This window comes from Diplotaxodon limnothrissa, linkage group LG8, assembly GCF_057381915.1.
Source record: "Diplotaxodon limnothrissa isolate DT_005_m linkage group LG8, D_limnothrissa_male_GT1.1, whole genome shotgun sequence".
Taxonomy (NCBI): Eukaryota; Metazoa; Chordata; class Actinopteri; order Cichliformes; family Cichlidae; genus Diplotaxodon; species Diplotaxodon limnothrissa.
Genome location: NC_140603.1, coordinates 28806824 through 28877736, shown reverse-complemented (window position 1 = coordinate 28877736; position 70913 = coordinate 28806824). Strand labels below are relative to the sequence as shown.

The 70913-nt window shown below is 42.1% G+C and overlaps 4 protein-coding genes across 5 annotated transcripts; all 4 read right to left on the bottom strand.

Annotated features, from left to right (window-relative positions):
* Window positions 1-260: 260 nt before the first annotated feature.
* On the bottom strand, window positions 261-12744 carry map3k14b (mitogen-activated protein kinase kinase kinase 14b). The gene is made up of 15 exons (XM_085361638.1): window positions 12481-12744; window positions 10589-10865; window positions 9864-9939; window positions 8701-9511; window positions 7886-8020; window positions 7618-7747; window positions 7406-7534; window positions 6294-6398; window positions 5700-5863; window positions 5460-5610; window positions 3846-4412; window positions 3258-3364; window positions 2880-3000; window positions 2703-2803; window positions 261-2413 (listed from the first exon to the last, which is right to left on the bottom strand). The coding sequence occupies exons 2-15, from the start codon at window positions 10857-10859 to the stop codon at window positions 2249-2251; spliced, it is 3033 nt and encodes a 1010-aa protein (XP_085217764.1). The 5' UTR covers window positions 10860-10865; window positions 12481-12744; the 3' UTR covers window positions 261-2248.
* A 2014-nt stretch (window positions 12745-14758) lies between these two features.
* On the bottom strand, window positions 14759-15757 carry LOC146627130 (serine/threonine-protein kinase pim-2-like). The gene is made up of 4 exons (XM_085361062.1): window positions 15485-15757; window positions 15197-15377; window positions 14940-15110; window positions 14759-14850 (listed from the first exon to the last, which is right to left on the bottom strand). Exons 1-4 carry the CDS (start codon window positions 15662-15664, stop codon window positions 14759-14761), a joined length of 624 nt encoding a protein of 207 aa, XP_085217188.1. The 5' UTR covers window positions 15665-15757.
* A 13923-nt stretch (window positions 15758-29680) lies between these two features.
* grnb (granulin b) lies at window positions 29681-53777 on the bottom strand. The gene is made up of 17 exons (XM_085361637.1): window positions 53706-53777; window positions 53331-53406; window positions 50190-50330; window positions 48218-48343; window positions 47484-47597; window positions 46144-46285; window positions 45898-46025; window positions 45580-45709; window positions 45405-45496; window positions 44640-44784; window positions 44153-44259; window positions 43747-43983; window positions 43033-43269; window positions 32854-33108; window positions 32541-32774; window positions 31933-32181; window positions 29681-31664 (listed from the first exon to the last, which is right to left on the bottom strand). The coding sequence occupies exons 2-17, from the start codon at window positions 53331-53333 to the stop codon at window positions 31518-31520; spliced, it is 2487 nt and encodes an 828-aa protein (XP_085217763.1). The 5' UTR covers window positions 53334-53406; window positions 53706-53777; the 3' UTR covers window positions 29681-31517.
* A 1156-nt stretch (window positions 53778-54933) lies between these two features.
* fam171a2b (family with sequence similarity 171 member A2b) lies at window positions 54934-68862 on the bottom strand. 2 transcript variants are annotated; one of them, XR_014906481.1, is made up of 9 exons: window positions 68583-68862; window positions 64012-64239; window positions 63312-63404; window positions 61284-61442; window positions 60788-60967; window positions 60576-60689; window positions 59949-60075; window positions 55188-59347; window positions 54934-55155 (listed from the first exon to the last, which is right to left on the bottom strand). XR_014906481.1 is itself a non-coding variant. In XM_085361636.1 (8 exons), the coding sequence occupies exons 1-8, from the start codon at window positions 68677-68679 to the stop codon at window positions 57859-57861; spliced, it is 2487 nt and encodes an 828-aa protein (XP_085217762.1). In that variant the 5' UTR covers window positions 68680-68862; the 3' UTR covers window positions 54934-57858. The 2 variants fall into 2 exon arrangements, 1 of the variants encoding a protein (XP_085217762.1); XM_085361636.1 differs by having other exon boundaries at window positions 54934-59347.
* Between the last annotated feature and the right edge of the window lie 2051 nt (window positions 68863-70913).

The window sequence follows — 70913 nt, the reverse complement described above, 5'->3', positions numbered from 1 at the left end:
TTACAATTAATGAATGAACAGGATCAGGCTGAGGCGACCGTTTTCATACACCTTCCTGGTCATATGTAAGAGCCTCACGTGTTTAACAGCATCTGTTTTTATAGGGCTGGGCCTCGTTATCAGTGCTGTAAATGTTTACAGTGTGCAGCAGGTCTAATCCTGGTCTTTCTCAAATGACACCAAGTCAGAAACCACTGGGAAAGGCAATAGCTGGAAATGAGCAGAAGACAGCAACTTTTGTGCCTCTGAGTCATTTTTTATTAGAATATAAAATGTAAGACACATTCAAGTACCAAGAGATTCCAGCCTTGTTGTATATTGTGGAAAACACACATCATTTTAAGGAGCTTCATGCCATTTAAACTCTAAATGAAACAGATGACATGACAAACTCTTTCTTCCACATCAGAAAGTAAACAGAGATACAGAGAACGGATTTTTTTTTGTTCCTAGTGATCCATAAAAGGAAAAAAAAAAAGCAGGAGAACGGAAAGAGGGAAACAATCTTAACACACAAAATAAAAAAATACAGATGTCACAACCTATTACAGCCCTACCAACACCATTTCTTATTCAAGCACGTTTATAACCTTGGAGTGTAAACTACTTGTATCCTTACTTAAAACACATAGAAACAGTTTAACCTGAAAATCAATTTTTTTTTATTTGTACACTCAAGTAGCACTTTATTAGGAACACCTGCTTGTGATAGTGGTTATTCAGTTAGCCAATCACGTGGCACCAGTGCAGCAGAAACTCTGAAGCTTCATTTACAGTGCTGTGCTGAATGGTTGACCATAATGGGACCATAATGTTTGCTTTTATTCTCGTTCCTCTGCTTTGCTCTGCTAACACCAGTGAAAACAGAGATGATCCTGTCAGAGCTCAACGTTTAGATGTCAACAACACTTTGCTGAAATGAAGGAAAGAGGTGAGCATGACAAAACTAACAGTTATTAAAACGAGGTAAACAACATATCTCCACATATTAGCTGTTGTATTTGCATAATGAGCAAGCTAGGTACATGTAAATCCCTCTTACATTTTATTTTGCAGAAATATTACTCCTGTGCTCATCAATATATTGTGTTCACACTACAGACCTAACACAGGGGCTGAGGTCTGGATTCCTACAATGTGTTGTTGGATTTCTGGTAGGGAGCGGCTCAGGCTGGGTGTAGGTTATGACATTGGTTTAACACAGCAGTATAAGCTAAGTACTGGGGTTCGGTAAGGTAACGGACATGTAAGTAGTTATTAAGTACAAATTACAGTTTATTTTTGCAGTTGATTCGGTTTGTTTGTGCATCTTTACCAGCTGTGGGACTTTGCACAACCTCAAAGTGGTCATCATTTCAGGTCTGGATCTGGGAGATTTTGAAGGGATCCTTTACCATTGTTTGAAGGATTGGATATTTTGTGTTACAGCTACAAAAATACATAAAAAATATCACACTAAAAGAACAAAAATGAGAAATTGTGTTGGGATTCCTTGAGGAAAAAAACAAAACAAAAAACGGATCCTGTGCATACTCAGTTCATGTGTGGCATGGAGGGAATTTTCAGCCTTGGTGGATCTGCAGGAATATGGAGTCTCAGACGGCTCCTGTTAATAATGTGATTCACTGGATTTAAAAACATGTAATCTAATCTAAACACAGGATGGTGAGATTATCACATACAGTCCAGATAGCAGAAATGCAGCAAGGATCTATCGCCATGTAAAAGGTAGGTCAAAATCAGCATGAGCCAACCTGCCCAGGCTGCTGGTGTCAGTGGGATAACATGGGGAATGTTTTCTTGGTCTCTTTCTGCCAGCATATTACCAACAATCACCAGTCACACTGGAAGGAGTCATCTTCTAATGGTTCCTTCATCTTAAATGTGGTTTTATGAATATGAGACTGAATTCAGACGACCTACGTCGACGTCGTCCTAACCAGCAAGTCTGAATCCAGAAGAACAACTCTGGCAACACAGGAAGTAAACTGAGGCTGTTGGGTAGCAAAGAGAGGGCCTACCTGAACCCAGTGTGGTGTTCCTAATAAAGTGCTTGATTGGTATCTTTGTTTTTCCCGTGTTTAAGCTTTTTTGCCCATTTTTCTGTCAAAATGGATTATATATGTTGAGCTATGTGTAAATGCACTGAGAAAAGTTTTAAAGTGCTTAAAAGCTTTTCCCAATGGAAAAAACAAATTAAATTAGTGCAAAAGACCAAAACAACAACAGAGAACAGAAAATATCCGTCTCATTCTCGAAGTTCGAGCTTGCCGTCTCTGACTCTCCACCTCCAGTGCTGGCATCTGTCAGGAGCAGGAACACAGCGAAGCCACAGACCAGACTCTCTGATCTCTCGTTCAAAGGACACCGTCTTCCTGTCCAGAGTCTCCAAAGTGAAGGCTTTCCCTGAGATCTGAGCGACAGGTGTAATTATTCATATGGATTCTGGCTGACTGGGTGTCAGATGTATTTGCAAAGTGGTAATGATAATTTAGTATATTTGTTCTTTCATTAGATAGTTACAGATTTAAATCTAAACTTCCCCAATTTTGTTCTTTAACTGTACTTCGGGACATTTCACTTTCTGTTCCGGAAATAAGAAAAGAGAAAAAAAGCAAACCAAAATACACTTTGAGGAAACAAAACAGAAACCTCGGTCTGATGGCTAAAAGGTTTCTGGACATCTTAAAACTCTCTCATACCTGATCACTAATGCCTATGGCAACATGGCCCACTTTGATCCGCCTACGTTCGCGTATCCTCAAACACTTGCCCTCGGGGTCCTCTATCCAGATATCGATACCTGCAAATGTCAGAGCATTAGAAAAATTCTGCCAACAGCCCTCGATCAGCACAGAGGTGCGTCCCTGCCATCTTACCCTCAAAGCACTGTGAGGACGGCCGATTGGCTAAAGCTAACCACTCCAAGCACGCATCAGTCTGACTGTTGCAGGAGGAAAAGATGCCAGAGCTGAGGTCATCAGACGAGTGATCAGAGTCCTAAAAATAAGAAAGAAGATTTTCTTTTGTGGAGGATTTTATTTTGTACATAAATGTACACACGAAGCATGCATGCTCATGTTTGTTATGTAAAAGATGGACGTAGCGTAACAGTCTCAAAATTCAAGCCAGTGAAGAAGCGCCTTAAGCAAAGCTTGTCATGTCATGTCTGGTTTCTAAACGCTAAAATGGCGAAGACTTTGCAAACCAGTAAGTGACGTCAAGGTTGGCTACATCCCTCGTGCACGGGTACTCACCTTCTCTGAGGCATCTATCTGCGATGTGTCAGAGCAGCTGAAGCAGGATGGTGGTTCATCTCGAGGTTCAGGGGACGGGGTCTTGATTCTGGTACCTTTAGTCACATCTAGTAAAGGACAACATGTGAAAAGTTTCTGTTATTAGCGGACACTGATGAGGCTTTGACAACCTTGTCTGAAACAAGCCAAGTTAGCTCCAGTCCCTTTAAACCGACTTTGTTTGATTAGCTGTGCCCATAAACAAAACATTTGAAGATCATGTGGATGTGTGCCTGAAATGACCATATTAGGGATATCTTGTCTCTGTGACATCATGCAGAACCAAGAGTTTAAAAATGCATGAAAACGAGTGTTTATTGCAGTCTGAAGCTGGAATTTTTGGATTAGGTTTACATAAACAGACTACGAGCGTCCATCATTGTAACTGCAAATAAATGACAGAATAACAGAAAGAGGATAATATGTCCCATTTAAAAGTGTATCTTTGAATATGACACGAAGAACAAAGAGCTCTGTAACCTCATCTGAGCCACATTTATAATAATAATATGATTCGGGGCTTTAGTAATGAGTTGTTTTATGACTCACCATCTCTGAGGTATTCCAGCTCTGCTTCTGATCCCCATGAATTCTCTTCTATCTGGTGACTTTTTTGCAGTAAAGGGAAAAGGCCTCGGAGAGCACGAAGATACTCCGTGGACTCGGTAGAATCCCACTCTTCCTCCTCCTCTTCATCTCCTTCCTCTTCCCAATCCCCCTCATAGTCCTTGTCAGTTTTCAGCCACTTCTCCTGAATATATTCGTCCTCCGCCATGTATATATCTACCTCTGAATCAGACCCAGTCTTCCAGTCTTTGTCATTTGTGATGTAATCATCCTGCAGTGGTTTTGGCTCAGAGTCCCACTCCCCAGTTAAGCAAAATGTCTCCAACTCAGATTCTTTGTCTGAGTTTCCTTCTGACCAGTCGTTGCTGTCCTCGTCTACTGCTGCAGTTCTCCAGGGGCTCACCCAGTACATAGCAGGTGCTGAGCCAGTATGTGATGGTTTATTCTGAATCTGATGGGACAAAGAGCAGCGAGCATCTTCATTCTGGTTCTGGACATGATACAGTTTTTCACAGGCGCTTTTCATGGACCAAGAACTCAGACCTCCAACTGTGGAGAAAATAATTTGCAGTGTCACAATATGCTTAAAATACTTGGCATCTATAGACAGCTGAGTCCCTTCTTTGGCAAAAAGTGGATTTGGATACAGGTCCTATTTTATTTTCCTCAGGAGATACTCCCTCTTGGAGATATTATATAATCTGTTTTATTTGTTTTACCAAATCATCTTTATTTATAAAGCACTTTAACATAAAACCAGAGTTCACAAAGTGCTGTACATGCAAATAGCATAAGCAAAGTAAAAATAAAATAAAAATAAGATAAAATAAGATAAAATAAATAACTAAATAACGCAAATAAAATAAAACATGTTGAGTCAAAAATTGAGTCAACCCCCTTAAACAGTGCCAAAGGCTTCAGCGAATAAATATGTTTTAAGGAGACTTTTAAACTCAGAAAGAGAAGAGGCCTGTGTAACGTGCAAGAGCAGATCATTCCACAACTTTGGAGCAGCTACAGCAAAAGGTCACCTTTAAATTTATACTTAGTTTTCGGTACCTTAAGGAGCTGCTGATTGGCGGACCTAAGGGAACGGGCAGGTGTATATGGTTGTAGTAGCTCTGAGAGGTGGGGGGCCAGGCCACTAAGAGATTTAAAAACTAATAAGAGAATTTTAAAAACAATCCTAAAATGTACAGGTAGCCAGTGGAGTGAAATTAAAATGGGGGTAATGTGCTCAGACTTTTTTGTTCCAGTTAAAAGACGTGCTGCAGCATTTGGCACAACCTGCAGACGCCTAATGGATGCATCACTAACCCCACAATAAAGTGCGTTACAATAATCCAGCCTACATGTAACAAAGGCATGGATTACTGGATTACTGTCTCAAAAAGCTGTTTTGATAAGATGGGCTTTATTTTGGCTAATTTTATGTGTTTGGTGATTACATGCAGCTTTTCTCTAAAGGCTTTGAATGCTTGTATCGTGATTTAAACTCATTTTAGTTTGTGGGCCATGATTTCACTGCTCTCACAACTCTAATGTAATATAAACTGTACACACTTAAATGATTAGAAGATCATAAGGTACATGGACCTGCTCTGAGGGCCTTGGTGGTTTTCTTCCTGAGCTCAGTTGCTGACGCTCTTCTTTCGGGGTCCTTCTGGAATCCGGCCCTGAACACTTTAGCTGTGAAGTTGTTACACTTGGATGGCACCTCCCACAGAGGCGGAGGCTCATTGACAATCTAAAACAGATGAATACACAAGTGTGGTTTTGTCCCATTCAGCCTGTAACTGTCTGATTTTCCACAAACAGCAAATAAGAGATTTTTACCTGGAGACACAGTGGATGGGAATAGTAACGTATCCATGGCTGGCATCCATTGAGCATGTGCAGTAGCATACAACAGCTGCTCCACACATCCGCCTTGGCACAGAGTTGATCCCCTCGTGCCACCTCAGGGGCCATGTGGGTCTCTGTGCCGGGGAATGCAGCTCCTACATTCACAAACGTTAAATGAATTAAAAGTCTTTAAACTCAAAAAGCCACTCACAACAATGTAGAGGTCAAAATATGTCCAGCGTTGTGGTTAATAATCAAATACTGAGAAGACTGTTGCAAATCTTTGAATGCTAACATGGTAGGCTAAGAATATTGCATGCTATCTTTTAAAGTTATGAATGTTTAAAGGTTGAAAGATGATGGTGAAAGGCAGATTTATTCATTGCAAACTCCTTTTTGTGTATTTATGGGAACCTAAGCAGTAGATCATTTCACAAGTAGATTTTAAAAAGACTGACAGTTTGCTGTGATATATATGTGTGTGTGTTTTAATTAGATCAATAAAAATCATGGTGTTTGAACCAAAAGGTTAGTCATCTGTAAACTGCACCATAGTTTATTTCAGACTTTTGAGGATCAACTTACCCCTGAAATTCTTGGTGCTCCATCCACTGTCATCTAAAGTCTCTGAGAGACCAAAGTCACAGAGGAATGTGTCTCTGCAGTCTGCAGACAGCAGCACATTGTCAACTGGAATAAGATCAACACGCAGGATTCAGTGGGACAGCTTGTTTTCATTGGGTGCTCATTATGAAACAGTTGACTGAGAAGCAGGAGGCTGTCAGAGGCTGTAAGAGTGATGGGTGCATGGGGGGGCTAAAGCGTGAACGGCCATCTCGAGGTAGAATGAGGTACCATCTACAAAAAAAGCACAGGAACTTTGTGCTATCTGATATGATGAGAGTGGGTAATTTGACAGATGTATGATGAGCGAAGCTTTTAGACATGAGCTCAGAGCACAATAGAGGGGCCTAATGTGAGCAAACCCCTCCTGCTCAATCGTATGAGCAGGGATTACCGAGGGTTTAGGGGTGAGGTGTCCCTTTAGGATTAGGTACCATCACAGGAGATGTTAGCTGACAGCACAACCACCAGCTTGAGGCTTCGCTGAGCTCTTTTCTCTGTATGTTCTACTGGTTATATAAAATTTCTGCAAAGGTACTTTGGGGTCTCACAAAAAACTCGGGGTAGAGTTTAGCACGTCTTATCTCAGTAGAAAGATACTCCAAAACAAGTAAAAGTCTCCATTGCAAGTTAAAGTCAAAATGAGCCTAAATAATGTGTATAATGAACTAAAGATAAAAGTACTACCTATATATTTGTGTCCTTTATTTTTTAGCAACTTCTATAAATTAAGAAAAATTTTGCTATAAAATGCACTGCCTAAAAATAAAGCATGACATCATTATTGTTTTTATCTACTCAGTGAATAATGCAAAGAGGCCAGACGCTTATAGCTCCTGCTTCTCAGTGTTTTCTTTTAATGATTATTTTTAAGAGTATTTGCTGATATTTTTTTACTTCCTCAAGTAAAATGCCTGAATACATCCGCATACACCTGCACATTTGATTTATCCTATATATAAAATGATTAGGACCACACTGGTCACTCTAAAATGTCCAGAGGGTTTGAATTCTCTTAATTTCTACATATTATCATTCAGATCTAAGTCATTATACAAAAACAGAACACATACCTTTGACATCCAAATGAACCACCCTTCTCTGGTGTAGGTGTTCTAGCGCCCCCAGTGTTTGATGAAGGTAATGCAGGGCCAGATCTTCAGGTAGGCAGTTCATCTCCTTTAGAAGCTGGGCTAAACAAGCTGATGGGGTTTGGGAGAGTATGATTACTCTCTCAGACTGCTCAGACGGTTTTTATGCAGTTTGTAGCGTGTAGTTAGGTTACCTGGCTTCAGGTCCATGAGGAGAACGACGTTAAGCCCCTCCCTCACAGCTCCAAAGAGCTCCACGACTCGAGGAGAGTTCTGAGCACTCCATGTGCTCACCTCCTCGCTGCTGAAATGACTCAGTGGAATCTGAGAAGAACGGCCAACAATGAGCTAAATAACAGAAATCAGTTTAAATAAAATCAGCATGTCAGCTCTCGGGAGTTTAAACCTCCCGGGTGGAGCACATCTGGATTGTAATGACTGACTCAGCGGATCTTGGCTTACCCTCTTGGCAGCACATTTGAAGCCAGTGCTTCTGTCACGAACGCAGAACACATCACCATATGATCCATTCTGGATGTGATGAAGGACAAAGTATTCCTCTCCCTCTCTGTACTGAAAACTGCTGGGCTGGAGATGCTTGATGAAACAAAGAGAGAAAAAGGGAAACGAGTTACATCACAAATCCCCCATAAAAAAAAACCTTTTACAGCCAGTCTTCCTCATTTAAGCGCTGAAATCCCAGATGAGCCTTCCCTTCAGGCCACTTCACCTACCTCACCACCAGTATTCAAATCTAGACCAAGTTACTGTTAACAGTTCTTCATCCTGGCGTTGTTCCCTCTGGTGCAGAGGCCACTCTTCAGCAAAGGTTTCTCCATTTGGAGAACTGCTAACAGTAAGTTACCTTATTTATTTTTATTTTTTTATTGATTTCTTTTGGCTCATAACTTTTATTGTATTTTAAATGTGTCTTTAGCTTCTAAACATTCACATCTTGTACACGAAGTAAAAGTTTCCACCTTTAAGTGGTGAAACGTCTGCATTCAGAGTTTAGATGTCACAGATTTTTACACTTCATTCATTTTTTACTAAATTATGAATTAAAAACATTGTTATTCATTATTGTTGGTTAAAGAGAAATTTTTACTTAAATCCGAGTCTTTGTGAAACGCTACGAGGTAACCTGATGTGCATCTCCTTAGAAGCTGAACCAAATGCTGCACTGATGCAGCCTGCAGCGACTGAATACTACTGCTTCTGCTGTCTACTGTCCATAAACAAAAACAGTGTGGATAGACTGGATGTGAATGTCTTACGTCATGAAATATGAGTCCTTCGTTTGCAGGTTTTGATGTTTTCCAGCTGTTTAGGATCTGTTTGATGAAATCTCTGCAGAAAGCTGAAACAAGCAGCTTTGGTATGTGTGCCACTTTGCCCCTCAGCTCATCTAAAACTGTGTCACTCATGTCATCAAACCCAAAGGAACACTGGGATGTATTCTCAGTGCTGAGGCTGTGGGAATACTCTGAATTTCCCAGTGAGTTTTGCACACTTCCTCTAGAGTCAGAATTCCATCCTGCATTGGAGGAAGGGGTAAATCCAGACACATACATGAGGTCAAAGGTCGACATGATGCCTTGTGTGCCAACATCAACGTCATAAGACGAGTCTGAGTCGCTTTCATGAGTGCGAACGGAGTCGGTATCAGAGCCCGAGCCTCCTCTGTGGTCGGTGCTGGATGTGTCTTCTGTATCTACGGATCTGCATTGGTCCTCTGACGGCGACGCCTCCTCTGATCTCCTCACACAGTCACAAACGTCTGCACAGCTGCAGCTGTCACACATGCACGAGTCTCTGCAGGGGTCTGAGGCCGAGTCAGTAAACTGAGGAGGAGGAGGTATGATTTCAGCTGATGAAGTCGTCTCTCTGTCTGCTGATTTCAGCCAATCAATCTCCTGCACCCACAGACCCTGGATGATAGGAGGCTCCTCCCCTTCCTCCAGGCTCTGTGTGGTTCTGGTTTTCCGGCGCTGTTTTCTCTGGAGGTGGTAGCGCGGGAATTTGGTGGCTGTTTCAAAGTTCTCATCATCTGAGTCGCTCACAAAGGCGGCTTCCTTACCGAGAGTCCTGCAAATGAGAAGAAGTATGAAAATTTGGTTTCTCACACAGAAAGCGTAATGCTTTCTTTAAAATCCAGCTGATCACAATGTTGTTTGGAGCACATGAGTTATTTAAAGTGCAGGAAGAGGTCATTGTCTCATGCACACAGAAAAAGCACAGCTAAAACCTTGTTATTGTCTATGAATACAAATATGTAGCTGGTCATGAGCACAAAAGCTTCCTTCATACCCAGGCACATAAAGAACCCTGAACCCTCACGTACAAGCTAAATGGAAGCCATATAATACCTGTATCCTATATTTTTGGCCATGGAGGGCATTTAAGCCTGTGCACAGGTAATGTGTGTTGTGTTCTTTACCTGTGCTTTTGGAGGAGGCGAGACTGAGAGTAGGGGCACTGAGTGTTGGTCGGGCTGAACTCCTGGAAGTCTTCTCCTGGGACAGAGAAACAGTAGGAGTTAGAGTTAGAGAAGTCTCGTTGTGGATTAAAGTTCATAAACGTGATTTGAAAATGTGTAAATGGAGAAAAAGCCTGGACCTTTTAACTGGTCCATGTGCTACAACTGCATGCTTCCATTCAGAGGTGTAACAGTAAAAATGTTGTCTTCGGTTTCTCTGCATTCCTCTCTGGAAGCTTTTAGCTGCTATTATGTCATTTTGCACAACAGGAGCTAATGCACCACTTCTTTAATACACCTACTTGGTAGTGAACATTAGTGATCTTCGGTTGCATAAGCAGCTGTTCTGCAAACCTGAAAAGTGCTGATGTACAACTCAAAACAATTATAGGTAATTGAAAACCTTTAAGCCTGTTTTAGTCATTACTCTTTAAAAGCAAGATCAAAGCCCTTTGATTAAAGAAGTACTCATCTTGTGCTGACATGAAGTCTTTTGGCCCCTCAGGGCTTGCATTAAGTCTTGTGCAGCCCCATGATAGACTGGAGACCTGTGCTGGATGTACTCTACATGTGCTTTCATTGTGTGTTTTTTTAAACCAAAGTAATAGAAGGATGCAAGTAGCTAAGACAAAAAGGAAAACAATGTAAAACAGTCCTGACTCAGATCTGATCTCAGTCTTACTTACGCTCAGCCTGCGCGACTATAGAAACACACGGATTCTCCTCGGAAACTTCACGCCCCTGTGTGACAACATGCTTGGCTGTGCCGCGCTGCATCACTTGACTCAGGTGGGGGCCGATGGCTTGGACCAGCGAGTCCTTCTCCTCCTCGCATCCCTGATTATCGTCCACTTTGGTGAGAAACGAGATCTCAGATCCGCCGGCCACGATGATGAAGGGTGTGCTGGAGTTAAACAACCGAGGTATGGCCATGTCTCTGTCGCTGTCGGTCGGCATCTAGAACTGGAGGAGAGAAGGAGATGGAAAAATGTTTAAAAGAAGAGAAACCAAAACAGTAAGTTTCATATGGAGTATTTTGAAGTAAGTCAGATCCTACTAAAAACCCTGGTGTGGATAACTTGGCCACACAGAATGGACCCTGTTCTTTTAGTACTTTAAAGGTGTGTGTTTGCACTATGTAGAATAATGTTAAGAGACCGTGTGCGCGGATAAAAGATGGATACATTTGTTGTTTCTTGGCGATAAAATGTCTGAGAATAACCAAAGTTAGCAGGTTTCATCCTGAATATTTTAATATAATTTGGTCCCCAACCCTTGTAGTGAATGGGGAGATATTTGTCTTGCTTGGCTGCTAATAAGTTAGAGTATAAGGAAGCTAAATGCTTTAAAAAGACTTCTAACAAGGTTAGAAGCATTTTATGATCAGTAGGCCTGTCTAAGAAAACTAATATGTGAGCTTTTTGAGCGGCAGCAGATGCAAATGCTTATCCCTAAATCTGCTTTAATTTTATACAAGAACAAAATAATAGACTGAGTTTGCTTTTTCGTTATAATCGACTGTTTAGGGACAACACCTGCACAGGTAAGGAGTTTAACCACTTGGGGTCACTATAGATCAGATTTTTTAGGTGCTGCTCAGCTCATTTCTTTCCCTGATGTGCAGATGGATCCATCCGTTTTTTTGTAAAACAAATGAATCATCATCTAAAGCCAGGAGTTGTCCTATAATAAAATGATCAGGAATATACTGTATACTGTACGGAAATGTGTGATGTTGGATATCTTTTCTGTTTTTATTTCAACAGTTGGAACCACTGAGAAATATGTATGAATATGTGAATATGTTTTATTTTTTCATTAATTATTTAAATATCTATCCTACATTTTTATGTTAAGCAGGAAAACTATTTCATTCTTATATCCTTAATTATACAACCCTAGTTTTGTCATATTTACACAAGATATGGCAGATATGATATGACAAATACCAGGTTGTAATATCAGGCAGTAATTGAGTCTAAAATAATCCTTTACGCCTTACTTTTAGGTTCCTGCAACACAAGAACCCTGATTAATTCAGCCATAGTAGAAACCACTGATTTGTAGCTGACAAGCACTTTAATGTGGTGGCATTTGCCGTGGCGGGGTGTGAATGAAGGGACACCGGTTGTAAGCCCGGCAAGGTGAATATAAATAGCGCACAGAGGGGCGGTTGCATGCCTTCCACTGAGGCTGTCCAGCTGTCAAAGTCTCTCTTCCTCAGGGCTCGCCATGTTGACAGCGAATACAGGGGGATCAAAACAGACACTCTTCCCACTCACAGAGGCCACACTTGTCCTGGAAGTGCTCGCACAGAGCCTGCGTGAATGGATACCTGAAGAGCTTTACTTTGATAATATGGAATTAACCAGGCTTTATCTACAGATGAGCTTCATCTAAGAGCCAATCAGACTTTCAGGACATGCAAGATCAACATGTTAGACTCTGGAAATGCTGCAACTATCACTAAACTTTCCATCAGCCTCAAACGTCCTTCTTACTCTGTGACCTGACAGTGAGGACACCTCCAGCTCAGCAAAGTCTGACTCAAACATCCAGTCACAGCAGAGCACATTACCTTAGGAGCTCAGTCAGCTGGTCTCGGGTTCAGCTGAAATCCTGCAGAAGAGATCGAGGTTTCCTCTCGTGACTCCTTCTGTCTTCTGCTGTCTGTCCGTTCTGTGTTATTATGTGTTTGTTAGTTTCCAAGTGTAACTTACCGGCTTTCTGCCCCCACAGGCCCTGCTGATTGGCTGACCATGTGTGTGAGTTACGAGCTCTTGCACCTCTGTCACCCGGGCCCACCCACTCGCCCACACCAGCCTCAAACACGCTTCATGGATTCCGTAGCTGTCCTCGATGACACTTGGGTCTTAAACCCACTCCAAGTGTCACAGTTTAAAGCCAAATTCCCACTGTTCAGCTCTAAGCCTCAGTATGACGGCTCTTATTTTCAATAAAAAAGATGTAGAGCAAGAGAAGCATTGTTTTCCAGCAATAGAAACGTGTCCCCTGTGCTTAAGAAGTTGTGAGGGCTCAAAAATGCTGGAAAAAATCAAAATAGAACGCCAAATTTCAGCCCACCCATATGTGGGGCCTATAACTGGTTTCATTAAGGGGTGGATCGGGAGATCTCAGGCGACCTCATTGATATGCTGCTGTGGGTTTCCCATGATGCACTGAGACCACATAGAAATCTGCCCCTCCCCTTGCCTGATTCTGCTGAAAGGTTCTTCCTCTCCACCGTGCTCGCAGGGGTTCGTCTGTTTGTTGGACATTTCACTCATATATCTCAGGGTCGTTACCCTGCAATACAAAGCACCCCGAGGTGTCTGTTGTGGTGAATTGGAGCTGCACAAATACAATAAAATTAAACTGAATGAAATCTTTAAAATCTTTTGTGTATTGTGGTGAAGAAAACCATGCAGCTTAATCAGCAGTTTCATAATAAAGGTACTGATGATGATTTAATAATTAAATAGAGATGTTGTGTAAACAATGCACATATTAAGATGCTGTGAAGAATTGTGTAATTATTGTTTTGTACAGTTATGCATACGAACTCTCTTCCCACTTGTATACACAACCTTGGAGTTAATTTGCTGAAAAGGTGAAAAAGAAATCTTAGTAGAAATCATACTTTGTATAAACGTAAGAATCAAATTGAGGCTCATGTTGTTATTTGGTGACAGACTGTTCAGAACCAAAAAAGAAGACAAAATCAAATTGTTGATAAATTGAACCCTATTGTTGATATGATGTCCTTACATATACACACACACACTGATATCTGTTTGTGTATAGAGTTAAATAATGATTGCATAACATATTTGAAGTTACACTTGTAAAAAAAAAGCTCAGTTTCTTCTGTCCCTTGACAACTGGACGGTGCATTCCTGTGTGAATTAGTAAAATACCATAGGAGGGAGTGCGCTATGTGTGTGATTTGGGTGGAGGGTCCCTCTCCCTGGCAACACGTGAATGGAATCAGAGGTCGACCAATTGTGAGGCTGTGCAGAAAGTTTCCTCGCACGTCACTGGGTTACTGTCACTCCAGTCCTCGCTGCTGTTGGTGGGTCGAATCAGCTATACATAGAAGTGAAAAGCCTCGTTGAGGCTGTTTCAGCGTCTTCATTTCTCATTCACTGATGGAAATAATAAATCAGTGCCAATGAGGGCAAACCATAAAACCTGTTTTTATGTAATCAGGATCTATTAAAAATAATTTTTTACCACTTTCTGGGGCAAAACTGGAGAGGCCTGAGCGCAGTCATAAACAGAAACTCTGCACAGGTGCCGTGGGAAACCTGAGTTAAGTGGTACTTGTGGAGAGTTTGTACTTACTGGTAAATGCAGGCCAGTAGTTAAACTTTAACCTGATTCATTTTCAGTTTTCTTCTTTTTTGGGTAAAAAACAATCCTTGAAATGGTAATAAAAGAGTATTCTCACCAAAGTTGAATTAAACAAGTTTTATTTTGATGGAAATTAAATGTTCAGACTTTTACTAAATTTTATTTGATTAATTAAAGTATTTTATTACATTTGACTAATCAAATTAGGCCAATTTTGATGGAGCTCCTGACCCAGCCCAAGCTCTCTATGAAGACGAGGAAAAACTCCCCGGGGGGCCAGATCGATGGGAAGAAACCTGGGGAAAGCCCATTCAAAGAGAGATCCCCTTTCATGGGATGGCTGGGGGGGTTACAGGAACTCCAGGATAACAAAATTTAGAATAGGCCAAAAAAACTAAAAACACACTTTTCCTGTAAAAAAGTTAATAAAAAGAAAGTTAGGTAATGTATCACACTTATATGATAAGATATGAAGTGTGTGTCTGTGTGTGAAAGAGACGGGCTTATCTGAGCCAGGGGTGAAGCTGGAGGTCCCCCAGCGTTGGGTGCTTCTCCGGGACGTTGGTTAAACATGCGTCCAAGAAGTTCCGGCAGTCTGGAGAGAAAGAAAGGAGAAAACAGATGAAGATGATAGTTCCAGTGATCCAAGCCATCAGTGAATGTTGAAGCGTGACGTTTTCTTACGTGGCGACAGATCCTTGTTGAATTTCAGTTCCTTTTGGAGGAACGTCATGGTATTAAAGTCCCCCACATGAAGCGCTTCATACAGCACCACTCCCATTTGCCACACCGTGGTGGGTCCAGCCCTGTATTTTTTGCGTCCGTAACATTCGGGAGGGGTGTGAATAGCTGTACCTAATAAACAGACACAATGACAATTTCTTGTAAAACAAAAGGCACAAATTGCTACATGTGTGAAGAGCAGGAGCTGAATATGTTACCATAGAAGAGGCGGCACACCGATCGCTCCTTAGCAAAGCAGCTCAGTCCAAAGTCGATGATACGAACACGAGGCACATCTGAGCCGGTCTCAATCAGAATGTTCTCACTCTTGATGTCCCGGTGAAAGATGTGTTTATCCTCCAGGTGCTTTGCTGCATCAACCAGCTGCTTCAGAATGACCTGGAAAAGATGAAAAAGACAGTAATGAGTCAACAGGTTGATGCTTCTCTGATATTCTGTGTTTTGATTGAATGCTGTACAGTCTAAGGCTCTTCCAGTCAACTTACCTTGGCCTTTTCCTCTGGTAAACATCCTCCATTTGCTGTGATGTAATCATGCAGGTCCACAGCGGGGACGGGTCTCTCCAGCACCAGGATCAGCTCTGTGCCGAGGTCAAACCAGTCCAGCAGAGACACGGGTGCTGACGCTCCCACTGGTCCATCCGCTTCAGCTGCAAGCTTCAGCATAATGGCCACTTCCACCAAGACCCGCTTCGCGTTTTCACCCTGATATATTCCAACAAAGTGGATGATGAGGAAGAGACGTTCCACAGGTGAACGCTGCACTCAGTCCAGGAATGTAAAAACAGTTCAAGTGTTGCACACTTACCGTCACTTTGATGGGGATTCTGTCCTTTGGAATGTGTTTGATGGCTACCTAAAAGACACAGAGCATTGGTGAGCATTTCCTCCGTATGGCATCACTAAAGGTGTGAAACAGCACACGTCTCAGCTTACGATATTAACCCTTATCTGCGTTACTGCCTGTCTTACTCCCACCATCTGAACACTTACTGGGCAACGATCCGTTATCCGGTAGCCAGCAAACACTGCTCCACAGCCGCCTCCTCCAAGATGGTGCTCCTCCACGTATCTGGCCTGGAATTCACCTGAAAAGACAAACACACATGTTGTTTTACTACAGCTGTGACACAAATGACTCTCTGCTGTAGCCTAAATGTTCATTTTGCTCTTCACCTGAGTATAAAAGCCAAGCTGCTTGCTACTTACCTAAACAACAACAACACAGTAGTGAAAAAGAGTGCTCGACATCAGGACTGGAAGGATTTTGATGGCATTTTAATGAGGATTGGTTAAATTCTAATAACAAGTTCATCCTTTTGATAAAAACAGAGCAACACCAGTCCATACTAGGTCTACTAAGTGTTAGAGCTTCATGACACTTGTTGGTCTGTTTTTACTGCTGAGTCCAAGAATAAACTTGTCCCATTATTTTACCAAAGACAAAGTGCCCCAGTAACCTTTCTTTGATTAGACATGTTGTATTTCTGCTATTTTCACTCAAACACAGGATTCAAATGATTCATTTTTACACAGAGTGTCAACATTTTTAGAAATGTAGATTCTGTTATTTGGGGGATTTTACACAGATTTGATGTATTTGTTTACTTACTTTGATCTCCTGGACCTTTCTTATCTGCTGGACTTGTATTTTTTCTCGTTTCCTTGTTCATCTTAATTTTTAAAATCTTTCAAACAGGAAAACGTAGTGAATATTTCTTCAAATGCATGTGCTTGTCTTTTCTAAGCTGTTTAAGCGAGTTCTGTAAGTGAGCTTTCAAAATAAACTCAGACTATGGCAACAGAATCTTGCCTTGCAGTGACATCACTGCCTGCCAGTAAAAGTGTCCCCAAGTAGTTTAAAGAGAAACGCTGTGGCACACTTAGCCATAATATTTCATATAATTCAATAATTTCATATTAATTCAACTGTTTCTTTCATTATATATATTTTTTTATATTTTAATATTGTTTGTATAAAGACTTGATGTGTGGCTGCCAATTTGAACAGTTCTGGTTGACCTAATACTTATAAACACAGTGTCAGCTACGTTGTCATCTGATTTAATGTATTTATTTACATTAAACTTTCTTATTATATCAAACGATTAACCAATAACAGTGTGTTACTATCAAATGTGAAATAAAATATAACAGTTTTTTTATAAAGGCATTGGTAACTGGTTTTCTTTTTTTTTTTTTCTGTTAGGATCATTCAGTAATACAATGTGCACGTAGGTCCGACCATCAATTTCTATCACTTGGTCAAAGGCTGAGAGTTGGGTGTCATCCCGAGACTGCTCCAGTGGTTAATCTCTCACGGGGTGGCGGGCCCTTGTAGTGACGCCCTAGTGAGTCTCCTCCCCCCGCGTCACCCTGAGCCCAGACACTACACGCTACTAAAAGTTGTGATCACATCCCCACATACTGCCCCAAAAGGTTATTAAACCCCAGCCAATTTGTTTCCAAAATTAGGGGATGTGACAGGCACAAACTAACTGCAGCCTTTATCCTATGTGTGGTGTGACGCAGAACACCTAAGGTATCCGTCTGTGCCGCCCTTGGTGCTTTGGGTGCAGTGCCTGTTGCTTCTTGGGCCCAGGGAGGCAGAGGGGGAATACGAAAAGTCTAAAGACACCATTTGACCTTAGAACTGAAGAAGCTTCTGGGATGAGAGGTGAAACGTCTTCAAGCAACTTAAAGAAGTCCAGACGCTTTTCTTTCCAAGCTCCTTAGACTCTAAAGACAAGAGTTTGCACTTTAAGGAATGTCAACAAAAGGGAAGACTGATATATATATATATATATATATATATATATATATATATATATATATATATATATATATATATATATATATATATATAAACTCTTGTCTTTAGAGTCTAAGGAGCTTGGTATATGTGGTACTCGAAAATCTGTCAAATGTTTTAGTGCGACTTTGCTAAGCTACGAAGCGGCGCTTGATGGATTGTCGGAGCATTACGGCTATCGTAAGCCGGAGCCTCGCGGAGTGATACGTACTGTGCTTCAACATAATATTGTGTGTGTATAACCTCTTTTTAAGTTTTGTGGATATTATACATGGTAATGCTGAGGATATGTCAGCTGGAAATGCCTTTTGGTTAAACTGTCAGCAAGGAATTTGCATTTGCACTGTTAGATTTTTATATAACTTTAATGCACATAAAAAACAGCTGCTTGTTTAAGTGAAAATACATTGATGGGATTTTTTGCACTAATAAAGTTGTGGAGTTGTAAAGTAGTTTGTCTAGTGTCAATTCTATCGTCAGTTATATCGTTATCGCAAATTTTCAAATGTATATAGAGTGATAAATATTTTTGGTCATATCGCCCTGCTCTACTTTCTACCACTAGAGGTGGCCTGGCATCTCTGACCTTCCAAGTTCAAAGTAAAGTAGGACAGGCACACATAGACCACCCCCACCATCACAGCTGTGTCTCTGCTCTGCTCTTCTGTTTACTCAGGTCGTCATAACAACTTTTGATGACGAGAAGGAGCTGGGTGGAGAGGGTGGGGTTAGATGATACAGGGAGAAAAGGTCACAGGAAGTGTGTGGGCTTGTTTTGCTTTTTGTGTACAGATGACCTCACCAAATTTAATTATCACATCATCAGACGAAGAAGCTAATTTCAGCCTCGAGTGTTTGCCTGCCTATTAAAAGGTCAAATTAAGACTGCAGGGGGAGGAAAAAACATCCTCCGGAAGGAACATTTCTTGCAAGATGAGCCAAATCCTAAATGAAGAGACAGATTACAAGCCATTAAAGTTCTTGAGATGACCAGAGGTGGCAAAAGTACAGGCATTCTGTACTTAAGTAGAAGTACAGATACTAGTGTTACAAAGTACTCCAGTAAAAGCTGAAGTACTGATTCAACTTCTTTACGCAAGTAAAAGTGAAAAAGGACAGACTTTAAAATGTACTCCCAGTAAGAAAGGAAAAAGTAACCCCTTGGAGGACATTTTTATTCTATTCAATTATTTATATAGTGCCAAATCACAACAACCAATGCCTCAATGCGCCAGCTATTTTTGTACAAAGCTAACTGAACCATGTGCTACATTAATGTAATGATGAAACAATATTAGTAGTATGAATTTTAATTCTGCTAAAAGTAATTAGCTTAAATTGGTTAAGTTGAACATGAGCAGAGAAAAAGAAGAAAAATGTAAAAAAAAATCTACTTTCTGTTGCCTTCACTGTAGAGGGTGACTTTGCCTCTAAACAGGAAAATGAGTATGGGAAGTTAAAACGGGATTCAGCAGGTGCAGGAACCCTGCAGAGGATTTTCATGCAACCTTTAAAACACAGTTAGTCTACTTCAGTTTGATGTTTCACAATATGAAAAACATGTCACATGTACAGACCCAGTATCTGATTTAAGTGTGAGGACTTACATGTCAGCTTTAACATCCAGTTTATCAAACACCACTGAGCAGTCCTTATCTTTAAATCTATCATCTCTTCTTCCTGTCCTGTTCTGTCTTTCTTATCTGTCTCCGTCTCTCAGTGAAGTTAGCTCTCTTTCCTTTCTCTCTGTGAAATAAGCAGCTGGACCTTTAGCTAGCACACAAGCAGTTCGTGTGATGATGTTGTTGAGCTGATAGAAATGCTGTAAAACATCATGTCATGTAGTTACTCCCTTTATGCTCCTCTTCTGTAGCTAGATGCTGACTACAACTCACTGACACCTGCACTCCTTCCGAGTAAATCAAGGGTGTCAAACTCAGACATTCACCCAAACAGTCCGCTTTAACCTGAAACTCCCCTTTCTGTCAGTGTAAAGAAGTTACATATTTAACTGTTTTTCTATGTGATGAAGAAAAAGCTGCTGTGACAGAGAAAGAAATCTGTCAGCACGAGTCTTTGGACTTAAATTAGAAAATGTTCTTGTAGCTCATTGCCCAGACTGTCCAGTTTTTTTAAAGACTCATCTAGACACTCAGAAACCGAGCCATGGTTCTGTGCTGAACGTGAGATGGAACATCTTATCTCTCTTCTGAGGTTACAAACCACAAAGTTACTGCTTATTTTCCGTGGTGTGTAAACTGCAGATTTTAATCATGCAACAGATAAATTCTGATTTGTAAAATCAGACTTCCAATAACTAAATATTATTTCTAAGTCCTTATCATTAACAATTTTAGGAAGGCTATACATCCCTATAATATGCTTGCATTAACGTGGTGAATTCACAGTAAAGTACTGTCAGTAAAGTGTTGTCAGTGTTGGCTTTCATCAAGTGTAGTAGAGTTTAATTTACATTAAAGCTGATGATGCTTCAATTCATTCACTGAATTCATTCACTATACCAACTTTATACAGTTTAGCATGAAGAGAACATACAGTATACTGTTAGTGGAGGAAATGAAACTCAAGCAAGATAGCTGTGTAACATCTGCTGACATCGTTGAATTCAGTGGTGTAAATCTACAAAAAGCAGCAGGTCAGCTGATCATAGCTTGGCCACTAAGAAAATCTACTGGAGCTCACAACAGAAATGATTTTGAATTCGTATTTTCCCCATGCTGAATCACTATAACAGATCTTATTGTTCCCCCACTCTCCAAATCCCACTTTAACCTCTGACTGTTCATATTTTTCTGTTTTGGCATTGAGGCAAAGCCATCCTCCACCATGTAAGGAACACAAAAAAATCCCCCTCTCGCCCCTGTGGGTGATCTATCCTTCAAGCTCTGGTCTTCTATCAGGCGCCTGGGGTTTGAGGATCCTTGTTGTTCCTGGGATCTGCTGGAGCCACACGCCTAGCTTGGGAGTCACTGCACCTAGTGCTGCGATTACCACTGGGACCAGTGTTACCTTCACCCCCCACACCTTCTCCAGCTCTTCTCTGAGCCCTTGGTACTTCTCCAGCTTCTCGTGTTCCTTCTTCCTGATGTAGCTATGTCTATCACTATGGCCGTCTTCCTCTGCTTGTCCACCACTACTATGTACAGCAGGTTAGCCATCACCATTTTGTCCGTCTGTATCTGGAAGTCCCACAGGACCTTAGCTTGTACATTCTCGGCCACCCATTTTGAACTCGAGACCTCCAGCCTCTATGGAGCTTGTGCTCAGAGCTTGTTCATGTGCTGCCATGATTCAACACATTCTCTGTGCTGGGTTTCTGTCCAGCTATGTCCAGCCACCTGTTGGGTTTCTGGATGTTAGCAGCTTCTTTTATCTGCCGGTGGTACATACAGTCCTGCCGTGATGTCTCCTCCTGTTTCTCTGGTTTCTGCTGCCTAAGGTATTTGCTAAGCACGCTGTCAGTTGTTGCAACCTTTCTGATGTACTCGTGGATGTTTGCTGTTTTATTTCGAGAACTCTAATGGCTTGTAATCTGTCATTTCATTTAAGGTTTGGCTCCATCTTGCAATATATGTTCACGTTACTCCTTTCAGAGGTTGTTTTTTCCTCCTCCTGTAATCTTAATTTGACCTTTTAACAGCAGGTTGGGAGGCAAAGACTCAAGGCTGAAATAAACGTCTTTAGAAAATCTGCCTGGCTGATGATGTGATCATTAAATTTGGTGAGGTCATCCTTACACAAAAAGCAAAACATACATCCCACTTACCTACTGTGACTTTTTCTCTTCTGCATAAATACATTTCTAAAGATTCTGTTGACATGAAATTCTCACCATATGTAGATAACAACCTATCCAGTCCACACATAGAAAGAAACCAAACCACAGATGCCCATAAATTATGTGTAATAATGAGAAATGACACAGTGAAAAATTATTTAACATGTTTACTTAAATGTATTTGATACTTTGTACAAAAGCCTTTATATGTGATGACAGCTTCAAGACATCTCCTGTATGGAGAAACTAGTTGGATGCATTCCTCAGGTGTGATTTTGGCCCATTCACCACACAATCAGTCTTCAAATCCTAAAGGTTCTGTGGGCCCTTTCTATGAACTCTTTCCACAGATTTCCTGTTGGATCCAGGTCAGGTGATTGGCTGAGCCATTCTAACAGCTTTATTTTTTTTCTTTCTGTGCAACCAGTCAAGAGTGTCCTTGGCTGCGTGTTTGGGTTCATTGTCTTGCTGAAAAAGCTTAAATAATACATACTTTTCCACTATAGACGAATATGTTCACGTTCATTTATTTTTGTATTTATTTTTATTACTAAAACATTTTTTTATCCAGCACCAAATCACAACAACAGTCACCTCAAGATGCTTTATATTAAAAGGTAGACCCTACAATAATAAAAAAAAAACCACCCACACAATCATATGACCCGGCACACCCACAGTGTGAAGGGAAAACTCGCTTTTAACAGGAAGAAACGGGGCGGGGCCATCTGCCAGGACCGGTTGGGGTGAGAGAAGGAAGACAGGATAAAAGAAATGCTGTGGAAGAGAAACAGAGATTAATTACAAGTAATTTTAGCACAATATAATGCTAAAATAGCTGGAGTCACTGTGAAGCTGGAGGAGGAACGCTAACACGTTTCCACTCGATAAAAGTTAACAGGAGGGTTCCTGATGGTTAGGGACAAATGTAATCGCATGGCAGGATGCTGGTAAATGGACCAAACTTCAGTCAGGAGAACAACTGAGATAATCCATCCACAATACGAGGTTAGTCATTAATTTACTGCAACAACACGGGAATAGAACAGCTGCGAGAGAATTCAACATTAATGAATCAATGGTACGGAAGTGGAGGAAGCGCCGTTTTTGGCTTTCCTCATATTCTAAAATGTGCTTCGTCTCTTCGCGACTACTGTAACCTGGCGTAATTTGCAGATCATGTTGTTTGCAGCCACTGCAATGCTTTTGACCAAAACAGGCACAGCTTGATGACACCATCAACATGCGCTTTCGCGGTACAGTGGTATGGTCAAAATCTCTTGGCCAAGTTCGTATCATTTGTATCATATACCGTTTATACCGCCCACCCCTAATTCTGATATAAAATAAATGTCAAATAAAATACATGTTGTGACTTTGAGCTGTGACTGATATGATGATGGACTCCTTTAATGCAGAGACAAACTGAACCGACAGATCTGTGTCAATTCAAAAAAAGCAAGCGTGAGTGAAATGAAGATGCTTTACATCGAATCAAAAACCACCAAAATTAGATAAAGAAGAGGGAAGTTCCAGTTCTTCCTGTTGGAAGATAAATAGCGAGTGTAGCACATGTAATGATCAGTGCAGAGAGAAGCCCACCTTGAAATGGATCACTTTGTGGTTCTGATGGTGATGCTGCTGTTGAGCTCAGGTAGGATGCTTTGTGTTAAATACCAGCTGCTGTTAAATTAAAAAAGAACAAGAAGCACAGAAGAAGACATCCAACACGTATAAGTCAGCTTTAATATGTTTGGTATATCTTTTTATATGTAGAAGACCGTTGTGGTCATGGGTGCTAAGATGATTATAATTGTTAAATGTGCATTTCCATGGATTTGCGTTGGTGTGTGTGTGTAAATGCAAAAGCATACATAAACAAGAGAAAGGGTAGGAAAAAAACATTGTGTTTATCTTGGTGCTATGGGAGGAATATTAAGGAAAGGTAATAATGTCTGTTGACCCACTTTCAAACCATTTTTTTGCACAATGAAATCTGAAGCCTGACATTTTCACTGGTCTTTCTACCCTCAAAATCAATCAGCAACTGTAATTTGGGAAAGATAAAATACTGATGGAAGCCCTTCGCTTCCATTACTAGACCCAAGGTTGCACTATATGGTCAAAAGTTTAAGGGGGTTTTGATCTCCTCCATACCCGCTTCACACCCTGGAGGACGGGGCTGTGGCCCCCCCACACTCCCTAGCAGATCATTACATGGAGAAACCTTTGGAATGCAAGCATGCTGATCCACACAGGTATGCACACATGGGTATTCACAGACGCGGACTAAAGCTTTCTTGGCTGCTACCTCAAAGCACACTGTGCGCTGTCTATCTTGCGTGCTGCACAATATCGTTTATTATTTAGTAAATATTGATATCTATGGCTAGCTAGTTTATTGTGATGGTGCTTTGTTTTCTCTATTATTATGTTGCTCTTTGTTGTTTGCTGTCTCCTCTGTTTGTTTTTTTTGTTTTTTTTGTTTTTTTCTCCATACAGGTGACCCAGGAGCTCTTTTTTTTTTTTTTTTTCTCTCTCTCTTCCCCCCCCCTTCTCACCGTCTCTTCTCCCCTTTGGTTTTCTTTCTTTCTCTCCCCCTCTTTCTCTCATTCATTCCCCCTGTCCTATTTATTAAAAAAAAAAAAAAAAAAAAAAAAAAAATGACAAAGGATGAACTGAAGCTCTGCCATCACGTAATGTCGCATACTGCTGTTTCTGATGTCATTTAGGAAAAAAAAAAAAAAAAAAAAAGTTTAAGGGGGTCCAATCTGTGAGGTGGTCTAACTGTGAGAGCAGGGAGGCAGGCAGGTGATAAGAAGAAGGGAGTCCGAACCAAAGTGAGAGGGGCAAATTCAGCAGCAAAGGAAAGGAAACTGTAGGCGGTGAGGTAAAAAAATCCGTGGACACAACTAGGCACAAGAGAAACAAAACGAGTACAAGCATAAATTGCAATGAAGCGCATGAGTGAGGCGACAATAACGCTGGTTAGCAGACGATCTGGTGGAGAGTTGCTGTTCCAGCTGGCCTTGAAGAGGAAATCAGTAGTGGTGTGCGGATCGATACGGAAATATTGATTCCTCTGATACCTGGTATTTATGTTCTAGAATCGATTCTCATATTAAAATATCGATATTTTAGTAATTTGAGTAATTTGTACTTTATCAATAACAGGAAGACAGTGGAAAGAAACTTTATCATTCGGATTATCTAACTTGGAAGGAACTACATGTGAAATATGGCTGTATAAAGGTGTCGCAGCCCCTTAGACCACTGATTTCCTTTCCGATCCGATACCAAGTAAAATTCAGGGTGGTATCGACGATACTGATCTGATTCCGATAATTTGTACAAAAACGTAATGTTTTATTGTATTTCAAATGATAGCTTCATAATGATTACATGACAACAGACTACTTGTTCTTATTGCTTAAAAATGCAGAATTATCATATAGAAATAAAAAACCTGCAGTTGTGCGCTATTTGAACACGTTGCCTGCCTGCAGCACTAAAGGACTCCCCGACGCATTTATACAGCCGATTCTAGAATATAAATAACTGGTATCACAGGAATCGATATTTCAGTATTGATCCACACATCACTAGTGCCCACTCACAACAATGGCTGAGCGTAAACGGAGTCATGTGTGGAAGTATTTTATGTGTTGAACCGAAAGTGAATGTACTGAAGCAGGGAAGAGGATGGAGGTGAACAGGAAGGAATGGCAAGTGAGGAGAAGCCGGGAAAAGCTTAAAATGATGCGGGAGCGTCGTAGCAAGAGTATTTAGGTTTATAGTACGTGGCAAAATGACAAATTTACTGATGGAGAGGTGGTATGAGTCTATGATTTGGATACTTTAGGGCAGTGCTTCGCAATTATTTTCTGCTACGCCCCCCTTAGGAACAAGAAAACATTTTGCATCCCCCACTCTCCCCCGCAACTATAAATAGTATAATTTGTCTAAATTGTTAATATAAGTACATCTCTGCACAACATTGTATCCTTATTAACATTAAAGAAAACAAAAAAAAAACCCTTAAAACAAAGAATAACTTTATTAACATTGTTTTTCACTCTGTAACAGAAACAATTTAAAGTGCATGTAATAGCACTGCATTAATGATCAAGGAACTGACCTCACAGCCCATTGTTCATTCAGTAGGCTGGCTTCAGTTATTGTGCAAAGGAACTTGGATGAGTGATGAAACGTTTCTCCCATTGAAAATGTTACATCCAGATGAACAGAATCAACTTTTTGGGAATAATTAATTTTTTTCCTGTCTATGGCTGAGCCCCAGTCAAGTTCTTGCTTAATACTGATGGATTCATTGCTTTTCTCCACAGGCGTCCAGCCTATAGGGACACACAGTTCAGCAGGTAAATAAACAAATTAAAGAAAAAATGAATCACAGAAGAGAATGAGCAGTAACGTTTTTTTTAACTTATTATTTGCAGAAGTACATTGACTTCTTTACTATTGATACTCTGCTTTCTCGTCAGACCCTGATGTCAGGGTGGTGGGCGGAGCCAGTCGCTGTGCTGGCACAGTGGAGGTGAAAAATATGGGAGAATGGAGAGCAGTGCACAGTATTGGCTGGACTCTGAGACAAGCAGCTGTTTTCTGTAAACATCTGGGCTGTGGCTCTGCTATTTCTTTAGGAAAGAAAAGGGTGTCTGACAGGACTGTGTGGGAGCTCATACATGACTGTGTTCAGTCTGCGTTTGCTTTGAGAGAATGAGCAACATCATCGTCCTCTGTCAATACCTTGGATCTCACCTGCTCAGGTAAGCCCGTTAGTGACATCAGCAATGACTTCAGTGCTGATAGTACATGTGTTTAACACCTATGTTGTGTGTTCGTGAGGAAATGCTGACAGGTGTTCTTCTAAACCCAGATGTCATTTTTGTAAAGAGAAAAAGCAAACAGCATGACGGAGAAGACAACAAAAACACAGACACAAGTAAATTCATAAACACCACAAAACTTTCTCCAAGACAGCTCACTGTTGGGGCAGTGTTTACTTTTAAGGGAATTATAACGTATATTGTATTTTGTTTAAAAATATTACGTAGGAGTAGGTCATGGATAATAAATATTGATTTTTAAATAACTGAACAAATATGAAATCTACCAGTATCGTTTCTTTAAAGTTTGTGGGAACTGAGCAGCCTGTTGGCATAAAAAGCAGGCACTCCTGTACCTTATAGGCTGGTGGCCATGATAGAAGTGTTCACATTATGTTCCAGCAGTCTTTGCTAAGATGCAAATTCATGGTTATATTTTCACTTTCATGATGCAACATGTCTCCCGTTAATGTGGCCAAACAACAAACCTTGATTAATCTATCCAGAGGAGGTTACTCCCCTCGCTGCTCTTTGAATGCACAATGACAAACTGTAGTTGGGCTGTGATGGTCAGTATTCAAAGAAATTGGTGAAATTTTAGATACAAACATGGGCGTGAATCAATCAACTCTGTGTTGAAGTGATTGTCGGACTGCTGATGACTGAATGTGTCTGATCAGATCTTAGCATCACAGTGGTCGTCCTGCCGCTGATTCTGCTGTTGGAGAATATCGTCCCGTATTTCTACTGGAAGGTACTGAACCCATCTTTGTGCTGAGAATGAACGCTTTATTGGGCTGAAAAGACAAGTGACGCAGTCAGTCTGACGCATGTGCTGTCATGTCTCTCCAGGCCCGCAGGGGGCAGATGCTGAGCAGACAGGAGACCAGTGGGCTGATTGACACTAACCTCGGTGTTTGTGCATCTCCAGAAGGTCAAAATGAGACCTTTACATCAGTGCGATTTCCTTTTCCCCTCAAAAACCTACTGTATACAGTCAGACCCATGCAGCGCTACTGTGAGAAATAAACTGCACAAAAATGATGGGTGTATATAAAGTCTGAAGGTTATGTAAACACACCAGAATAATTAAATGCCAGAATGTTGTAGCAATTATTTCATGGTTAAAGCTTTACAAAGTTAAGATGCGAACCCAACTTTGGCAGTGTTTCTCCAGTTGTGCCCAATATCATCAGTAAGGAAGTCATTTTTGGCCAAAAAACTACAATCTTTTATTGTGCATTTGTTTTAGTTTTCCAATCTGAGTGCTTTTCCTTTTTAAGAAGTTTGCATTTTTAATATGTACACATACACAGAAAATGTTAGTTTCTACTTTGGGATTTTGCTTTTGTTTCTTGTTTTGTGATAATCAATTGTACTTTTATGGTATATTGTAACATTTATTACAAGTGCATATTAATATTTTTCTATATTAAAAATTTGAGCTCGAAATATTATGATAGAGATATGATAAAGTTCATCTATGAAGAACACAGGTCACCATGGACAAAGTTGCTAATCAGGGTGTTCTCTAGCAAATGCCAAACATGCTGCTACGTGTTGGGCTGTAAGCAAAACCCCCACCTGTGGACGTAGGGCCCTCATGGAGTCCGTTTCTGACTGTTTGAGCAGACACATGCACATTCGTGACGTGCTGGAGGTCATTTTGCAGAGCTCTGGCAGTGCTCCTTGCACAAAGGCGGAGGTAGTGGTCCTACTGCTCCTATTGCCCTCCTACAGCATCCTCCACATCTCCTGATGCACTGGCCTGTTTCCTGGTAGCACCTTCCCTGTACACCAACTGCTGCACCTCCACCCACCAGTCTGTCAAGCTAATCAAGTTTGCAGATGACACCACCGTTATTGGACTCATCTCGGACGGGGATGAGTCTGCCTACAGGAGAGAGGTTGAACGTCTGGTGTCTTGGTGCAGCCACAACAACCTGGTGCTGAATGCCCAGAAGACAGTGGAGATTATTGTGGACTTCAGGAAGCACACAGCCCCACTCCCCCCCATCATCCTGACTGACACCCCCATCACCTCTGTGGACTCATTCCGCTTCCTGGGTACCACCATCACCCAGGACCTGAAGTGGGAGCCCACCATCACCTCCGTCATCAAGAAAGCCCAGCAGAGGATGTACTTCCTGAGGCAGCTGAAGAAATTCAACCTGCCAACACGGACGATGATGCAGTTCTACACTGCAATCATCGAGTCCATCCTCACCTCCTCCATCACCGTGTGGTACGCTGGAGCCACTATCAGGGACAAACAGAGACTGCAGCGTGTTGTGCGCTCTGCTGAGAAGGTGATTGGCTGCAGACTCCCATCTCTGCAGGACCTGTACACCTCCAGGACACTGCGGCGTGCAGCCCGGATCTCAGCTGACCCTTCTCACCCTGGACACAGTCTGTTTGACCTGCTCCCCTCAGGCAGGAGGCTCCGGTCCATTCGCACCAGAACCTCTCGCCATAAGAACAGTTTCTTCCCCTCTGCTGTCGGACATATGAACAATAACCATATGACTGTACCCGCCACTAACACATGACCCTACGCTGTGTCACTGCATCATTCTATGTTTGGCACTGATCACCACCTGCACTCATGCACATATCTTTCAACGTAGCACTTTTAATTCTTATCCCTACTTTTATTTTTTTCATGTCTATTTAAGTGCTATTTATGACACTATGTTTGCACTGAAGCACCGCAGCAATTTCCTAATGTTGTAAACCTGCTCAACATTTGGCAATAAACCCCATTCTGATTCTGATGCTCTGGACACTACGCTGACAGACACCGCAAACCTTTTTACCACACCCCAGATTGATGTGCCATCCTGGATGAGCTGTGCTACCTGAGCCACTTGTGTGGGTTGTAGACTCCGCCTCATACTACCACTAGAGTGAAATCACTGCCAGCAGTCAAAAGTGACCAAAACATCAACCATAAAGCACAAGTACTGAGAAGTGGTCTGTGGTCACCACCTGCAGAACCACTCCTTTACTGGGGATTGCCCATCATTTACACCTGTTGTCTGTTCCATTTGCAGAACATGTGAAATTGATTGTCAGTGTTGCTTCCCAAGTGGACAGTTTGATTTCACAGAAGTGTGATTGATTTGGAGTTAAACAACACAGTTTAAGTGCTTCCTTCATTTTGAGTGACACCTGCACACATTTTAACAAAACAACACCACAAACAAGCAAAGGAAATCAGCGAAATGAACTTTTATTTTCAGATTGAGCCAATCTGTAAACCACTTTACATGACAGTTATTTAAAAGTCATTGAAATTACTTAAGTTTAAGAGATCGTTCAGCTTTTTAGGAACTCCTGAATCTACAAACTCAAACATATTACCAACTGTGACACTGACCAAGTCTCAATTCACAAATAACTCCAAAAGATTCTCCTGAGCGCCTGTGTTACGTTTCTATGAAGACAAAGATGCAAATCAATGTTACAACTGCACAAAACAAAAGACTTTCCAAAGGATACAAGTAACTCCTACTGAAGAAGGCACAAACTGCTCGATGCTCGTTCGTGTCCCGTCAGCTTCCAAATGAGGAAAGAAATGTTTTTTTAATTATTGTTGTTTATTTATTTTTTTATTAATGGTGCTGCTTGTTGGCGGCAACATTAAAACAGCAACAAGCAGCCAAGTTGTGGCGAAAGCGTGAAATGGTTATGAAAACCTGATTAAAACTGGCTCAGCCATGAAACGTTCCGATAAATCCTTCGTTTCTGGAAGTGAAATGTCTAAAGTTTTCCTCTCACCTTTACAGACGCCTACATTTCAGTTTGCATGTACAACAATAAATGTTTGACATTCTTAAGAGTCAGTGAAACATCGAGTCTCCAGACACCAAAACCACTTTACCATAAAGTAAATGTGCCCACAATCACAGCAGCTCTAATCGGACAGCTCGATTTCATCCTCTAAGCCTGAAACAGTCAAATTAACAACTGCATTAATAAATTCAGAAACACTGGAAACAATTCCAAAGGCTACCTGTTAGTTTGTCCAGATTTGTGGTTTTTCCACTGTTAAAGTGGTTAATTTGCAACTTTGCCATTTTAATGAATAAACCATCAGGAAAGATGATACAGTTCTGACTTAACAAAAACTGCCTTTTAGAGAAGACACGTGGTTCAAGTCAGATTATTTAGGAAATGTTGCTCACAAAAAGGCAGTTTGTACATTCATGATTCTCTTCCAGAGAGTAGACCAGCTCTGTGCACTCATGTTTAAACACTAATGATCAGGGAGTTTCTTTCATGAAAGTATCAACAAATATCAAAATATGCATAAGATTTGTTACACAAACTCAAAGGAACTGCCAACCTTGGTACAAAAACATGCTCCTCTATCTTAAAGGTTGAAGAGCGCATTCTCCACCCGCTGCACCCACCTGTTGTTTAAAGTTTTGGGCAGCCAATCAGAAGATACGTAGAGCTAAAGGAGTGAAGCAGCCAATTTCAGACAGAATGAACTGAGAGCAGGCGTCAAGCTCCCTGTATGGGTTCATTATTTTAAGTTCACTCATGCTAAGCTACTCTGTCTGAAGAAGAAAGGGGGAGAAAAAATATCAGCAGAAACAATAGACTTTCAAAAGAGACGAATTCACTGAAGTTTATTTTGAAATGGGGTTTGTTACCTATAAGAAAACTTCAGATCTGACATTAACAGATAACACCGCAGGTTGAAACGGACGCACTGTAAAGCTGTCCTGGAACCTAGATGTAGAGTGGTTCTGAAGGAGTGCAATAAATATTTTCAACCAGAATGCAGGCTAGGTTTCACCTGCTTCCCCCTTGAAAACTACTTCAACTTCACTAAAATTCCTTCATTGGCAAAAAGCAATTAAACAAATGTTTTTCCTGCATATGTGGACCAAATCCCCCCCAACCACACAAAACTCAAAAATACGCAAGAGTGCAAAAAACTCAGTGAATGCACCTCCACGAAATGAAACGGGAAGAAGCCCTTCTTGTCCACAGACAACACCAGTAGATGACATAACGGAAAGATTGAGATCATCATTGCACTTCAGTGGATTAGAGTCCGTGGTGGACAGTGTCTCTCTTTCGGTCCCCAAACCACGAGTCCCAGGTCAGCTGGGTCTGCAAGGTGCAGCCTCCGGCCTTGAGGTCGCACGAGTACCCAGCAGGACAGCAGTGCTTCGAGTCAAAGCAGCAGACGGCCTGAGAACAGACACAGCGTGTTCAGCACCGAATCAATCGGCAAGGCTCAAACTTATTTTATTCTAAACAAACATATGAGCTGAATGAATTCAGCAACAATAAAAGTCGATTATCAAAGATGAGTAGTAGCACAGCAACATATAGTATACCTGCTAAGTTTTAACATAAACATTCCAAAATCGAGCCTAGAACAAGGACCATCCAAAGTCACGGCTGGAAGAATGACTTCAAATGTAAATGAGTGGGAGGGACTGACAGGTGAACGTACCCTGGGGGAGGGGCAGCAGCTCCACTCCGTGGCGGAGATCTTACAGCAGGTGTCTCGTTTGGAGCAGCGAAACTCGCCCCTGCCATCACACGCCACATCCTCCTCGTCCTCCTTCACAGACTGTAGCACTTCGATCTGAGGGATGGTGCTGAGGTGGTGGTAGTGTCGTTGCTTCTCGCATGTTCCTGTCTGCATGTTGCAGGTGTAGCCCTGAGGGCAGCAGTGCTCGTGGTCAGTGCAGCAAACAGCCTGAGAAGAGACCACGATGCCAGATATTAACATGTTACAGCCACGAGTGAAGCATTTCAGTGATTCCTATTAAGCTTTTCCCTATATACACTATTGAACACTCCAAAAATATGGTCTAAATGGCAATTGTATTTCCTGCTGTAAGCACCAAATTTGTTTAAACAGGAAAGAAAGCCGGTTTTACATCACTATTGAAACTGCTGTCTGATTCATTTTAGTCTGTTGTGAAACCAAATGATATTCTACATCAGCAAGACACTGCAGAAATGTCACAGATCAGTTTGTGATCTTATCAAATGAGCACCTTTGTGGAAAACTCGAGGATTTAATGACAGTCTGAACATCACTGATGCACAAACCTTGAACAGCGGGCAGCAGCCCCACTTTCCGGTCTTCAGCTTACAGCAGGTCGTCCCTGAAGCGCAGCTGCTCTTGTTGTCACATTTAACGTCGATCACGGCGCCCGGCTCTGTTACAGCGCTCACTTTGGCGAACCACGGTATAACATGGGAACCTCTGGAGCAGGAGAAGTGGTGGGGCTCACAGGTGTGTCCGCTGGGGCAGCAATGGTTTCCATCTTTGCAGCAGACAGCCTGACGGGCAACACGGGTAACTGACACTCTCCCATTTAAAAAGAATTAATAATTTAAAAAAGGGAGGGGTTAAACTCACGTTTGGCAGAGGGCAGCAGCCCCATTTGTGTTCCTTTTCCATGAAGCAGCAGGTCGTGTCTCTGGGACAGCTGGTCTGGGTGTCGCACATGTTCTGAGTTGGATGGGAAACAGTCTGGCCGAGCTCCTCCTGCAGGGCTGGGATCTTCTGCAGCCAGGCCACACTGAGGCCAACGGGTTTGTCACAGGTGCCCTCTGCCACATTGCACTTGTAGCCTTTGGGGCAGCAGTGCTCGTGATCGTTGCAGCACACAGCCTGGAACGAAACAAGGAACGAGTTCTACATCACAGACTGAAATCCTTCAAAACATCACAGGCTGCTCTTCTGTTGATGAAACAGCTGAAAAGTTATCCTCATTTTATTTGACACCATATGATCCACCTCTAGTCAGCTTCAAAACACCAACTAATTGTCTACTATTAAGAGTTCTGTTGTTAAACCACTGGTTCCAGGTGTAAATCTCAGTGTTTCCTGTTACATCTTCCCAAAAGAGAAGGAGTATTTTGGATGATTTAACACATCTATACATTTAAATTCAGACTTTTGAATTTCGATCAGTTTGTCTTTGCCTCTGAAAAATCCACTCCGGTATAACAGCTGTCTCAAAGTAGAAGTACAGAAAATCTCTACAGTCACATGAGGGAGAACAGGGTTGAGAGCATAGGTTGACCAAAATTACTGAAACTGTGCAATGAAGTCACTGAAACAGCCACTTTGACAGGCCCATGCCTGATCACCCGGTCAGCTGCCATGTGACTGAAACAGCAATAAGGATCAAGTTAGTCTGATACCGGTCTGTGACTGAATGGGGGTCATGTAGACAATTGCACTCAGAAGAGAAAAAAAAAAACAAAAAAACACACCTTTAAAAACAAAGTTGCTGCAGGATGGAAACTTAACTGCAACGTTACAATGTAGCGCTTGGCAACATCCCATTTTTATGGATTAACAACAAAACAACTGGCTGTTAACCAGTTAAGTTGATTCCTGTGAACAAACAAAGATGAGATGTGGTCAGCCTTCAACTGAGACCAGTTGCCTATTGGAGGGCAGCCCATGTAGTCAGCTTATGGCCGGGTTGTCGTCCAAAGGTTGAGCATTTTTCAGGCTGGTCAACACATCTAATTGCCAACAGTTACAGACCAAATAAAGATTCAATCAGAATCAGAATGGGTTTATTGCCAGATGTTGAGGTTTACAACATTAGGAAATTGCTGCGGTGCTTCAGTGCAGACAATAAGAATTAAAGTGCTATGTAGAAAGAAAGATATGTGCATGAGATATACATGAGATATATACATGAGAATAAGAATTATGAGTGCTACGTAGAAAGATATATACATGAGTGCAGGTGGTGATCAGTGCCAGACATGAAATGATGCAGTGACACAGCGTAGGGTCATGTGTTAGTGGCGGGGACAGTCATGTGGTTATTGTTCATGTGTCCAACAGCAGAGGGGAAGAAACTGTTCTTGTGGCGAGAGGTTCTGGTGCGAATGGACCGGAGCCTCCTGCCTGAGGGGAGCAGGTCAAACAGACTGTGTCCAGGGTGAGAAGGGTCAGCTGAGATCCGGGCTGCACGCCGCAGTGTCCTGGAGGTGTACAGGTCCTGCAGAGATGGGAGTCTGCAGCCAATCACCTTCTCAGCAGAGCGCACAACACGCTGCAGTCTCTGTTTGTCCCTGATAGTGGCTCCAGCGTACCACACGGTGATGGAGGAGGTGAGGATGGACTCGATGATTGCAGTGTAGAATTGCATCATCGTCCGTGTTGGCAGGTTGAATTTCTTCAGCTGCCTCAGGAAGTACATCCTCTGCTGGGCTTTCTTGATGACGGAGGTGATGGTGGGCTCCCACTTCAGGTCCTGGGTGATGGTGGTACCCAGGAAGCGGAATGAGTCCACAGAGGTGATGGGGGTGTCAGTCAGGATGATGGGGGGGAGTGGGGCTGTGTGCTTCCTGAAGTCCACAATAATCTCCACTGTCTTCTGGGCATTCAGCACCAGGTTGTTGTGGCTGCACCAAGACACCAGACGTTCAACCTCCCTCCTGTAGGCAGACTCATCCCCGTCAGAGATGAGCCCAATGACGGTGGTGTCATCTGCGAACTTGATTAGCTTGACAGACTGGTGGGTGGAGGTGCAGCAGTTGGTGTACAGGGAGAAGAGTAGAGGAGAAAGAACACAGCCCTGAGGGGAGCCGGTGCTGATGGTCCGGGAGTCCGAGACATTCTTTCCCAGCCTCACGTGCTGCTTCCTGTCCGTCAGGAAGTCAGTGATCCACCGGCAGATGGGATCAGGCACATTCATCTGGGAAAGCTTGCCTCGGAGATGGTCTGGAAGGATGGTGTTGAAGGCAGAGCTGAAGTCCACAAACAGGATCCTGGCGTAGGTTCCTGGGGAGTCCAGATGCTGCAGGATGAAGTGTAGGGCCATGTTGATGGCGTCGTCTACAGACCTGTTGGCTCTATATGCAAACTGCAGGGGGTCCAGGAGGGGGGCCGTGAGGGTCTTGAGATGGGAGAGGACTAGGCGCTCAAATGACTTCATGACCACAGATGTCAGAGCCACGGGTCTGTAGTCATTTAGTCCAGTGATCCTAGGTTTCTTGGGGACAGGGATTATGGTAGAGGACTTGAAGCAGGCAGGCACATGACATGCCTGCAGTGAGGAGTTGAAGATGCCAGAAAACACTGGGGCCAGCTCGTTTGCACAGTGTCTGAGGGTGGCAGGAGACACACCGTCTGGGCCGGGAGCTTTCCGAGCATTCAGACTCCTAAACTGCTTCCTCACATCTGCTTCATGAATATGAAGAGTTGTGGTCGGAGGAGGTGGTGTGAAATCCTCTTTTGTGTGGGGTGAGGGGGCGGGTGTTGCAGGTGAACAGTTTGAAGGTGGTGATGGCTCTATGGAGGGGGGAGAGGTGGGGGAATGAGTGTCCAAAGTGCCTCTATTGTTGGGGTCGTTGGAGGTGTGAAGGCTGCCTGATGGCTCGTCAAAACGACAGAAGAAGTCGTTAAGGGTGTTGGCTAAGAGCAAGTCATCAGTGGAGTGGGGGGTTTTAGGCTTGTAGTTTGTAATATTCCTAAAACCTTTCCACACAGAGGCCGAGTCATTCTCTGAGATCTGCTGCTGCATCTTCTCAGAGTGCTGATGTTTGGCAATGTCCACTTCCTTAGTGAACCTGTACTTGGCCTCTCTGTAGCAGTCCCTGTCTCCGCTTCTGAACGCCTTACTCTTTTCCAGCCACAGCTTTTTGAGTTTAGGAGTAAACCAGGGTTTTGTCATTGTTATAACTCACCCTGGTGCGTGATGGCACAATGCTGTCCTCACAGAAGTGGATATAGGAGGTGACAGTGTCCGTAAACTCGTCCAAGCTGTTAGAAGCAGCCTTCATTGTGTCCCAGTCTGTGGTCTCCAAACACGTGCGAAGCTCCTCCACAGCCTCGTTGCTCCACAGTTTTTTGGTCCTCACGACAGGTTTGGAGAGCTTCAGCCTCTGTCTGTACGCGGGGATTAGGTGGATCATGACGTGATCAGAAAGTCCGAGTGAAGCGCGCGGCACCGCGCGATAGGCCCCGCTGATCGTGCTGTAGCAGTGGTCCAATGTCCTCTCCTCTCTGGTCGGGCATTTAATATACTGCTTGTATTTCGGAAGCTCATGGCTCAGATTGGCTTTGTTAAAGTCCCCAAGAGCAATGATGAGAGAGTCCGGGTATGTCCGCTCCGTGTGGAGAATCTGCTCTGCGAGTGCGCACTGAGCTGCTTGCGCATCCGCGTCTGGCGGGATGTAAACAGCGGCCAGGATGAATGAAGCAAACTCCCGCGGAGAATAAAACGGTTTGCAGTGAATGAAAAGATATTCCAGAGAGGGAGAGCAGTGCTGAGCAATCACTGTTACATCTGTGCACCAGCCACTATTGATATAGAAGCAGACACCTCCACCTTTGGTTTTACCGGAGAGAGCGGCCTGCCGGTCCGCGCGCAGCAGATGAAAGCCCTCCAGCTTGAGCGCGCAGTCCGGGATGTCCTCACTGAGCCACGACTCCGTAAAACATAAGACACAGGAGGAGGCAAAGTCTCTGTTCATGCTTCTCATCAGGGCCAGTTCGTCTATCTTATTCCAGAGTGAGCGTACATTAGAAAGGAAGATCCCAGGAAGGGCCGTTCTCAGTCCGCGTTTCCTCAAACGCACGAGTACGCCGGCTCGCTTACCTCTCTTTCGACGTCTCACTTTCCTGATCAGAGTCAGCAGTAAATCTGCCGCAGATGCGACAAATATTGGAAATAAATCCACAGGCGTTGTAGTCCTGCAGTTAAGGAGCTCAAAATGAAATACAAAGACTACTTGTCAATATTGAGTATGTTTCCCTGATTGCCATAAGTCCCCATGACAGAACTGCATGGAGGTTGTTTTGAACAGAGTGTAACACTAACAGTGTGAGGATTCATTATAATTACTAACTGCATGGAGTGTGATTATTGTTGAAAATGAATAAGAAAATCAAAAACGATAAAAACCCTTTCTCTTGGAGGTCACATCCCCTCCAGGGAGTTATGGGAGAAATATGGCTTTGGGACCTTTTTTAGTATTGGTGACAGTGCTGGAACTTTCAATGAGTCTGCCTTATGGCCTGGGGGGAATAAAGACATTGGGGGACGGTTTTATGATTGACAACATATGGAAGAAGGTACAAGACGCACCCAAGAAGAAGAGGAGTATGCTGGAGAGAAGGAGAAGAGCGGAGTAAGTGGAGATGGGATGTTTCAGTAATTCCTAGGACCGTGCACCAAAGTTTGAATTAAAAAACATCTAAGCTATAGTTTCCTAACACCTAACCAGCCTGTGCCAGGAATTTGTATCTGACATCCATCCACGATTCCTAAAAGGACCTCTTAGTAAACAGACTGATTACTCCTTGAAATATAAAACAGCATCTCCTTGGGACAAATGGAGATTACTGAGTTTATTGAATTGTTTTTCTCAAAAAGATTTAATAATCTGAATTTAACAATTTCTTTTTTTTGTATCTTCATTGTGTATAACCTGTGGGATGATCCTACCCAGGCCACTGGATCCTAAACCTAACCATTTTGCCTTAAGAAAGTGTCCCTAGAATGTGGATAATTTGGAGGATGGTCTTAACTAGACACATGGCCCTAAACCTAACCACTTTGGCTTGGCAGATACTATTAGAACTGGAGAATTAAAAGGGAAGATGACCCTGCCCAGGCCGCATGACCCTAAATTTAACATCTTGGGGGAAATATTAACAGTTGGTAACTGCATTTGGGAAACTTAAACCTTATAGTGGGGAGTGAATATCTAAAAATGCCAAGCATTTGGGTTGAGGTGGCCATGAAATAAGAATTAATTTGCCCTCTTATTTATGTTGAGGCCTCCGCTGACCGACTGGACCTTTTACCTGATTTCGTTATAGTGATGTCTTCCCCCCATCATCTATTGGGGAGTATAATGGCTGTCCTAGTGCAATAGGAAAAGCAGCCCTTCAAGTTGTGGTTTTCGTTGATTATTTGTTCAATTACTCTTAAAAAGCCATTCTTAATATAGGGTTCTTATTATTATGGGTTGCCTTACATAGCCTTTTTAGTTTTGGAATGAAGGTGAATATGGGTTGATTGTTTATTTAGTTTTTGTAGATTTTTTTAATGTATTTTCTTTTTCCTTTCTTTCCCTGTTTTCACGTTCCTGCTCCGGATGTTACCCGTTGTCGGGTTCTCCCCCTGGTCCGCGACAGCCCTAAGACTCCCTCCGGACCCCACTCCCTTACCTAGTTTTTTTATTATATTTTCCCTCTCCATCCCCAATTGATTTATATTTGTCTTAACTTTAGCTCTGTTTTTTTTCCCCCATCCCTCTTGCTTTTCAGAGATATATTTTTTTTGTGTTCACCTTCTTTCTTACAAAATAATGTCTCTCATATATATATATATATATATATATATACACACATATACACACACACACACACACACACACACACACACATTTTATTAAACCATCCTCAGCAGGATGATGTTTTAATCATAAAGATTATAAATAATAATTTTATGGTTTTGAATGGTATTATCATGGGTTTTATTTTTATCTTTTTACAATTTTCTATGGTTATTTTTATTCTTTCTTATCAATTCCATATGATATTTTAAATGGGTTCTTTTTATTTTTACTTTTAATTTTGTTGTTCTTTTAGAGAGAGGCCTGGACACCTTTTAATATTGGGGAGGGATCAGGTGACATGAAAACATCCATGTGACCTATGATTACCAATCCTGGGAGGGGCCCAGGACTTGGGCATCTCCCAGGAAATGTGTTTAAATGCCTCGCTCCTTCCGGACACCTAGTAGCATGTATCCCTCTGAAGAAGCGGTAACTCTGCGAAACGTCAGGGACGCTAGACCAAATTTGTTGGAAGAAAGGCGACTTTTTTAGCCCTTCCAGAGATGGGCGACAAGTAACTTTGTTTAGCCCAGTCACATGAAAGACTATTTTAATTGACGAACTTTTTTTACAACTGTAAAGTGGGGAGTTTTTATTCACCTGTAGCGAATTGACCGTGAACTCTAAACGGGAAGTGAGAGGTGGCGTTGGATCTGAGCGAGGCATCGGTGTGTGCACCTAAACCCTCTTGTTTTTTGAGTCTCAACCGACCAACAGACACTGACGCGGGGACGCCCGTGATCGGTGGGACTACTATATTGTTCGGGTCCAGGATGGAAGCACACCGGTTGGAAACGCCACGACTGCAAGAAAACGACATGCAGGATGGCGGATGGACGTTTCCACGCCACCAGCGAAAAGCACGGAGGAGACAGAGATCACTGAGCCTGAATAGAGTGGTCCAACAAACACAAAGAAACTCAGGTGAGCTCCCCACTGACAAATATAAGGTACAAAACAATAACTTTGAAACCTTAGGTGAAAGTTCGTCTGGTGGTGGTCTGGCTACGCATGCTGGGGGTCGGGAGGGGACGAGGCACGGGGAGGGATGGGGTCGCCCGAACATGAGACGTGTTAGACAACAAGGAGGACAAGATGCTCCCGCACCAAAGCGTGCACTTGATGCTGACACAAGGAAGAGTGCGAAGAATATATTTAAATTAATACAGACTGTACACCATAAAAGTGTGATTGAAGAAGCACGCGACACGGGCTTATACCCCAGGGGTATGATAAAACAGGTGTCCAGGCTCTCTAGTTTTATAAAACCGGCTGCGCCCACAGAACAAGTTAGGAGGCAACTTGAGCAAAACACAGACTCTTGGATGTCCAAAAATCTAGATATTCTTTATGATCATTATGCCACTGTTATTGAATCTTTAAAAGGAACTAGAAAGACTGAGGTGTCATTTCAGGTGGCAAAGACGTGGGCTTTTAAAAGATACGGGGCTCGCTTACGAGTTTCTACAATGTCAACAGTTGAAACTCTGCTTAAATCGTCAGGGGAAGAGGGTGGAGGGAGGGCCCGCTCGGAGGCCGGCCACACACGGGAACAGAACACAGTACAGAGGGGGGGAAGATCGGGGGTAATGCCGATTGATTTGAGAGATGATAATGAATTTCCGCCCTTACCTACAGTGGTGAAAAACCAGACTGCTAGTAGCAGTAATACACAAAATGTTTCCCATCAGAAAAACCTATCGTTGGGGAAAAGGAAAACTATTTTAGAGGAGCTGAATGAGCTTCAGACTGTTAATGCCCGTGCGCCGGCCACCTCGGGAGCCCTCCCGAGGGTAATTGTAGAAAAGGGGAGAAATGTAGATGGGGGGAAGACGGGAGAGGGTGGGAGTAGGGTGGAGGCAACAGCCAGAGTTAGATCAAATGTTGTGGTAGATTTGGATGAAGCTGATGACATTCTGCCTGCCTCTTTGTGCTCCCCCCCTGTGTGTCCTAGAAATACTGTGCGCCGCGACTTGCCCTTAACGGCCGCGAACAGGTTGCCATCTGAGCCCGCCACCCCTCCAGTTTCTTGCTCCACGTCTCGCGCAGGAGACCGGACAAATGGTCCGGACCCTATAATGAAACAACAAAAGCGAGTAAAAATCCAAACCTCTGCTGAAACAGGTGACAAGGTAGTGGGTGAAATGACGATTGAGGCCCTGCAACAGCAGGAGCCAGCGGGAAACCTGAGCAGTGACTCATTGGACCGCGCTGATCCCCACTATTTTAATATTGAGAGTAATTTTCACCTGAGCGAGGAGGATAATGAGAGCAATGGCTCGGCGGCAGAGTTTAAAACCGTGTGGCAAATAAAGCAGAGGGAGTCTCACAGCGGGCGCGGGCTTACAGGAAAGGGAGAGCCGGTCGGGGCGGGGGCGGAGACGAGGGGCGCAGAGGGGGGTTACCATACACCTACTTACCATCGGGCGAGGCCTAGTAGGAAATTACAGGATTGGAGAATCAAAGTTGATAAACCGGTAGTTTTCTTGGGGGACTCCAATCTAAATAGAATACCCCCCTTCGAGAATGATCAGATTCAGGTGGAGAGCTACCCGGGTGCGAACTTTTACCATTTCTTCAACCTGTTGGAAATGACGCCGGTGTGTGAAAATACGGAAATGGTGATCTTGTCTGTAGGCCTTAATAATAAGGATCAGGACCCTCAGAAGACCTCAATTAAACAACTACGCAAGGTGGTGAATGGGGCGAAAGCAGTGTTTCCGAATGCAGACATTTTTGTAGCCCACATCCACTTTTCCAGATCACTATCCAAACTCCAACAGTCAAATCTCACTATGATCAATAACTTCATCAGTACACATTATAATTATTTACCGTGCATACCTCAACAACACTTCCATACCATAGCTGATGGCATTCATTGGACGAGTGAGACTGCTAAAAGTATCTTTGACAGCTGGTGTGAAGGCCTGCGACTCAGCGTGGGTCTTACGATGTAGTATTGTGGTTTAATGTATGTGGGGGGAATTTGGGCCTGTTTGGGAGCGCGCTTGCAGCAACACCGGTATGCCATACGGGCGGATCAGCTGCGCTCCACAGTGGCCACTCACTTCAGGGAACGCACAGAGGAGGCCCTGAGTATCGTGAGCCTGCAGGCCAACCCGGGCTGGTCGGTCGGTCAGCGGAGTAGGATGGAGAGAGTTTGATGCCAGGATGTTATTGTCATCTTTAAATATTTCTTTTGTGGGTGTAGAATTTTTATTACATTTGGTATTTCTTTGATGTTGTCAACACTAAGTATATGCAGTATATGGTCCAGAATAATCAATCAAGACCCCAATGTCGGAGGGAGGGAGAGTTTTTAGAATATAATTATAGGTCAGGCTTTGAGAGTGTGGTGAGAAATAAAGAAAGTTTCAAAAGAAACCTGTTGTTTGCTTCATAACAGAAATTCTGTGAACAGATCATAATTATATTTCTAAGCAAACTGTCACCGAAAAAAAAAAAAAAAAAAAAAAAAAATGAAGTTTCCCTGAGTTACAAGCAGGCTGCTGTCCTGTTCCATTTTGTGTTTAAACTAGTGTGAATGAGACATTACTGAAATGCACTCAGAGCCACAGCTGACTTCTTATTTTCCATCCTCAGACTTGGGTTTGATTGACATTTTCTAATCATCACACGTCTTAAGCTGGACTGTAATCACTGTTCACATTGGATCTAGGATTACCTGGGGACCTCTAATGAATTTAATTCAGGATTAGGAGGGGCGTGCATGTGTCTAAATCACATAAGGTCCCCTGGTACTACTAATCCTGTGCAAATAGGGCTTAACAGATGAGTATGAACTTTCAAGACCTGGAAGCTGGAATCTACAAGCCTACTACTACTACTACTACTACAGTAAACAAATAACCACCCAGAAATAGGTCATGACCTAAAGATGAGCCACTTATGCACCATGAAAGCACTCCTGGGATCACACAGGAATTAGGAGATGATGCCAGACAAAAAAAAAAAAAAAAAAAAAAAAGAGAAATTACAGAGGCTCGGTGGTTAATGTTAACCAAATCATTACAATTTCTGTCGTGTTTGAATGTGCTGTGGATAAAAATAATTCAAGTATCAGTAAGAAAAATTAGAACAGGATGTCAGAAATAACCACAGCTGACACCAAGAACAAACAAACCCTTGGCTATTTGCACATCAAAGTTAAATCTGGCCAGCACATATGATCAGGAGGCAGAAAGGAGATGCTGACCTGTGGTAAAGGGCAGCAGGCCCACTGTCCGGAGTTCATTTTACAGCAGGTGGAGCCCCACGGACATCTGGTCTTCTCATCGCATTTCTCATCCTCCACCTCCAAGGTCAGAGCTGCTACCTTTGTCAGCCAGGAGACGGGCGGAGAGAAGCCCCGAGGGTCATCGCAAGTTTCGGCTGCCAGGTTACAAATGGTGCCGTGGGGGCAGCAGTGCAGGTGGTCCTCACAGCACACAGCCTGCAGGTACACACAATACAGACCAGAGGAGTGTTACACCGAACTACTAGAAAGCCATGTAAGCCAATTGATTTTTTTTTTTTTAATTTACAAATGTAAACTCTTAAGATCATAAATCTCCTGTGTGAGCGTCCTGGGCAGCATTAATTTAGCACATCTTTCCAAAGGCGGTGATCGGTACCCGCTCCCTCATCGAGTCTGCTTGTTTAACACACACCAATTTGCTCTGAGTCTTTGAAATAAATTGGCATGTTTGTTTACGAATTAGCTCATTGTTACTAGCTCACCCGCTGACCTGCGCCACTGTTCGCCCACTCACATCAGCATGAGTTTGCCCTCCTCAGAAAAATCTGGCTCAGTTCTCTGTTGATGGTTTGAGCCTGATGTACTTGTGGTTACAGGATTTTCATGAGCTCAGCATTTTGAATACTAGAGACAAGACAGAAGAAAGCAGTCCTCACTTCAGCCCCGGATTACCTGACGCAGCGGACAGCAGGCCCAACCGCCACTCGCAGTCTTGCAGCAGGTGGATTTCCCAGGACATGTCGTTGATTTGTCGCACCTGTTGTTACTGTCTTCCAGTAAAGGAAATACCGGCACGTGTCCAAGCATGGGAGTCACGGCGTTACCTGTGGAGTCGTCGCACGTGGAGCTTTTCAGGTTACAAATGGTGCCGTGGGGGCAGCAGTGCAGGTGGTCCTCACAGCACACAGCCTGCAGGGATGAGGAACAACCCAGACTTAGAGTCTGCAAATGAACTACTACATTACCTAAAGGAGAGTCCATTAATAAGCTCTACTCGTGTTTATTAATGGACAATAACTCACATGAGTTACAGTCTCCCTGTCGGAGAGGAGAACAGGTCATTAAAGGAAAAGTGTACCTGTGGTAACGGACAGCAGGCCCAGTCTCCTTTCAGTGTTTTACAGCAGGTGCTTCCGTCAGCACAGGCCACAGAGTCGTTGCAGGGGATGGAATGGACTGAAAGGTCTGCAGAACAATAAAAATCACCACCACAGAAGCTAACATTTTTAGATTCCTGTAACACTGCTTGACTCAATGAAACGTTTTGAGGGAACCCCCCCCCCCACAATGCAGCACAACCAGATATACATTTCACACATTCTTCTTCCTCCTTGTCAAATTTTGGCACAAAGAAACCCAATCACTGACAAGATGAAAACAGATGGAGAAAAGCTTCTTCCCACTCCACTCAAAACGTTAAAGTTGACGAATTTCAGTCAAACAGATTAAGGCAACATTACTGAAGATATTAATAAAACATTTGTATTAAAACATGTTTTTCTCTGAAACACATTAAATATTTAGAGTTTGATCACAGAAGATGTGACGATGGCCGTCTCACTCACCTTTTCTCTGGACTTTAAGGAGCTCGGTTGCAGCTTCTGCCAGTGTCATGGTGGGGTTTCTCTGGGTAGACTCACAGGTCCTGTGGTACAGGTCGCACTCTGAGCCTGCAGGGCAGCAGTGGATGCGATCTGAACAACAGATGGCCTGAAAGAAGTAGTAAATCTTTGCAATCAATGATTGTGTGAAAGTGAGAACTCAACCTCATCAAATACTGCATTTCCTCCCCCGAGCTGCTCTCCTGGGCCTTTACTGCAACTACCTTCATTTATGAGTCTTTGTGCTTTCAGTAACTGAAAAGCTTTTGAGCAGAGCTCAGGTGAAGGACGTACACTGAAGAATATCCCTGCCTCGATTTTGCAGTGTTTTTGGCTAATTATCCATTCATTTTGAAGCACTGTGCAGCTTATTCTGGTTTTTCAGTCTAATGATTACTTCATTCATTGCAATGTTGTAGCGTTTCTTTCAACCTCGTATTGACTTTCAGAGGAAAACTACCAAAAGGAAGTCTTAACACTTTGAATCAACTCTCCATAAGTATTTCAAATTCATAAATGAAAGGAAATTCCAACAGGGACTCATTACATTTGAGCAAAAGCAGCCTTCAGTTTGTTAGATATGCCACTTATTTGATATCTAAAAAGACTAAACACCTGATAAAATATTAAAAAGCTTCACAATGACCTTTAGCTAGTAAGAGTCGGTCTCTCTGCAACTTCCTGTTCATCTAAACTGACCCCATCGCTCAGTGACTTCATACTACTTACACTGGGCATCGGGCAGCAGCCGTAGGTGTCGTTGATCATCTTGCAGCATGTGGTGTGATCAGGACAAAATGACTTCTTGTCTGGACAACTGACTGAGGGGATGACAGAAGTGACACGGAATCCATCAATAAAATCCTATTCAATGTTTGTTTTTTAATTTAAAGATAAGACTTACTGTCACTGGCTACAGCAGGGATCTTCTTCATCAGGGGCATGACGGTCTCGCCACGCCTACACCGTGAATGCTTCAGGTCACACTCCATGTTGGCAGGGCAACAGTGAAGGTGATCCTCACAGCATGTGGCCTGCATGAGATTCAAACACAGGATGTTTTAGCCTTATTAGGAACCCTCGTGTCAATGTTTTCCTCCAATCAGTACAGTAAGAATCAAACAGCTTTAATTCAGCAACATAAAAATATGGAAAATGCTGGAAACTGTTGGAATACTTTAATTCAAATCACTTGTACTACATCTACAGCATTTATATGCACCTTTGGGTATGGGCAGCAGCCGTACTCTCCGCTGGGTAGCAGACAGCATGTGAAAGCGTTCGGGCAGCTGAGTTTCCCATCAGGGCACGATATTGAACTGCCAATGGAAGCTACAAAAGTAGTAAGACCTAAAGAGAAACGCAGTCTTCTGTTAACACTACAGTATCATCTGCATATAAATTTAGAAACGTAAGTGAATACATGATCATCACATTTCACTGTTTATTTATATGATGTAATCCCCACCTGGGTTATTCCCTCTCCTTCTAGCAGGTAGTTTGGCCAGCAGAGGGAAAGACTCCAGCGAGGCAGAGACGCACCGCAAGTGAGCGATATCACACTTTGTTGCCTCAGGGCAGCAGTGGCGCCTATCGTCACAACACACCGCCTGCAGAGAGAAGATCACGGGATCGTGAAGCACACCAGCACTATAGATATACAACTGGGACATGAAAAATGAACAATTGATGCACGTGAGACATTTTAATTCAGTATATAGAGTAGTTTGAATAAAACAGGCAGATGTGCCTTTCTATTAAAGCAAATGAGCACTGATTGCTGAATGTGCAGCCAACAAACACCATCTGATTCCAAGGAAATGCTGCAGCTTCAATGAGTTTTAAATACTGAAGAAATTCAAAGTGTTTCATTTGAAGCAAATAAATGTCTAAAACTGGTCATTTCACTCTGAACAGACATTTATTTTATTTTCCACCAGGAGTATACAGAGATTATAAGACTTATATTCACACAGTATTAGCCATTATCAGAATATGAAAAAGCTGAAATGTATAAAGTTTTCATTTTTGGTGTGTCTAAATCAAATCCTAAGTGTCTGACATTTTTAACACTTACTTTAGATTCTGACATTTCTATAGTTTTAGCTGCTTTCAGGATCGATCAAGTTCTCCCCTCTTTGCCTTTGCTGGCAGCTGCAGAGTGCTGACATCAGCAGCTATGAGTGATTCAGCAAAAGGTCAGACTCACTAATTTTGACTTCAGAAAATGTGCAGTCTGTGGCAGACGTGCAGTGTCATTCTGTGTTGCCAGCCAATTTGTTCATGAAGCAACTTCAGAACCACACAACCACCCCTCAATGAGTGTTGAGGCAACATGATTGAAGACATTGGCAAATAGACACAACACAGACAACCACAAGTCCAATGACACTTTGTTTGTTTTTTTAATATAAAATGAATGATCACCGCTAAGGATTTAAAACAGAGTCATCACTAAATGAAGTGTCAGGAATTTGTGGTAGTAGAAGGGTTGCAAATAAACTTAAAGATTCTTAAAGCTGTTGCATTTTCTAAGCCTGTGCATCCTTTACATCATCTATAAACATGGTCTGAAACCATTTCAATGTGTGTGTGTGAAACTTGAGGCAAACTGAAGTGTGTATTAAACATACAGTGTTGGTGAAGAAATACATCACATTTCATTTTAAACAGCTACAAACTTTCATAGGCAGCCTGTCAAGAACTCATGCAAGAAACAGCTGATCATTTTTTGGTGTGAGAAACCTGGGGCTTGTGTGAGTCAGTGATTTTAGGCAAAGAGATGGCGTTTGTGCTTATGTGTGTCACCTTGGCTAAGGGGCAGCAGCCCCAGGAGCTGTCAGGAAGCTGGCAGCAAGTCGTGTCATCCGGACACTCAGACACCTGGTCCGGACAAACGACTGCCTTCACCGTCTCCTCGAGCTGAAGCAATCACATCACAGCCAACGCATACAAATGCAAGGACGCCACATGGTCAAACAAACAAAAGGCTTAAAAACACTCAAATATGAACAGTTCAAGGAATCAATAATCAATTAAAACACACTGAAAATCACTCCAGCCACAGCGTAATATACATATATAAAATATAGATTTTCCTTGCAAGACAAGAGAACAAACAACTGCTGGAGAGATTAAGTCCGTGGAAACATCTTGGCGCTGCACCAAGAGAGATCAGGTAGCCTGTGTGGGGGAGGTCGAAGCATCTGTGCTTGTAGTGCCATCGTGAAACCAACACTATTGCGCCTCTCAATACTCTGCACGTTTCAAAAACATTCCCCGCACCTCTTCAAACACCTTATTTACCCATGAGTGTTGTTCTTTTAAGTCATTTGTTTTTGGGGTGGGAGGAACGTACAAAGCAGATCAGACAATTCCATTATTTTAACAAATAACACCAACTGAGCAAACGTATCCAGATAACAAAACTGAGCTTGGTTCACTGGAGATTCCTTTAAGATAATCTTCCAATGGTTGTTGGTGGGGTAATCAACGTTAAGATGTCTAAAGACAGAAGCTAAGCTTTGCCCCACCCCCTTCACCTGAGGCTGGGTCGGGAGTCGTGTCATCCACGGCAGGGAAACTGTTTTATTGACGCATTTCTCATGGACCAAATCACACAGGGTGCCCTCGTAACAGCAGTGGAGGTGGTCTGAACAGCACTCTGCCTACAGAGGGATTCAAACAGAGTGTAAGAGAAACAGGTTCACTGAGAGGAAACTTAAAAATTGAAATCAATTTTAAGTGACAGCAAACTGACATTTTATTTTACAGTACTATTTTTCCCAAGCAGAACATAAATACTGAGTTTTATTAGTTTATAGTACAAAATATCCTGCAACTCTTGTACAAAAGTCATAATATATACTGTCAATAATATGCATAATGTTCAAGGTCATTCTATGAAACTGTATGTTGACTGTTTTGTTCTATTAAACTTTCTAATACTATATTTTTAAAAGAACTCCCCTTCAGCGTGTGAGCAATATGAACAAGCTCTCAAAATTAAAACACCGTCAGGAGGAAGACGCCCCTGCACAGAGGGAAATAAAACCCCGTGTCATCCTCGATCAGTACAACGGACACTCAGTTCTCAGTGAGAGCGCTTTATGGCTGAGAAACGGCCCGAGTTTGAGCGCTAGCCTTATTCACAGCTAGCTTCTAGGAAAATTGTACTCTACAGCTCACATGCTGCAGGTTTCCAGTTTTACTCATTTACTGTGGCAGAACAAGCCAGAGTGGTGTCTGTGGGTAAAACTGCCATGTGACCCCGCCTACTGCGCCATTGAAGGCCCTCTAATGGGTTGAGGTCTGCAGCTTGACCTACTACTGCAATAACTTCAGTCTTTTCTCCCCCCCCCCATTCTGTTGTAGATTTGCTGCTGTGCTTACAATCATTGTGCTGGTGCATGATCCAGTTTGGACCACGCTTTGACCATTTGACTCTAGAGTACAACGCTGTGGCTGTGAAACAAACCCTCAGCTCTCCACCACTGTGCTGACATTTGGAATGACGTTTTAAGATTAGAGTTGATAAAGCATGTACTTGGGGCTGGAACACGTGACCCTGAACCCTCCCTTATTTATGCTGCAACAGGCCTAGGCTGCTGGGCACGTCCCATGATTGTTGATGATGTTATTAATAATCTCGGGCTTTCTTCCACAGAGCATCTTTTGTCACGTCTTCCTCCCCTTACACCCGACCGGTCGTGGCAGATTGCTGCCCCTCCCTGAGCCTGATTCCAGGAGTTTCTTTCCTGTTCAAAGGGAGTTTTCTTTCCCACTGTTGCCAAGTGCTTGTTCATCAGGGTCATCCAATTTTGGGAATTTCTTTGAATCATTGTAGGGTCTTTATCATATAATATAAAGTGCATTGAGGTGCTTTTGTCATTTGGACAGATTACATCAAACGTTATTTATACAGTGCCAAACAAACATTGTTCTGCAACTCTTGTGGAATATTCACATGCAACTCTGCAAACCTAAGCTGTGCTGCCATGACAAGGCACTTTTTCCTGACACTTGTAAACAAGTCATACCCGTTTCTTTTTTTTGTAAATTGTGCGTCACAAACTTAAACACGCTGAGGCATGTAGAGTGTGAGATGCAGATCTTGGTTTTTTCAGTTTAAGCACTGGACAGTCTGATCTCATGGTAAACGTGCCGGGACCTGAACTCCTGGGAAGACTGGCAACTGTATCCAATGTTTTCCACTTATGTAGAATGACAGACTTCAGACTGACTGGAAACTGCTTTCTAACCCTCCCTTAGATTGATGGGCAGCAACAACTGCTCCTCTGAGATCATTACTGGCATCTTCCCTCTTCAGCACTGTGTTAAACACACAAATGCTTTAGACTAGCAAACTCTTCGTCGCTCACACTCACTGATGATCGATGAATCAAGTGCATTTGGTTAGCAGTACCTGGCTGCTACCCTCGTCTTAACTTATAGAAGCACGATAGTGTACTTGATTAACATCCAGGTCAGACACAACAGTGACGGGTAACTCACACGTGGTAGCGGGCAGCATCCGTATCCCCCCTCAGTATTCTTGCAGCAGGTGTTTTTGTTCTGACATGTGTGTCCATTGGGACAGACCAGCGCCGAGCTCAGACCCAGCAGGGCCAAACACAAGAACCCCATCTGCAGAGCCTGAACACAGGGAACAGAGGACAGGGCTGTGAGCGATTAATACAAACCCTTATGGGGATTTCTGGGTTTTATTCTGGCTGTGAGTGAGGAGGAGGGAAACAAAGACAAGTATGCTTAGCAGCTGCAAAAGAATTTCAACTGAAACTGGATTTCGCCACTAAACAAACCCAGATCCTTCTGAGATTGACGTTCCCTTCATATCATAACTACTTTATGTCCTAAACAGCAGCACTATAAATGGCAAGTCACGAGTTCAAGATTCAATTATTGGCTTTTGCAAAAACTCAGACTGAAAGTGACTCATGTCTATTATTTTTAGTTGGCCGCTAGCATCATTAACAGCCTTTTAGCTCAAGCAGAAAGAACAGAATAACAGACTTAACCGACTGCTGAATATGTAATGAAAAAAGATTTAGTGCCAATTTAAGACTGATTTTCCTCTGGACTGTTGTGATACAGCAGTGACTTTTTGTCCCAGAAAAACTAAACTCATTGGACGTTCCTGCTGGCTCATGTCACAAGTTTGTGATAACATTTTAATTGCTATACATTTTACAGGCTGGATGGAAATAAATAAAAAGTTTTCCATGTTATGAAGGTGGTTCACTTCTTCCTGGAGTACATAGCCATGATGTTATTATCTGCTCCAGTGCCGGTTAGATTCCACGTTAGAGAACAGGTAAGAAATCGCCACCTACAGACCAATTAAGTCTTCAGAAAAATGGCATCACCGTTCCTGGAAGAGCTCTTGTTCATCTTGTTTGTCTTTGTTTTTCCTCAAATGAGCATCAGGAATGAAAACAGATTATTAATACCACTTTGATGATACACACTGCTAAAACACAGGTTAAGAGGAAATCACGAGAAAACACAAAACACTCTGAAATGTCTCCTAAAAGTCTGGATGCTTCTGACAAGGTGGCAATTCTGGGCTGAAACCACAAATATTTCCTCAAATATAATTTAATAACTGTAGACGGCAAGCAGTAGCATCTGTGGCAGGGATTTTAAACTCAGGGCAGACAGCTGCAGTTTATGGAGATGCTTTAATTTTAATACAAGTGAAAAGTTTGCCTCATGCAGCCTCTTGGAATTTAATTTTGTTAACAAGAAGCCTTCAAGTAGTCCAAACATAAACTTTAACTTTTATAAAAGCTTAGCCTTATAGAACTCCTCATTTTACATCTAATTACAGTTCAATTCAAAGATGACGCCTGAAACTGCCCAAATATGAAAATGAAGCTTGCTTTTACAGCTCTGTCACTTGAGACCAAGTTCCAACAAATACATTTTGCTGTAGTTAAGGACTTCTCATCTTTTGCAGATTCTGTACTGAGAATGAAAAAGGGATGTTCAAACTGAACACATGCAACATGTTTAAAATAGCGTTATGTGTCTGCTCAAAACGTCAATTTTCACTTTCATATTTTTGTACTAGGTTAGCGTTGGGGTGTTTCTTTGCACTTCTCACTCTGGATAGCGTCCATATCTATTACTGATGGCATTCAGCTCCACTGCCATGAGCACAGGCAAATGCAACCTTTCAAATTTTATACACCTCAATACCCATTTAGCTTCATGAGTTCCTGTTCTACTAGAATCATTGCATTCTATTATTTAAAGATTTTACATCATTGCATTTCACAGGTTTCTATTTATTCATTTCCTTCTCTTTTCTTTAACCTAAGTAAGACACCTGGTTTGTAATAGAGACATGTTCAATTTCAAAGATCCTATAGTCCCTCTTAAGTAGCTACTAGTACTGCAAAAAAGGGGCGCAAGAATTAAAATGCAATGTTTCTAAAAGCACAAAACACAAACTGTTTCTGTGCAGTTTGTCTCTCAGCCCGATCTCCAATTAGAGAGACTGTCCAACAATAAAATATTAATGTGCAATACTCTCAGAGATCAAGAAGATGTAGAGAGAGAAAAAAAAGCAAACATGAGGGGAAGATTAAAGATTAGGGACTGCTCAGGATGCTGACATTTGATAAATTTCCTGGCTTATGTTAACTACGGTCATATACAGATCCACTGTCTTAATCAGAGAGCAGATCTATAAGTAACGTGCTGCTGAAATGATCTGATCAGTTCATAAGATCTTTCAGCTCTGGATTGACGTGCTGTTCATGGCATTTAGTTCAAGAGCACAAATCATTAAAGTAAATTCAAACAGGTAATCCACTTTAGTTTCACCTGCCAGATTCTAACTTTTACCAAATCGTCACACTGGCTACAAACTAGAAAGGAGTCATGATGGCTCATATAGTGGCTCAATCTCAAAATTTCTACCCAGTTTTTTTTTAGGTTTAGAAAAACTGTCCCAGGTCATTTTGGGAGCAGTGACCCAAAGTGTTTGTGCAGGTCAATCCTGTCACCTGAGCAGACAAGTAAAACCTCAGGCATTGCTCCAGCCCAGCATGATGTCAGTCACCTGAGACAAGGTGTGAAAGGACAGCATTCCCTCTCTAAAACTCAAGAAGCCTCTTGGATGACAAGTAAAATATCTTCAAAACCTTATGAAGTCCAGCTGCCTTATATTCCAGATCTAAAGACTACCATGACCCAGATAAGTGGGAACCTACACAGACAACCTACACACGATGCCAAAGGGCAACGCCACGACACCCATTTAAATCTAACGTGGGAGGGCAATATAAACTAAAAGACAAACAGATCTGGTACATAGCAAATGAAAATAGATAAGAAAAGGCTGCACCAACAGGGCAATAATGGAAGGTCTAGTTTCTTTGTAAACACACGTTAAGCTCACATTTCAATAAAAGACAAACATTACTGTCAACGACTTTAAAAGAACTGCAACAATTCATAACGTGAAAGATTGCTAAACTTCACCTGTGCATATGTCAATATATGGTAAAGCTCGGGGATGGGGTTTAGTCGCTTTCCGCCCACTTTTTATTTATTTTTTCTTAAATATACAAACTAAACCTTTACAAAGCCAATACTGAAGCAATATATACGAAATAAAACATTTACCATGATTAGCAGGAATCCCGAGAGCAGGTAGAAAGAGTTTAATCGTTATCAGCACTGGGCACTTTTCTGCATACTCCTGAAAAACAACAGTACACTGTCAGTCGATATTATGCTTTTAGGAAATACTGCATTATACTACAGGGGGTAAAAGGAGTGACAACGTTTAAGAAAAATAACCTGGAACTTATAAAAAATACCAGCTGAAAGGAGAGAGCTTTCTAACGCTAGCTTTTATAATAAAAATACAAGTTAGCGTAGCAGGCTATGCAGCTAAAAACAAAGCTAGCTGGTTTAAATGAAGTTAAGCGGATGTTCTCTTTTCTTTTCTTTTTCTTTTTTTTAAATCAACGTACGAAACGGAAATCATCCTCTTACCTCGCCTGAAGGGTCACATACATGTACCGTTTGATGTGGTAGTGACAGCCTGCAACACACAGAACGCACAAAGCAAACAGTCTCTGATAATACTTATATCACATGACGCCTGACACGTGACTCTACAGGCTAGCGTCTTAAAGGGCCAGTACACTGCAGCGTTCCAGGGTTAGGAAAATAAAACAACAACAACAAAATAATATAAAAATAGAATATTAAATTAACTTTTTATCTATTGCATTATTTGAATTTATGAAAACTTACGACACTGGCACAGATGTGGTAAGAATTCAAACATCACAAAGTATTGAAAGCATGTTTTCTGTAAGAGAAGGACGTTATAACTTAAAGCGGTGGGCAACGTCAAACCTACGGTTTTCGTGTTTGTGTGTGTGTGGAGAAAAACCATGGCAAAAGTTGCTTAAAACACATAGTCTTTATTAGGTATAATAAAAAGATAATGATGGTTGAATTTCAAATAATATCTCTGTTTGTTTAGTTTTTATATTCTTTTTCTACTCAGATTTTGCAGTCAACATTCCAAAATTGGAGGCATTTTCCTTTGACGTGCGGAAATAAAATTGCGGAATTATAAAAACTATATATGAACATTTTTTTGCATTTCAAACAGTGCATAAATTATGTGCAAATATGTATGTTGATGTTCCTGAAGTTTCTATCAACAAGGAAGCTGAAACAATACTTCAGCACTTATGAAGAAGGATTAATTATATGTGCATACTTTCCACTCCTAGATGATTAGAATATGTAAAACATTATTGTTATTATTGTATACTTTATTTTGGGGTTTTTTTTTTAAATCAAAGTAAATTAATTTATTTTACTTTATTTATTTGAAAACACTTAGTTTTCTAAATATTTGATACCTCAGGTTTACTTTATTCTTTTATCTTCTTGTCAGGTTTTTTGCCTGCTTCCTGATTTAGTTTGGCAGTGAGTTGTGTTTTGTGTCTTGTATTTAGATTTCCTTTAATTGTATCTTTGATCTTGATTAATTTCAGCTGTTTCTTTTCCTCCAGCTGTTTCCTCTCTCCTTGATTGCCCTCAGTATCCTTTGGTGGAACATCTATTTGCCATCTATTTGTTCTGCTACATTCACTTTTCCAACAGCTTGAGTTTGCTATTTTTCTTCATGGACTTTTGACCTAATTAGAGGCTAGTTTTGATGTGGTTTTTTAAAATAAAATCCCAAACACAGACAGACCGTGGGAACAAATTTATTTCTATTTTGTCTCATGTACAGAAAGTTGAATCAATTTACAGTTTACAAACAACTGACCAGGTGAATGAAGCCGATGATTTACTGCACAGGATGAAGGCCTACAGCTCAGTCCTCTTGATGCTCTTAACTATCAAAAACATCCAGCGCGGTAGGTTGCCAGATTTGAAGTTTCCTCTCAGGGATTCGGTGTCAAATCGTTCACCAAATCTGAGAAAACACTTCATTAGCAAAACATAAACAAGCAAGAAAAGCCACGATTGCACAACTCAATACTTTCCATATCTGGTTCAAAAAAATAAAAGTACACTTACAGCAGTGGGCGCAATATTTTAGCAGGATTCGATTCATGGTTGTGCTATTCTTCAGACTTTGATTTACATCACATTTTCAGCTTGTTCCATAGGCTACTGACACAGGCTTATGAACAGCAAGCGAATGGTACAAAGGACCAACATGTCAGCATGACTTTTATACAGCCGTTTTCCCTTCATAAGCAACCCATTACTCTGCAAAAACCACCAACAAAACAGCCGTCAGCCTCGCTAAGTTCACAGTTGTTGAATAGGCAGTGGTGATGCTAGTAACAGCAGGAGCGTGTTGGTCAGTATGTTATCGTTGTAAACATTTACGACCGGAAGTGAATTTCGTTAGAACTGGATTAAGGGAAAAGTCAGTGTATCTTCATAAAGTTCATTTGGCAACACAGTCCAATGCATCATTTTGTGCCAAACATCCTTGTTATCAATAATAATAGTTAAAAAAAATCATTAAAAACACCCTATTCTACATTTAACATGCACATTGTATACACATAAAATCTCATATAGATCATACCATTTACAGGTTCCGTGAAAAAAGAGGATAGATACAAGAAATTAAGATATCCAAGGACGGAATAGCCGCAAGAAAAGTTGTCTGTTTTGGCAGGCATGCTCCCCAGAGTGACGCGTGTTGCTGTTGTTGTTACCGCAATGCAGTGTGCTTATCAGTGCCTGCCGATCTCGACAGTGAGTTTAGGTGACCGCTGACTGCATTTTAAAAAGGGACCGGCATGCCTATCACTCGATCCTATGTGAAAGAAGGCACTTACAGGAGAGAAGTGGTTCAGGCTCTGTCTACAGGCAACCCCCGCTGATCTCAGTAGGATATTTCAGAAATAGTAAGTCTTCAAGTAAAAGCGGTTTGGAACTACGCTTGTTTCTTGGCGTTTAGGGGTTGTCTAGCAGGAACTTGTAGGGGAGGGCTTTTGGTGCCTTCTGTTTATTTCATACATTCATATGCATGCAACCTTTCTATACCAAATGGTCTTTCAAATATCTGGGCATGTATTTACACAAGATAAATGGGTCATTCCATATAAAATCAGCCCAATCTGAAAAAAAAAAAAAAAAATCCCACCTGACCCCCTCAGAAGCTTCCACGGCTCCCCCCCCTCAAATTTAATGAGGCCATGCAAATTTTTACCTTCATTCTATAAATACTGTCCAAGTTAAAGGCCCTCAAAGTACACAGGGTTTTACTTGAGTTTTTAACATCATAAATGTTAGAAACTGTGAGCAAATCAATGTTACACCATCTCCAAGTGTCACAGTCTAAAAGCCATAATGTTGCTTTTGATGAACACAGATTTTACATAAACAAATCTAATATTTCACCAGAGAAATGACATTGGTGCTCACATACTGTGTTTAATCATTTTGATAAATCACATTTATCCAAAGATTTTAGGTTCTAAAGAAGTTTTTCAAAATCCTTGAGGGTCTCCAAATTTTCTTTGGCCAGTACTTTTGTTCAGCGCAAGTGTTCTCATATGTTGACCTATACTCAGAGCATCCACTCGTCCTGAGACCCTTTGGGTTGTGACAGAGTGGGTGTGAAATTGAAGTTTTTAACAGAGCTTTAATGTGAATTAAAAGGAGCTGAATTTTAAACCACTCTTAGGTATTTTGAGGGCTTATAACTGTAAAAATATCCACAGTATTAAGGTGAAATCTTACATTTCTTTATTACAGATGCTAAAGTTGTTGTATAAAAAATCTGCTGATTCAAACAGGGTCAGGTGGGAGGCACTGACTGATTTTTACTGGAATGACCCAAATGCAACAAAGTCTCTGCTGGCCAAAACTCTCACCAAGAGAAGAAAGGCAGAAATGCGTACTTTTGGCAAAATTGTACAGTAGATCACTGTGATATTACAGAGAAGATGGAGATGATGCTGAACAGTTCAAATCATTACTATTTGAGTAAGTAATTACAACACATGAACACAGTACAGGAGGAAGAGGAAATCAAGAACATCCCTGAAGGAGCAAAATGCAAGTTGCATGTTGGACTTTATAATATTTCTGTAATCTGTTCACAAGAGCTCAATGACAAACTTTCACAACTTCCTCAGACAGGGAAGCTGTTTCGGAGTAGAGAAGAAAAAAGAAGCTCACATCTTCTACAGTCATTGTGAGCATCTGGGTAGAATTAGTCCAGGGAAAAAAACCTAATTTGCCAAGAATTCCCATCCGTCCCATAAAAAATGCCATCCACTTCCAAATACTCTGTAAGTATCAATCAATAAGTTATCAAATTATTAGCAAGTGCTCTATTCTTATATTTTGCTCTATAAAATGGCTATTTCCACAGTCAGTATGTGCAATGGCTCAGACCATGGTTCAGTGACAGGTGATAGGAGACGGGGTTCACAATAAACTGGACAGATTTCAATCTACAACTCAGTGGAAACCAGAGGGATTAACTGACAGTGAGGCTACGAGAGTAACTGGCAAACACAAAGGTCAAACAACAACCTGGATATGGATTGGTGAAGCAGTGGCTGTGCTTATTGTGACCTCCCTCTCGGTGATGTGAAAGACTCCTCTTTCACAAGGCTGTTATAGTTCCAGTGTTCATTCAAAAAGCTCACTTCCTGGGGTGGAAGACCATCAGAGGCCTGTCTTCGATCTTCTGCCAGGGGCTCTTCTTGTTCTCATCTTTGTCCTCGGAATCATCCTCTGGACTGGTCATGGAGTCGCGGCGGTTCTCGCTGTTGCTGCTGCGGCTGCTGTTCACGCGGCTGCGTCCTCTTCTAGGGATGGTGGATCCTCGGGAGGACGGGCCTTCGTCCAGAAGAGGGGTTAGGGAGTTCTCCTCGGGAGAGACGGGACGTCCCTCACTGCTGCTGGGCTCGCTGTGGTCAGGGTAGGCCAGCTTGGAGTAACTCTTCCCGCCGCTGCTGCTAACACCGTGGCCCTTCCGTCCTCCCGTCCCCCAGCGCTCATCTTTTCCCTTTCTATTTCCAGCTGATTTTCGCTCTTGGGCCTCCAGAGGCGGTTCCAGGTTGACATCCCGTGGAGTGCTGCTGGAGCCACCTCCGAATCCACCACCGCCACTGAGGTCATTCCCAACATCGATGTAGGAGTGGCGCACGTGAGCATTAGCTCGACCATCAAGAGAGATGAACCACGCCCTCGGGTGTTGTTTAACTCCAAGTTCCAGGAGCTTCTTCTCTGTCAGAGCTTGCAGTTCCCCGTTCATTTGAGCCATGGTGGAATCGTTGAATAGCACTGGGATGGTCACAGGTCCCCCGGATGAGTCAGATGCCCAGCTCGGTTCTTCAGAGTCGTCGCCTTGAGATCCTCCTTGCTGTTGCTGCTGCTGGCCTTGTTTCTGGGAGTGGTGGTGATGGTGCTGCTGGCCCCCTCCCATCTGTGTGCCATCTTTGTCGTGATCCTTCTGGTCCTTGCCATCTTTGCCAGAAAACTCAGATGGCAGGCGCATGTAGTGGGCGGGGATAACCAGGGTTGGCACCATGCTACGGTACATGTTCTCCTTCATCTGGTCAATGGAGCTGCAAAAGATGATCTGACCTGGTTGGGTGTTGAGGGAAGTAGGTCGGGCAAGGCTGTCTGCTGCTGCTGCGGAATAATCCGGAGGCTTGTCGGACTGGCTTGGGACGTAGCCTTGGAAGCGAGGTGGGGATGGGGGATCGGAGGAGTACCCTCGATTGTCGTTGGCGTTGTGGTGTCTGTGATAGTCGGACTCCTTGTTGTCTTTGGGGCTGTAGTTCCGGTTGTAGTCGTCATGCAGCAAAGGGCTGTCCAAGTTGTTGGTCTCTGTGGCACGTGTAACCTTCATGGGGAAGCTTTCACCCCGTTGGGAACCTGACGCATTTTTACCCTTTGCGTGTCGTAGCATGTGGGCTGGAACATGCTTAGTTAAATCCTCCCTTGAACTCTGGTAGTCTCGCGATGGCGACAAGTCAGATTTGTCATTGGAGGGGCCTGATTCGACATGGCCTCCACAGATCAGATTTAGCCGTGACGTGGATGTGCCCTGGTCTCTCTTAGCACCGTTTAGATTGGACGTGTGAGGTTTGCCTTGCTGTCGACGTGGTTTCAGACACTTCCGTCTGAAAGATAAACAAAAACTGAAAGTCAGAAGGAAGCAAAACAGCTGCAAAAAAGGGGAGGGATTTCAAAAACTGTCTAATGAAGCAGGAACCCCATAAAGCCAGTTTTTAAGACCTTTATCATAGGCAAGATCAGTACATCGCTGGAAAAAACAGGTACACTATCTGACGCATGCTTCTTGCCCTCTGGTGGATTATTTGTGTACTGCAGTACTCAATAGCTCCCTTAATTTGTCAAAGTTCCATTTCAAATAAAGTATGAATGCTTATTGTACACAGTAAACTTTTAATTAGTTTTTCATATGTTATTTTATAGTAAAAAAAAAGGAAACATGTCTACTGGAGTATCTTTGCTCAAAATAAGCTTTCTTCGGACCTTAATTAAGCCCACATTTAAAATAAGCTGTTTTGGATGTGTAGAACAAGCCCGTCCTCTGGTAAGCTATTTTCCTTATAATTGGTCACCCCTCATAAACAGCAGGTGGGTGTGGTCCTAATTTATTGATAGTAGAAAAAAATAGGCTTTGCAGGACTAAAATAAACCCACGTTTTGCTACAAATAGAAACCTAAAAGTGAGACCTGGACCTATGCTCCCCACACCTGCAGTAGTAGAGCAGCACACAGAGCAAGATGAGCACCAACAGGGCCAGCGATCCCAGGATGGAGAGCAGGAACAGAGTGTGGTAGGTGGTGATATCCCTCAAGCCTGGATGAGACAAACCTAAACCTGCAAGACATCATTGCAAAAGTTAACTCAGATTCATTCATAGCATGTCAGCTCCCTATTATGCTGTCCAAACAACTGCTAGTTTGTCTGTAAAGTGAGTGAGGAGGAAAGAATTTGATTTACATTGATCATGAAATAATCAGGAACTTGGTTCAGCTGATAATAGCTACATGACGCCACCCATTGGTTTTGCTGTCACCATCTTGGTGTCTGTTTCAGCCGGAGGAGTCACCCCCTGGTGGCCATTAAAAACGGATGCAAGTTTAAGGAAGCTATCATTTTTCATACGATCAATGCTTCAAACTCAAGGCTATTTAACCTTGTCCTACAAAATCACCTTGTTTATTGATTTATTATTGAGTTCCTCAGGGACGATAAAGTGAATCTTATAGTAAAGGCTTCTCCAGCTTCTTGTTATCTGTGTTTCCACAGCAGTAAAAAGGCACATGAAGAGTCACCAGTTAACATTTTACCAATAACAGCCATTTCATTTTCAATACCTGAAGACGTCGGAAAGGCAGCCAACCAGTATCCCATCTGAGGAACCACGACGTTCCAGACAAACTGCGTCCCGTCCTTTTTGATGTAGCCCGTCCCGTTCCGAACCCACAGCCCTGGAGGAAAGAAAATGATCAGCAGCCTCTAAGTACAGTCATACATACATAGTTTACATTAATAAAAGACTATTTGTAAGTTTTAGCACACAGCTTACCCGTCTTTGGCTGATACAGCCAAGCGGGCACACTCGTGGCCATCCTGTTTCGGGTGTCTGATGGCAGCGGCACAGAGATGTGGATCGGATCTGAAACGCGGATCACGCTGCCATCTTTATCAAAAAGCTGAATGCTGACCACTGCCAGCGCCGTCAAGTCCATCCACCCAGTTTCTGCACCTGTATTGGTGGTGAGGCACAAATACAAACAGCTAAAAATGAACAGAATAATAACTCTGATCTTCATTTTGCTACCAGAGGGTGGTATACGAGTGACTATAAATGACAATAAATTAGCAAAGTAGCAGCAATTTATTTACAGCAAGCTTATAGTCAGATCTGGGACAACTATTTCTAAAACACACTAAAATATCCATGCAAACTGCGGTGCAAAATTTTATTGGAAAGACCTAGAAATGAAACCTCCTCAGATGATCCAGAAAGGCACAGAAACTTGGACCACACTGTAACATCAGTTTGACAGACTGACACTGACCTGAGCTGTTGGTCTCTTGGCCCAGCAGGAAGGGGAATCCCCCGATTTCATACTGGCTCCTGGCTGTGGTCAGCACAGCAGTGAGTGCTGTGTAGTTGGAGCTGGACGGCAGCTGAATGGACTTCCTCTGGAGCTGCACCAGCGGCTGGTTACGAGCCCCTGAAAAAGAAACAATCCCCCTCCTCACAGTCTATCACGCCTACAACCACCGTGTTTGTTTCTAAAGCTCAAAAAGGTGTAACGATATATGTGTGAGTGCATCACAGCTGTACGGAGGCGGCTGCGACTGAGCTATATTTGTAATAATAACGCACAGCTCTTCTAGGCTTAAGGTTGTGGAGAGGGGTGTGAATCCTTAATTATGGCTTATCTGTTTGTTTGTTTATCTCATTATTAGCAGGATTGTGGAGGATTTGCCACAAAATTTCTTGAAAGATGGAGACTGCTACAACTCAGAAGTGGTTAATTTTTGGAGTGGATCCAACCCTGGATCCAGTAACTGTTTAACCATAGACAAGAAAAACTGGTTACACGTTCACAAATATGCATTACTTCGCACTGAAGTAAGTAAAATTAGGAAAAAGAAAACAAACCTGATCAAAATACCTGCTGGGATCCAGGAATTTCATTTATACAGGGTGTGGAGGGAATACAGTACAGTCTCAGAGCTCTGCTGTTGTGTAACGGCTCAGTCACAGGAGGGTAAAAACAGGAACCACTGAACTGTTTCATGCTCAGTAATTGATCACAATAGTTGTGGTGACCAAATGTTCACCCAGAAGTTTAATGTGCAACGCCCTCAACCTGTCCACTCTCAATACAAAGTTGTATCGAATTTGTATTCTATTTTTATCTTATTGTATATTTTATTCTATTCTGTACAGTTGTGTACATTACAGTATATTATTCATATTGTATTCTAATTTTTGCTATATAACTTTTGCACTGTCCACTTCCTGCTGTGACAAAACAAATTTCCCACATGTGGGACTAATAAAGGTTATCTTATCTTTATCTTATCTCATCTGGTTGCCAGTTGGTTGTATTCTGGTTATATTCCTACACAGGTGAGGTGTCAGAGGTGTCGTGTGTGGATGCGAGGAAGAGATGACCCAAACGCAGGACATTAATTTATGAAGGATTACCACGGTGTTTATTATGGGCTGGATGAACAAATATTGACTGACTGACTGACTGATTGAACTGAAAACACACACAGAAACAGCAGTGACAACATCAATGACAAGACAATGAACTGATGAAACTGAGGGACTTAAATACACAGGCTAAATGATGAGTGATTAGGGGCAGGTGAGTAAACAGCTGGACTCAATCTGACTAATGATAAATGGGAAGATAACTAGAACATAATGCACACAGACTAGGGCTAACACAATAAAACAGGAAGTGGAACATACGGAAGATAAACAGTGAATATGAACTGAAAATACCGGGTCAACGACCCAGGAAACCTGACATGAGGCTGTCGAGCACCATTGTAATTGTGCAGTTAAAGTGCCCCTGAAGCAACGGCATCGCTGTCTGTGGATTCATTTCTACATTTCTGTTTCAGATCTTTGAGTTTCAGGCTGAACTCTGAACATAAGCCAGTTAGTGTGAACTTCTGTGCAACAGATTTGCTATTTTCCGCATTTTGTTGCAGTTAATCACCAAAATGTCACAAACAGATTGCATGTAATTAGCAACTTGCCTCCTTTCAAATGCAAATTTATATCCGTCTGTCTCTTCTTACTGAATTTTATTGCTAATTTGACACACCAAGATTGCTTTCAAGACCAAGACAGCAACTGATTGGGAGTGGGTGCAGAACCAATTCAAAACAACCATTTAAAAGGCAACGAGATTGCGAGATTGTGATGATTTGCAATAATTCTGGTATTGAAAAATAAAAACTCAAATGGCCAAACTGAACAATCCAAATCACCACAACAGGACTATCGTTTTCTAATGAGTCTATATTATATTAAATATGTTCTGCATGAGGCTTTTTTTAGAGGCTGTTTTTACCTGGAGACCCAGAGAGCACCTGCAGGACGTCATCGTACAGAATAAGAGTTCCCGGCCTCTGAACGAGCAGGTACAGGCTGACTGCTGCATACACTACAAGAAGAAGAAAATGAAATCAGCAGATTTCACAGGTGCAGGAACACTGCTGAGACAGAGTTTGTTTTATGACTCAAAATAATAAAAATAACCATCATCTAGGCAAAAGCAGCTCCATAACCTCAAGGCTAAAGGAAAAAAACTGGATTCTGTGGGTGAATTACACATGACGCAGTTTTTAAATCCAGTCTCCTCGTCCTCATTGACAGGCCCGACTGAGATTTGAAAACTCCAGCGACAAAACAAAAAAGACATCTTTTTATTCCCACAATTAGAAACAAGAGATCCTGTGATCCTGTTCTAAAAAAAACCTGAGCTGTGGCACTACCAGGCTTTATGCAACAGAAATGCTGCTTCCATTTTAATCACAGCAGTATTGAAGCCCAGCGCACCCTTTGGAGTAACCTTAAAATGGATGAGGTAGGTCAACAGGTAAAAAATACTTTTTATACTTTTTAGGTTTTATTATCTACTGGATGTATATAAAAGATGGACATAGCATCTAATGTTTCTATATCCGACATTTTAAAGGCTCAACGTTACCGTTACGGTACTTGCCAAGTAGAGAAAAAAGCAAACAAGTCGTAAAATGCGCTGGACTTACGCGGGATGCGGCTGGAGTGCCAGGGCACAGAGTTGGTGACGTAGTCTTGTTTGGAGGCTGTAATAATGACCCATGTTCCCGCACGGTACAGGAAGTTGACTCTCACCACGCCATCCTTGCCAGCACGGCTGGACGCCAACAGGGTCTGGTTGCCGTGTACTTCCACCTGAGCGTCTGCCAACTGGGACAGGTCGCTGTTGTCGAACACCTGGACTCTTATTTGCACCTCTGCAAGGAGAAAAATAGGGAGAGTAATTAGCCAGTAGCTAACTGATGAGTGTTTTGAACAAACAAGGCTAATATTTAGTCAATTATTGAACAAAATAAAAGATATTTCTTCTATAACATTTCTGTCATATTAAAAACGAAGCTTTCCGATTCACCAGTCTTGTGTCTTGTGTCGTCTCATTAAACTGCAGTTTTAAAGATCTAATTACACTTGAGTATGGCTCAATTTATCAAGTCACCCTCAGCTGTCCTACAAGGACGGCATACTTATGCAGCAGCGTTACAATGTCATTCAAAATGACCTACACGGAGCGAAGGCCGCATAATTACCATGAAACACAGCATGTGCCCCAACAGGTGAAATAAAAACATTAAATACACTTTGTATTTTATTTACTATAATAATTAGAATTGCCTGAGGAGATAATCAGGCTTTAGGTTTAATCACATTAACAGAGATGGTTTTTGTATTAAAAGTTTTCTGAAAAGTTATGTTTAAAAATGGTAATGTTAAATTTCCTCAGTTAATTACTTACATTAAATAAGTTCAAATTAAAGTAATTAATGATTTTTGCTATAAGTGTTCAGAAAGTTTGTTTAAATATGCAAATATATTCCTATTAAGTAAGTATTAAATTACATACGTACAAGTGACAAAATTGGGTTAAATAAACATTTTAACTTCATTTTTCCATAAAAGAAAGATAATAGAAGCAAAATGGCCCAATATTTAAAAACATATGTTTTTGTCTATAGTTAGCAAACAGCACTGTTAAATCATCTAACAGTTCATATCGACTCATAGATATTCAGGATGTTTAGCTGGCAATAATATTTTTTGTGCTGATGAAAAAAAGTCATGGTGATTCTCAGTATTAACTTACTTTCATGTATATAAAAGGTAGTTTCGTTTTTTTAAAACAATGAATCTCTTTTGCCTGACTCTATTAGACTAAATTCAGGGTGCTTTATGTTCTGAAGTATGTTATAAAATAACACAGCAAAAACCGCAATGATGAGCAAGTGCTTTGGCGACAGCAGGAAGGAAAAACTCCCCTCTAACAGGTAGAAAACTCTGGCATAGCCATTAAGGGAAGGGAAGTTATCTGCCACGACTGGCTCGGGGGTGAGTCGAGGGGGACAGGACAAAGAACCGCTGTGGAAGTAAGCCAGAGATAAATAATAAGTAGTAATTAAAAGCAGAGTGGTGTATAAACACACAGCGAGTGGAACAAAAATCTAAATAATCTTATTTATCCTTTACTAAGCCTTGTAGCTCCTCCCACTTTAAGCCGGCTTTCTTCTGATTGGCTGACCCTTGTAAACTGAAGGTTTGAACATCAGGTGGGTGGGGCTTCTGTGCCTGAGATGAGAGCTTAAAGGTATCTCCTCTTACTGACATCACACAGATCCAAGACCAGAAAAAAGTTGCTTAAAGCTGAATGTGTAGGTCAGTCTGCAGCATGATCTATTGTGCATCCACCATAGTAACAATATATCTACGTGACAGAAAATTAGGAAAAGCATAATAGGTCTCCTTTAAGGGCATCGGCGACTATAACATCACCAGGAGGTGTAACTTATGTTGACCCCACAGCATGTATATTATGAGTCAACAGATGTGACTGATGAAGAATGCATTCAGAGTTTTAAATGTATTGACCGGTGAGCTGTGTGCGCTGCTGCTGCAGACTAATCACTTCCAGCGGGGGATGATTGTTGTTGTTAGTTTGATGATGATGTTTGTAGTCATCACAGCCACACCCGCCATAAATCCGTTGCGTGGCTATTTCCGCCCCTCATCCCCTCATCATTCTTGTCAGCTCGGGAACATTTTCTCATCTCGTCTCTTGGACGACGTAGATGTGGGTCATGCTGGGGATGTTCCCATGGATACAAGCTGACACTCCAAAAAGCTGGCTTGTTGTGTTTCAGTCCCTGAAGGACTGTGAGTTAAAACCGCGCAGGCCTCCAGTGACAAACCCCTCGATGCACAACTCTTCCAGAGACAGCAGCTAATGGCTGCATTCAGATAATAAGCAGTATGTTTGTGTGTGGGTGTTTGTGTGTCCATATCCACGGTGCATGCATAAATGCTGCCATCCATTAACATAAATTGTCCAATAAAGGCTCCTTTGTGTGTGTGTGTGTGTGTGTGTGTGTGTGTGTGTGTGTGTGTGTGTGTGTGTGTATAGAGAGGATTTCCTCAATCTGGGCTCCTCACTTGAAGGCTTGAAGCAGCTCCATTGACACAAACACAGAGAGTCACAGTGAGACGCAGTGGGAATTTTTCACTCCCTCAGTGTCCTTCAGAAGTGATTCAGTAGACGCATCTCAAAACACAACTTAAATTCACCGAATGGTTGTCAAAATCGAAGGCAGGAAGCCTCTTATTTCTTGTACAGTTTGTGCTTTTCTTTTAATATAATCGCCATAAACTCTTCTTTAGGGACTGAAATGTCAAAGTGCCATTGTTTTTGAACCCATTATATGTTTTACAGGAAGATTATTTAAAGGCTCTGATTGTGTTTATCATACCTGCGCTGTTTCTGTTATCTCTGACGTTATGTTTTAAAGTCATATGCAAAAAGGAGTAAACCTGACTCAATACGGATGCAAAGAAAAATCTGCAGATGGATTACGCTTTGGTGTAAGCTTGTTTTGATTTAATCTATTTCCTTCCAAAACAAGCAACATCTCCACCAACCCAGATAGCAAACAATGTATGGTCTGTGTTTCACATCTGGAGTTTACTTATTAGTAATGTTTGGCCTCGACTAACTCAGGCTTTGTCAATTAAATGACCAACTGTTAGAAAAGAGTTAAATGTTCACAGAAATTCAGTGTAACATCATAAAAAGGAACGAGTGAGCCAATATTTGGTCTTACAGGGTAAGAAAATGATTTTAAAAAATGTGTTGTTTTTTTTAACTAACACATGTTTGGACTTGCTTTCAGCCACATGTGCAGTTTTCTCATGGGCCACATTTGTCTTCGACCAACAATGTTGGCTGAGGGTGAATCTGGCTGCTCTGACTCAGTCACAGGACCACAGTGCAAGGGCCTGATCTCAGATGTGTCGTGACAGTAGCTGACCCAAAGAACACCTGCCAGGGCTGTAACCGAGCAGTAAGTACATAAAGCGGCACAACTTAGACCCGAATGTGTCAGCAATCTGACATTTCTAAATACAGGAATAGATTTGTAGCATTGTGCAAATGCTTGCAGGTCAGGAGAACTGCTGAGCTGTTCCCGAAACAAGCCTGACGCATCAATTAAATGACAATTTCCTCCCTCGAGGCAAAGGTGCAAAATCTATGTTAAAAAGTTAGTTTAACAGACAAAACATTTCTTAAAGGAGAGGTGGAAGCAGCATTCAGAACCTTTTTCTAAAAGTAAAAGTGACAATATGAAAACTAAAGTGAAGAATTATCAATAGAAATCCACTTTTCACTGCACAGAATAAAAGATACAGGACCACTAAAGAACATTTTAGGAACGGTTTCGCAATCTTCTGTAGTTCCAGGTTATTATTAGCTTGCTTTTGAGACTCTACAAATAAGGACGATGATTAAAAAGAAGAACATTTCCTTCTACGGTGTGGAGCTGTAAACGGAGAAGGTCACAACAGGAAAGCACTGCAAGTGCAAGTAACTCAAATACTGTATACTCAGTTACATTCCTGCACTCTCTGTGCCTGTGACCATTCATGCATGTCAAAAATAGCTTCAGGCATGCATAATGCAATGTAATTACATAATGTCCTTAAACATGCACCACAATAATATAAACACGGAGTATGTTAAGGCCTCTGCTGAAGCATTATTTAACGTAACAATAGCGGGGGGGGGGGGGTTCTCATGCAGGGGAATTGATTTTGGAGTGAAGAAATCTAAAATGTTGGCTCAGGGACTGACACATTTCCAAGACCGCAGGCCCTCCTGCTCTCACCGTTACTCACTGTGCAAAGCAACAATGACACACATGAAGGCCCGGCTTAGTTGGGCCTGACACTGCACAGGAACAACAGACTCGGGCCTGCGCTCACATCTGAATCTCTCACATCTGCACAGCACGGGGACATAACCAGCTCACGGCCACCAGCGTGGCCTCTCTGTCAAAGCAACTCGCAGATATTAAAGAATCTATACCGCCAAAAGACGACGCTATCCCGGGGCAAGCACGGCAAAAAGCCTCGCCTGTAATTAACCGTAAATATCTTTCAGGTTGCCATAAAATCAGGGCGCATCGCTGCACAGATCGACTGATTGTCGACAAAAGCCGTAAAAATGCAACCACTCCCATCTCCTCATTGTGCCGCATCCCCCGTATGGCGAGCTTACCCAGTGCTCCCTGATCTGGAAGAGATTTGGCCAGCGCCTCCCAGACCGCGCACACCGACACGAAGAGGAGCAAACGGGAGATGCAGTTGGCTGGCATCCTTGCAGCTACATCTCTAGTCCCAGACCGGCGGCCGTGTGTCCATATTTCTGATTTTTTTCCCCCCTTCAGACGTCTTTGAATGGAGCCGAGATGCTGCCGACTGTGTGGGCTTCGCCTTGTTTTTATTGTCTGAGGAGGAGCGCAGGAAAGAGAGCTACGTTTCCCTCTGCTGATCTCCAGTGGAACAGCGACCCATCTGCACTACTCTGATACCAATCTGGACCCTTCGTGGACCTTGAATCGGGAGGTCAAAGTCCCTGCTCAAATAGTGATTATTAATTATTAGATTATTAATCTCAGTTTTTCATCTTTTTTTTAATCAATCAATGCGTGAAACAGAGGGCATCTTTAAAAGCCTGTATTAGGATAAACCTCAATAACAGACCGGTAATTACTTCAACCAAAATAATAATCTAGTTCATCAGCATTAAACAAGGACAGATATAACAGCAGGATAATGCAGTGTTGTTTCTGATGGCATCCGTCATAATAGGTGCTGACCTTTTGCTAACCATGTATTTTAGAGGCCAAAACTATGGAAGCCTGTTTCCGCCACAAAAAAAAAATATCCATAACTCGAAATTTCGACTTATTTTTTCAAAATTTTGACTTATTTTCTCAAAATTTCGACTTATTAACTCAAAATTTTGAGAAAAGTAACTCGAAATTTCGAGTTAGGGCAGCCAATCAGTAATCTATGTGAATGACGTCATTTCCTTGTTAGCCCCCAGGTATAAATGCTACAGCTAAGCTACCGGTATTACATCCAGTCATGAATGCACAGATTGCTGAGTATTTTCAGTGTGGCTTCAAAAATGATGAAATCCTTGTGTTATTAGCGGAATCACATGGCGTTACTATCAGCAAAAGTACTCGCGAAAGCGCCAATTTATTGTGATCAGGTTTTGAGTGCACGTTACTCTGCGCCATATGCTTCCGGGTAACAAAAAGTGATCTCATTCATGTAGATTACTGATTGGCAGAGCTAATTCCGTTTCTCCAAATTTTGAGTTAATAAGTCGAAATTTCAAGAAAATAACTTGAAATTTCGAGTTATGGATACTTGGTTTTTGTTTTTGTTTTGTTTTTTGTGGCAGAAACGGGCTTCCATACAAACTGACTGATAGCTGGAGTTTAATGATACAAAACCATCAAATATTCCCACCTGAAAAGATGCTAAATGTTTTGTAGTTTTTTGCTTTTTTTCATGATAAAAAGAATCTAAACTGTTACCGGACGTCCCAGCAAATTCATCCCAAGGTCAGACTGCAATGCTCAAAAAAACTACAGGCCTCAAAATGTTTTTCCATGACAGTATAATTAGAAGAAAACCGAACAAGTGTGGTTTATTTGGAAGGTCTGCAGAGAGAAAGCTGTTCTCTGTGAAAAGAATAATGCAGAATAGCTTCGATCTGTATCTGGACAAACCGCAACACTTCTGAAACAATGTCCTTTGGACAGATGAGACCAAAATGGCGATGTTTGTCAATGACCAACCACGTCTGGAGAAAACCAAACACAGCACATCAGCACAAACACACCATACTGACTGTCAGCACAGGCACGGAGGGCTGATGAGTTGGGCTTGTTCTGCAGCCACAGGACTGGGTGTCTTCCAGACACTGAGTCGATCGTGAACTCCTCTGTATACCAAAGGATTCAAATGAGACTGCAGCTGTCTGAGAGCTAAAGCTCTTCAACCTCAATGAACTGAAACAAAACAAAAGCCTTTCAGTCACAGCTCATCCAAGTGTCCATCGACCTGCATCAGGTCCTACAGGAAACTATTACTTTAAGTTATTGCTGTTAAAGTTAGTTCTGAAAGTATTCAATCACAGGTTGTACTTGGTTTTGTTTGTTGCAGAGTTCTGCAAAAACGTTTTTTTGTTTGTTTTTTAATATAATGAGTTCCTCTTCTGTGGACAGGTATAAAAACTTCACTAAATTATTTATCAGTCACCTTAAAATATTTTTGGCACGTTATCTTTAACTTTCCCACCTTTTTTTAAATCTTATCTTACATGACTATATATGCCTGACTGACTGAGCCTGATTGATATACGATAATCTAACTTTTTTTTATCCCTTTGAAACTTTTTCTGTGACCCCAGTTCTTGAAATTGGACTTCTTCTTTTAAAATCTAGCTTTATTCATTTTAGTCACCACTCATTTGCAAGGAAGAAGTCACCTTCAGGTCCAATAATTAGCCCTAATGAGTCAGTGTGTGTAT

Excerpts from the sequence above, each read along its gene's own strand:
- grnb (XM_085361637.1), bottom strand. Across the intron at positions 46,026-46,143 it reads AAGGAGAGGGAATAACCCAG|GTCTTACTACTTTTGTAGCT; the intron begins GTGGGGATTACA and ends GTTTCTCTTTAG. Across the intron at positions 43,984-44,152 it reads CCTGCTGTCCGTTACCACAG|GCTGTGTGCTGTGAGGACCA; the intron begins GTACACTTTTCC and ends TCATCCCTGCAG.
- map3k14b (XM_085361638.1), bottom strand. The coding sequence starts at position 10,859 with ATGCCGACCGACAGCGACAGAGACATGGCCATACCTCGGTTGTTTAAC. Across the intron at positions 3,365-3,845 it reads GCTGGAATACCTCAGAGATG|ATGTGACTAAAGGTACCAGA; the intron begins GTGAGTCATAAA and ends GTCCTTTACTAG. Across the intron at positions 3,001-3,257 it reads AGATAGATGCCTCAGAGAAG|GACTCTGATCACTCGTCTGA; the intron begins GTGAGTACCCGT and ends TCTTATTTTTAG.
- LOC146627130 (XM_085361062.1), bottom strand. The coding sequence starts at position 15,664 with ATGCTGAAGCTTGCAGCTGAAGCGGATGGACCAGTGGGAGCGTCAGCA. Across the intron at positions 15,111-15,196 it reads GGTGTGCCGCCTCTTCTATG|GTACAGCTATTCACACCCCT; the intron begins GTAACATATTCA and ends TCTGTTTATTAG. Across the intron at positions 14,851-14,939 it reads CAACAAGGATCTGTCGCCAC|ACTGCCGGAACTTCTTGGAC; the intron begins GTAAGAAAACGT and ends CTTTCTCTCCAG.
- fam171a2b (XM_085361636.1), bottom strand. The coding sequence starts at position 68,679 with ATGCCAGCCAACTGCATCTCCCGTTTGCTCCTCTTCGTGTCGGTGTGC. Across the intron at positions 64,240-68,582 it reads TCCAGATCAGGGAGCACTGG|AGGTGCAAATAAGAGTCCAG; the intron begins GTAAGCTCGCCA and ends TTCTCCTTGCAG. Across the intron at positions 63,405-64,011 it reads GCACTCCAGCCGCATCCCGC|TGTATGCAGCAGTCAGCCTG; the intron begins GTAAGTCCAGCG and ends TTCTTCTTGTAG.